The following is a 66,581-nucleotide window of genomic DNA, read 5'->3' as shown; positions in this document are numbered from 1 at the left end:
TGTGAAACTCTGATCTCCAATTGGCCACAAGAAAACCAGAAGTGGCGCCATGGCTCAACTGGTAGAGTGCTCTCCTTGAGCTGAAGAGCTGAGGGATAGCACCCAGGCCCAGAGTTCTAGCCCTAAAACCAATTTTATATATGTGTGTGTGTGTGTGTGTGTGTGTGTGTGTGTGTATGTGTATATATATGTATGTATATATAGAGACATAGATAGACATATATATATATATTTACTTTAACGTAGGGTAAATTATTAAAGATCATGCTAAAATGAAAGAAACACCTTCTGATTATTACTCATTAAAGAGCTCTATTTAAGCATCTACAAGGTCACTCGTCATAAATGGAGGTCCTGCTCCCTCTTAAGCCTAACTCTTTGTCCCAGCATGCCTCCTCTTAGCCAGCAGAGAGCTCTGGGTGGTCCTGGAAAGAGGGCTGAGTTGCCATTCTGGGGGTGACACATCCTCCCCAGACTCTAAAGTTAATTGATCAGTCAGTGAAAGGAAAGCCAATCCCTTGTCAGGGTACAGTGGTCAGAGAATGCCAGCCCCACTGGAGTCCTCAGGAGACCTCCAGGTATGGGATAATCTCAGTGAATTAGAGCAGCTATCTTCTTCTCCTTCTTTGCTTCCTTCCTTCTCTTGTGTCCAGGCACAGCATGACCTAAACAAGACAGGTAACATCATCAGCATTCTGGATGCTTCTCCCTTAGAATGTTGGAATTTTGAAAGAAAAAAAGATGATTTTCTACTATAATACTACACATAGCCCAAATACAAATTAGAAAATGGAGAGGTGTGGTCTATAGATGGGAATCTGAAATGTCCTACTCTTCTATCAAACCCATATTGCAAAAGGCAAAGAAAATGATCTACAATTCCACAGTTATAATTTCAAAATCAATTCAAATATAAAATTTATTATGCTCATACACTCACACTGAAGGAGCCATTATGATGATTTTCGTGGCCCCAAAGAGACCCCATATTAAACTGCTAATAAACAGATCTTCTCCTAGTGTTGACCACATGGGTTGTAATGTACACTGGGGCAGAATGTGCTCCAACTCATGCCCAAATGTAGGGCAGTGGACGGCTACAGATCGATATGGAGACAAAATTTGAGTTAAAAATAAAAAGGCGAGGCTAATTCTGGGCAAGCAACCATCCTCGTAGGGAATATACTGTTTCTGTCTCTGTCCAGCAAGAAAATTTGCTTGGGTGCTTGCTGGTACGCGTGCTTCTAGGGTCCACCCTGTGTGCCACAACTAGAAAACTCTGCCAAAAGGAACAAACGAAAGGTAAAGACAATGACCTTTGCCTGGGCAAAATAAAAACCAGTAATAATACCTTCCCCGTGCAGGGTTATTAATACTAAGCAGTATACACTGCTAGCATAACAGGTACTTAGAAACTGCTTTTGCTAAAAAGCATGGACTCTTTACCCAGGCCTATGAGTTCATCAGAAGGAGGAAAACAAAACAAACCACTAAAACTTGGCATTTCTACCTCCATTTTGCATTTGTCTCCTTACATTGTCTTTCTCCCTTGCAATCACCTTGGGTTCCAGGAAGGACAAGAGTGATCAATATCATCTTTACCACGAGAACTGAAACAAGCTATGCCAAAGGAAAGGAACAGCAGAGTCTTAGGTAGAGTCTCATAAATGAGGACAATTACTTATTATAAAGTTGCTCTGGGCCAGGACTCATCCCACAGGATCCAGATTGCTCAACTCAGGTGATGACAGATACCCTGAACCCAAACTCAGATAATCACTAGGTTACACCCTGCCTGGACTTGTTTAACTGTTCATGATTCTCCTTCCTTGCTCCAATTCTTTTTCTGTTAAACCTCCAGCTCATGTCTACACCTGGATGATGGGAAGGCTTACTTGGGCTGAAATGGCTATAGCATGTCCATGCTGCATTAATAAATCTCCTTTCTCTGCCCTGCACCGTTCCCAGTGTATCTGATGTATTGGGATGAGACAGACATAGGTGGAACCTTCGGTGTTTGGCCTGCAGCTTCAGTGACACCAGGAAGAGACTTAAAAAAATAAAAGAAATTGGGAGGATTGGGGGGGGGGGTGTAGGGGGGAGGCTGGGAAGGGATGTGAAGGGTAAACAAAGGAGGAAGCTGCAATGCTTGATAAGAAATGTACGCATTATCCTGCCCATGTAATTGTAACCCCTCTGTACAGTATGTTCACAAAAAAAATTAAATTAAAAAAAATAAATTAATTTCATTGGGTGAACAACAGTAGGGCCCACAACCTTAAAATAACAATGGAAGAGTTTAAACAAAGACAGCCTGCATGGATTGAAAGAGTGCTTCTAGACGCCACAGGTAAGTGATGACAAATGCACATACCAGGGTGGTGAGGAGCAGGGTGGTCGCCTCCCGCCTCTGAACAGTTGTCCAAGCAGTGTCCAGGGGGCCCCACAGAAACTGGCTGCATGCCAGAACTGGATGTTCTTGCCCTGTGGCTGAAGACACCACATGCTCTGGCTGTACAAGGCATGGAGAAATCAGTTGGGAGCCAATGGAAGCTTCATCCCTAGTGGCTATTCATAGTGCCAGAAACCCTCTGCAGGTTGCCAGGGAAGAAGAGCTGCCAAAGGTCCTACTTGGTGAAGGCCCTCCATGTGTTACACTGTCAGCATGCCCTACAGGATTGACCCACGGGTACAACGCTGGCACAATGAGTATGGCTGCAAACAACCACGTTCCAGTTGTACCTCAGGCCACTCTGTGGGAGGGAACCCACGCTTGGTGCTGTTAGCCCAGACAGAAACCTACAGTTGGGAAAGAAAGAGGCCCCAGGAGACAAGCACTGACCTTGCTTTGTTAACTAGGATCTTCATGCTGCTTTGGATCTTGCCAGTGCTTAATCTGGTATTCCTTTAGCTGCTGAGTGCCAAGACCAGCTCATGTTCACCTGGAATGGACAGCAGTGGATCTTCAGAACCCTTCCAAGCTTCTTGACACAGTCCCACCATTTTCCGTGGGATGATATCTTGGAACCTTAATTTGAAAAAAAAATCTGGAAGATATACAAGTATACTTAAATGAGGGGGGATGGGAAGTTTCCATGAAATTTCTCAGGCTGCCAGCCGTAGTGAAGGGAAGCCTTTGGCTGATGGACCAAGAAAACATCAGCAGCTGGCACCTATAAGTCAGGCTGTCATGCCATTCTACTCCACCACCTCAGTCTCAGCTGGCACCCCTACTACTTTCTTTTCTTTTCTTTTCTTTTTTGTGTCCGGTCATGGGGCCTTAACTCTGGGCCTGGGCGCTGACCCTCAGCTCTTCAGCTCAAGGCGAGCGCTCTACCATTTGAGCCACAGTGCCATGTCCCGCTTTTTTCTTTTTGCTTATGTGGTACTGAGGAATCGAACCCAGGGCCTCAGGCATGCAAGGCAAGCACTCTACCACTGAGCCACCTTCCCAGCTCACCCCTACTAGTTTCTTAAAAAAAAAAAAAAAAAAAAAAAAAAAAGTTTCTAAAAAAAGGGATCCATGACATTGATCCCTTAGAAGAAGGTAAGGTCTTTTAAGTGGAGGAATGATAGGAGTCAGGCAGAGTTAGAAAACCTGATGGCTGGGCATGATGGTTTGAGTGTGGACAGGGAATCATACCTTGGACTGCTAACATTAACAGGACGTTCAGTACAGCAAATAGGGTCTTGTTGACCTGTAGATCCCAGTCTGAGGAAAAAAAAATAACAGTCCATCTGACCATCCAAGATCATGAGGAGGTGTGATGCCCAATTCCTAATACATTAACTCACTTGTCTAGGACTGACCTGATGTCTGCAGACCCAAGAAAGCTGACCTCTAGGGCAGTCCTCTTTCCTGAGCCCGCCTACCTTTCCATCTGGGGTCTACTTTTACTTTGCTAATTTTAGCTTTACATGAATAAACCTAGTCCTGCTTCAATCTTCGTATCTGTCCTCGAATTCCTTCTCTGCCAGACCAAGAACTCTGTGGCCCCCAGACCCAGTGATGTGAATACAGTAACAATGTCACTACTCCAAAGCTGGGTTCAAATACCTATGCTCCCTCCCGACACTCCCACTGTTGCTAACAGCCTCTGCATTAATAAGTGAATGCTTCTCTGTCCTTCACTACTGCCCTGAATGTGACCAGATCAGCCACAGTGGGAACTCCAGAGTTGGGCTTCTAGTTACAAAACTCTAGTTCAGAAACACTGACAGCGAAACGGATGATTTATTTTAATTAAGATCCATTGAGAAATGCATGTTTTAATAAACCTTGTTTGGTTAACAATCAGATTTTTGTGACACAGTGATTAAATGATGTATTGTTAACAAGTGTGCTATGATAGCTCGATCTAGAAGAATTATCAGGTCTCAGGACTCTGATACAGTCTGATCAATAAGACTGATGTAAATTCCATTAAGAATTCTGTGGTCTAATGGAATAAGAAGGGTTTCCAAGGAGAAAGACGTGCGATGTACAACTTCCCACTTGTAAAAGCTGAAGGTTTTTTCATGTATAACGGTGGGTATGAAATCGCCATGTTACTTTTGGCCCACGGAGTCCATTTCCACATGGCAATGCAACTCAGTGGAACCTTAAAACAAAAAACACAACTGAGTTTATGACAAAACTTCCGATCTCAGCGGGCGCTGGCGGCTCCGGAGGCTGAGCGCTGAGGATCAGGGTTTGAGGGTCCGCGGGACTCTCGCCTCCAACAAACCACTCAGAAAAAGCCAGAGCGGAGCTGTGGCTCCAGAGGCTGGGGCGGTGCCCGGGCCCCGCGCTCAGGCCCGGGGCACGGGGAGGGGGACCCCCGAGAGCCCAGGCTTCTTCGCGGGAGGACGCGGTGCGCCCCGCCCCTCGGGTCTGAGGGCCTCTGTGGGCCGGGCCTCCGCGTGGCCTCTGGCTGGAGGGCTCGGCCCAAGTCATCCCTGGCGCCAGAAAGGCCCCCGGGGGCCAGCGCGTCCCCGGGGTCACGGCCAGCGCCCGCGGGGCCGCAGGGGTCGCGGGGGTCCCGCCCGCCGCTCCCGGCAGAGCCCGGCGGGGGCGGACCGCTCGGAGAGCACGCCGGGCCGGCTCACGGGCACGCGCGCACGCGCTCGGCCCTTCGGGGCCATCGGGTCGCGCGCGCCCTAGCGAGACGCCGACCACGCCACCCCGCGGGCTGGTCGGGACGGCGGACGGCGGGGCTCCAGCCGGTCAGGGCCAAGGGCAGGCCAAGGCTGCGGCCAGGTCTTCACGCCAGCGGAACGGCTCCCCGGGCCGCGCCGGCAGGGCCGGTCACCCCCCGCCAGTCTCCCCCCACCCCCCGGCCCCCACGCCCCCACCGGGCCCGCACCCCGGCCCAGCCCGGCCCAGCCCGGCCCGGCCCGGCCCGAGGCGTGCGCAGCGGGAGCTGGAGCCCCTCGCGCGCCCTGAGAGGCGGTTGCGCCTCAACCGTCTGCAGGAATCGACCAATCAGAAGGCGAGTGGTCGCGCGGATTCCCCGCCCTCCGGCGCGGAAGGCGGGAAACCATGGTGACGAACTGCCAATCAGGAGACGCGTTGTTGCCCGGAGCCCCGCCCCCGGCGGGGGGACCCGGTGACCGGCGAGGGTCATGGGGCGCGAGGGCTCCTGAGGCGGGCCCCCCCGTCCCGCGCTGGGCCGCGGCGTCCCCCCCGGCCTCGCGGTGGCGAGCGGTTCCCGGCCCGCACTCTCCGCCCGCCTCCGGCGGCGGCGCGGCCCATGAGGAGGGGGCGGAGGCCCGGAGCGGGCGGCGGGCTCGGCGTCTGGGCGGCCCGGGCCGGGCAGGCGAGGGGGCGGCGGCGCGCCGGGCCCCGCGCGGTGATTGGCCGCCCGCGGGCGGCGGCCGGGGCCCGGGCCGGGCGGGGCGGGCGGGGCGTGCGGGCGGAGCCGCGGCGGCGGCGGCGGCGGCGGCGGCAGCGGCGGCGCGGCAGCCGGGACGATGCTCCTGTCCCTGGTGCTCCACTCGTACTCCATGCGCTACCTGCTGCCGGGGATCGTGCTGCTGGGCTCGGCGCCCACCTACGTGCTGGCCTGGGGCGCCTGGCGCCTGCTGTCGGCCCTGCTCCCGGCCCGCGTCTACCAGCTGGTGGACGACCGGCTCTACTGCGTCTACCAGAGCATGGTGCTCTTCTTCTTCGAGAACTACACCGGGGTGCAGGTGAGGCGCCCGGCCGCGGGCGCCGGGACACGTGCGGGCGGCGGGCGGCCGCGGGAGGAAGTTTGGCCCGCCCGCCCTGCGGGCTCGGGCGGCTCCGCCGGGAGCGTCGGTTCCGAGGCCGCGGCCCCGGCGCCCCCCCCCCCCCCCAGCCCGCGCAGGGCCCCGGCCGGGCGCCGCGGCCGGGCCGTCTAAGTAGGGCAGGCCTCTGGCCGAGCCCGGGGTGGGTCGGGAGGCGGCGCCCGGCCGGCCCGGAGCCCCGCCGCCGGGGGGTCCCCGCGACTCGGGGTGGGCTCGCAGGGCGGCCGGGTGCTGCCCGCGCGGGCGCCCCGTTGTGCGGCTTGGGTTGGCACCTGAGCCGGCGGAGCCGTGCCGGTGGGCGCCCCCCCCCCGTGGCCCCGGGAACCCCGTGGCCTCTGAACTCGGCCCCAGGCAGGTAGAGCCGGGGCGGCGATCAGCCGCCGGGTGCACACGTGCAGGTCCGCAGACAGGTCCGGATCGGAGACCGCCTCGCCCCGGGCCAGGCCGGCGCCCCGCCGCGGGTATCTGTGCGGGAGGAACCTTGGACGGGCCTGGAACCCCTTTTGGATTAGGGGGGCTTGGGGAGAGAAGAAAACACCCCACTGTTGGGAGTCCGTCTCAGGAGAGCAGAATGGGACCTCATCAATTCAGGCCGAGTATTCCCGCCCAGCCCCTCACTGGACCGCTGGGTGCATAACTCCCCATCACAGGACACCCTAGACCACGTCAGTCACCTCCCGGGGAGACTGCATTCCGTGTGGTAGGTTATTTTATTTCCAGGGAAAACAATGGAATACATCCCAGGTAGTAAAACATACACTTTGATGGTAAAAAATTACCCATATTACTGCAGACTACAGATGTCCAATTTTTTATTTCCTAGCAAGTGCTTTCTGAGACAATCCTGAGATTTTTTTTCTCTTATTAGTACCGTAAAATAGCCCTGTAGGAAGTGGCGCTGTGGCTTAAGCGGTAGAGCGTACGCCTTGTGCTGAAGAGCGCAGGGACAGCGCCAGAGTTCAAGCCCCAGGACCGACAAAAACAAAAAATGGCCCTGTATCCATTGATAATCTTCGTTTATAACCTTTAAGTATAATCCACAGGGCTGGGAAGGTGGCTCAGTGGAAAAGCGCTTGTCCTGCATGTCTGAGGCCCTGGGTTCGATTCCTCAGCACCACATAAGAAAAAAGCTGGAAGTGGCGCTGTGGCTCAAGTGGTAGAGCGCTAGCCTTGAGCTGAAGAGCTGAGGGACAGTGCCCAGGCCCAGAGTTCAGGCCCCACGACCGGGCCCCCCCCCAAAAAAAAAAAAAGTTTAACCCACATTCTTATCTTGATAAAAGTTTATTGGGGATCCTAGAACTGCATACTAAGCATTAAAGGTAGACTAGGAACATTGAATAAGAATATTAGGTGCAAGACTGATTTTTTTTTTTTAATTTTGTATTCCTTGTGTTTTTTATGCCAGTACTGAGGCTTGAACTCCTGGCCTAACTCATTTGGCTTTTTCATTCAAGGCTGGCACTCAACCAACTGAGCCACAGCTCTACTTCTGGCCTTTTGCTGATTGATTGGAGATAAGCATCTCATAGACTTTTCTTCCCCAATTAGTTTCAAACAGCTAGGATCACAGGCCCATGAGAACCCAGGAATTTCTTGTTCTAAATGTTTTGGGGGCTGGAGCAGAGAAAAATTATGTGCTGTTTAGTAACTATACCTTATTTAGTATATTAGTCCTTTTGTCCCCTAGAATTTAGGTATCCCATGTAGACAACGCCATCATCATTTTTTTTTTTTTTGGTCGGGCATGGGGCTTGAACTCTGGGCCTGGGTGCTGTCCCTCAGCTCTTCAGCTTAAGGTGAACTCTCTACCACTTGAGCCACAGTGCCACTTCTAGTTTTCTGGTGGTTAATTGGAGATAAGAGTCTCACAGACTTTCCTGCCGGGGCTGCCTTTGAACCATGATCCTCAGATCTCAGCCTCCTCAGTAGCTAGGATGACAGACATAAGCCACTAGCGTCCAGCTTCCATCCAACTTTTTTATAGTTTCATTTCATATGAAATCAATGTGAGAAAAAAATGAATATGTTTAAATATAAGACCAAATGAAAGATTTATAGAGACATTGTACTTTTACTATATGCCTATTGATTTTCATTAATAACATTATCAATGAGATGGGTTTTGTTTTTTTTTTTTTTTTTTGAGACAAGGTTCCAGCCTAACCTGGAACTTGTGATCCTACTGGCTCTATTCCTTGAGGGCCAGGATTACAGTCTTGTATCACTGTACCCAGTTTGATTTAAATTTTAGTTTTCTTGTTTTGCTAAGAAACTTTAAAAGATTTATTTCATAGGTTTTATTTACAAGGCTAGAGATGATTCTTTTATGCAGTGTATAAGTATAGTTTTTATTTCCAAAGTTTTAGTAACTGAAGAGGATATATGTTTTTAAATAAAAGATCATCAAATTACAGACATTAAAGAATTATTTGTATTTTTTATTTTTGTCACCTATTTATTAGCACAAGGAGCAGTTTCCTTGTGACATTTCCACTTGTTACTTGTTAAAGTGTACTTCAGTCTCATCCCCTCTCTCACTTTCTCTCCCTCTTCCTAAAACAGTTTCAGCAGGTTTCATTGAAGTGATGTTTTTAATTAGAATTTTTTAATAATGATACTTTTGTGTCCTTTCATTCTTGGTTTTTAAAAAGTGTTTCACAGTACTTGTCTCAGAGTATTTTGTTTTGCATAGGATTTTCAAACTGCAGAGAAGTAGGTCCGTGAGGTGGGTCATCAGAACTTGGCAGGGAAAGGTACTCGAAGATTCCATTGCAGTCTAGGTAAACGTCTGTTCTTTCCTCATTTCATATGGACTGCTGTTGCTGACATGGCTCTTGGTGATTTATCCTTTGGGTCTTTCAGAGTCTTTTACCAGAATTGAAACTCCACGGAGCACCATGTACTCCTTCAGAATAAGTAATGGGAATTTTGTCTTCTGCCTTTCTCTTAATTTGAGTCTGATGAAAACCCACCTGCCCCCTTGCCGTTGTGCGAGTCCTTGATTGCAGTCGCCTTGCCCTCTGTTTTGGCCGCCATAACTTCAGACTTAAATTTGTTCTCACAGTTCTGGAGGCCAGAAGTCTGAAGACAAATGCAGGCTGGGTTACATTCCCTCTAGGGTAAGAATCTGTTCTTTGTCTCTTTCAGCTGCTGGTGGCTGTCCTCATTCCTGGACGTGGGGCCACATCAAGCCAATCTCTGCCTCCCAGTCAGTAGTGTTTCCGTCTCAGAAAGGCTCTCCAATCTCCCTCTCCCTTTGTTTGCTAAGGACACTTGTCAGAGGGCTAAGGCCCCACCTGTACAATCCAGGATGAACCCTCACCTCAAGACCCTTAATCACACCCATTCTTCACATCAGGGATAACTAAGGCCACACCGTACAGGGTGCCTAGAAATGAACACTGTAGGTCTGTCTGGTCGGTGTCATGTTATTTCTTAGTATTTGCATATTAGCATATTGGGTCTTTGGTCTTTGCTTTTATTTTTTTCATACTAAAATAAAAGGCACCTGATTTCCTATGGCTAAACTTACTTGAAAAATAATTTCTCATAATATTTTAATTTTTTATTTATCAATTTATTTTCACTTCTTAAGTAGAACATTTGATTTGTTATTTTATAGTGTATTCCACATAATAACCAGCTTTTTCATGGTTTGGTGCTCTCTAATTTATTATTCAAATGTGAAATTACCATCTTCTGTAGTATGCCAAAACATAAAACAACCCAGAAATCTGGAATCATGTTGAGACATCTCCTATATAATATGTTAATAGATGATACACATTCATGTTGAGACTTCTCTTATATTTAATTGGTGAAGGCATTGGCATTTGATTTGTTCACCATGTTAAATGTGTGTAGAACTTAAGTGTGGTCTGATTGGAGATTCAGATGTGGGGGCCATTTGTGTCCTTGAGCCGGAGCTGATGGCCAGCTGGGAGGCCACACAGGAAATGGGAGCGCTGGCAGCAGTGGCTAGGCTTGAAAAAGGAGTGATTTTATCACCATTTTAGTTCAGCTTCAATCAGTTGAATTTGTTTGGATTTACTTTATGCTTTCCATCAGTGGTTTTGACTACTAATGTTCTCTCTCCCAAATGCTAACATAAAAGAATAGGATGTGAAAATATCCACTCATTTATTTTACTTTTGAAATAGGGTCCCACCTGTAGCCCACTCAAATAGCTCTCACCTCAGCCTTCTGAGTTGCTGGGATTACAGCCATGCGCCACCATATTGTTTATATAAAATACACTTAACACTTTCCTGTTGACCAGTATTAAGTACCAACTAGTTTGAAAAATACTGGAGGTGAAATAAGTAATGTAAATCTAAGACTTTTGTGTTTGTATAATGTATTGAGCCAATTGCTAACTACTGAAGTGATTCTTGCTTTTATGGAACAGTTTCAGGTTCCTCAGAAACAGTGAAGACTTCCTATCTAGAAACCACTTAAAACTGGTTCTTTCCTGTAGTGCTGTCTCATCAAAGTAGTTATAGATGAGTAAGTTAAGTTTGCATTCTGTACCTTGCTGAAAAGCAGCTAAACTCCTGGAATTAAGTATGTTTATTTAGAATGGAAGGTACCTCATAAGTCATCCTGTCCAACTCCTCTTATCATACATTCTTCCTAGATATCCAGTCTCTTCCTGGGTCTGTGGTCTTAACTAGAATGTGAACTTTTGTCTGTGGCTGTATTTTTATTTTTCTCTGCTTATTCTTTGTCCACATGACCCTTTACAAAGACCCTAAGTTAACTTGTGGCCTAGGTGGGGCTGAAGGACTGGGCAGGCCCCGGAGTGCCTGCATGTTTGCCTTTGCTTGCTTAAGCGTAAGGGAGAAGCCTCTGATATAGGAAATTAGACATTGCCCAATCAAGTACAGTTCTAGTCTAACAAATCTGGCTAGGAAACTTGTTTCCTTATGAGACATAAGAAAAAAGGAGAGGAAAAAAATAACTAGAACTTTGTTTTTACAGTTTATAAATAAACACCTCTGAACAAATCAGTTATTAAGGTTACATTTGTGTAAAGCTCTTTAATGCTTTATTTTCTATTTTATATCACAGATGTAATAAACACTGCCAAAATATTTTAAGAAAGTTATATCCCACCCCATCCCCCCCTGCAACCACCACCTTAGATAGTTTTCTTGAGTATGCACAACTTGAATTTTCTCCCCTTGGTTCTGTGGCTTGAACCCAGAGCCTTGTACAGGCTAAGCAAGCACTTGGCCATGGATCCACTGCATATCCTCATTCCATTTTGTTGTTGCTGTTTCAGTGCTGGGGACTGAACTCAGGGCCTGTGCGTGCTAGCAAGTGCTCTACCTGAACTACATCCCCAGCCCTGATGTTCTTGCAGTAGTATTAAATAAATACAGGAATTATGGAAAGACTCCTTCATTAAGCTTACTTCTCAAAGGGTTTTCTGATATGCATACACATAGCTTACCTTCCATTTCTTACCAGTATGTCGAATTTTAAGGAACTAAACTGAGTTGATACTTGCATTAGAGTTTTGCTTTAATATTTTCTCATTTTGGTCCTTAAAACAGGCTGACAGGGCTGGGATGTAGCTCAGTGGCAAAGCGCTTGCCTAGCAAGTGCAACATCCTGGGTTCGATCCCCAGTTCCAAAAAAGAAAAGACCAAAAAAAAAGCTCAGGGCCAGCACCCTGGGTTCAAGCCTCAGGACCGGCACACACACACACACACAAAAGATAATGTTCAGGTGTTCAGGGTAGTGGAAAGAGTGGACATTTGAGATTGAACAGAATTTCAGGACCATTTTAGAAGTAGCTGATAGAGCTTTGTGATTAGATATTAAAGAGCAACATTTACTGAGTACTGCTGTGTCCAAGTGTTGAGGAACTCGGGCATGAGCAGTTGACGTTAAGCCAGGATTTAATCCAAGGCTGGCTAGCCTGAGGGCCCATGTTCTGAAGATACTTTATCACATGCTGTGATTATATCGGTTGAAATGAGTTTCTTGCTCTCAAGAGTATTTATGCTGTGACCAACAAGGACAAGGAGTTAAAATACATGCTCATCTGAAAGTGATGGAGCGTTGCTTATTCACTTTGTGATACAGAGCTCAAGGAACTCTTTAAGGTAATGACTTGCTTGAGTTATTCAAGAATGCTGTACTGTTATAGAGTACTTGGTTTGAGTCCAGCACAGGTAACATAGTAACATGGTGTGGTTGGGGTAAAAGACCCTTGATAGCTAATGCAATGAATGTGAGGGCTTCCGGGGCTTAGCACTCAAGCTGTCTATGTTCTGTCCTGGCAGTCTACTCTATTCTTTGGTTTCACTGCAGCCCAGCTGCTCCTCCCTCCTCCTTCTCTTTTCCTTCTAGTATCAAGGTAATTTTAGCAGTGATCTAGCTCAAGCCCCAGCTGCCCTTTGCTTGTCATGACTCCACCCCTTCTCAATGTCACCATTACTTTTTTTTTAAGAAGAGAAGGTTTAATAATTGATAAAAATGTTCAAAAATATTCAAATCAGAAATGCTTTAGAATGTGTACCATGAAGTCAATACTTCTCAGCAAGTAGGGAAGGTCAGACCTCTTTAATGGAAGAAAAAAAAAGAAAGAAAACAGGAAAAAGACTGGATTTAAAAAAAAAATCAAGACGGTCGTTAAAAGTGTTTTAGGTCAATATTGATTTTTTTGTTTCTTTGGGTTTTTTTTTTTGGGGGGGGGTGGGGGGTCCAGTCGTGGGGCCTGAACTCTGGGCCCTGGGCATTGTCCCTCAGCTCTTCAGCTCAAGGCTAGCGCTCTACCACTTGAGCCACAGCGCCACTTCCGGCTTTTTTCTTTTTTTCTTTTTGCTTATGTGGTGCTGGAGAATCGAACCCAGGGCCTCAGGCATGCAAGGCAAGCGCTCTACCACTGAGCCACCTTCCCAGCCCTTTTTTGTTTTCTTTTAGACAAGAATATTTCAACTATCACTCAAAGTTTGGTGGCACATTCTTTAGTAGGTCCTTAAGGCAATGTATTCCAACTAATGTACAATTTGATTGGATGTTAACTTTTTAAAACATCACCTCAAAATATATGCTCAAAATAATGCCCTCATAATAGCCTTTTTAAAATGTAGTCTGATGTTTCATAAAAAAATGTTTTATTTTGTGGCTTTATTACAGTAGTGCTAATAAGCACTACTGTTAAGGGTCTACCACATTTCCATCACAAACACCTATTCCTTAGGAGCTCATCATCACCATTACTTTTATGTAACTAATTTAATGTATATCTTGTCCCCTCTGTAGGACTGACCTCTTGTTGGTGACAGAAGAGAAAATGAGGACTTTCCCCTTTAACAGTGAGGGCAAGCACTCTACAGAGAGTACAACTCTTGAGTTTCTCTGAATGCTTAGATGAATCTCTGGGGGAATTCTTAAATGGTCCTGGTATTTGCTAAACGTTCTATGTCACAAGGTTTACACGTCTAGTGAGTCTTTTGAAACATGAATTCTACTCTTAGGAGTAAGGCAAGAATGGGTGAGGTCAGAGGCTGTTAGAGAAGGGAGTCTGTACCAGTCAGGAAGCAAGCTTTTGGTTACTTGTCAGTAAAAGCCAGTAATTTCTGCAAAGTTTGAACCCATGCATGTCTCCAAGCTTGGTTTCATTTCTTTTACTTCTCTGTAGGAACTGGCACTTAAACCCAGAATAAAAGTGTTAACGTGGGTATTTTAGAAGACTTGGTGCATATAAATAAGTGAGCACTAGCTGCAAGTCAACTTGGCTTATTGCCTACCTTGGGTGAGAATTCCAGGAGCATGAAGAAATGAGGGCGATGATTCTTAGAAAGGAGAGGTGTATTAAGTTTTAGCTGCTCTTTAAGTGCTAATCAGACAGGGGCTAGTGTTTTAGACTAATAAAATAATCTCTGCCCTTAAGTTCACTAGCAAGGCACAAACAGAAAGGTGTCAGGTAAAGGAAAAAACCATGAATGTGTAATGAGATAAAGGCTAACATGAAAAGAGCCAAGAACTTTAGAAGTAAAGGAAGGGTACCACTGAGTCCCGGGGTGGGGGTGGGGGGTGTTGTTTAAACCCAGTGGGAGTTATGCTTATAATAAAATGATTCTCCTGAACTCTAGCTCTGGTTTTAGTGTGCATTGCTATAGGCAACTTTTTATGTTTCTTGTGGGTACTTACTATTCAAGTTGAAAACTGCATAAGCTTTAAATTCATGGAACCCCTTCTAACTTTAACATTTTCTCTTTGGAGTTTTTGCAGTCTAACTCAGGTTAGAACCTGAGTCTGATTTCCATTTCTTTGGTGCACTGTGTGTCAGGTTAGTCAAGTCAGCTTCTCAACCTCAGTATTCTCATCACTAAATGGATGGAATATTTTTGTCACACTGGTCTCCAAATTGTCTCCCTCAGTGATTTGGACATCGTAGATGCTGAGGGGAAAACAACAACAACAACAAAAACAAAAAAACCAGCTGTTTGTGGGTGGCTCACACCTGTAATTCTAGGTACTCAAGAGACTGAGATCAGAGGATCACGGTTCATAGCCAGTCCAGGCAGAGAAGTTCATGAGACTGTTATCTTCAATTTACTGCTTCCAAAAAGCCGGATATGGAGCTCTGGTTCAAGTAATGCTAGCCTTGAGCAAATAAGCTAAGAGACAGCATCCTGGCGCAAAAAACAAAAATAAAAAAACATCCTCTAAGGATAGTACCAAGAGATACATATGCTGAGAACCTAAAATTTTATGATCTATAAATTTCTATTTGAATTTTCTGATACTTGTTTTACATTCTGTTTGTAAGCTAAATAATTTTGCTAATTTGATCTTATTTGAGAAGAGTATCATAATTTTACTGATCAATGAAATATTTCAAATTAGACCCCAAAAAATCACCTATAGGATTTGTATGCTTACAGAAGAAATCTTTTACCGGTTAATTGATAATGTACACTTCCCTGTTGCTTAATGACAGTGACATGCTTTGAGAAACACTTCTAGGTGATTTTATTGTATGAATATCATAGTGTACTCATGCAGACCAGAGGACTTTGACTCATCAGTCTGTGTGGCCTCACGGTGCCATATATAGATAGAGTACACTAAAATAACCATGCAGGTGTGGTGCACCACATACAGAAGTCAGCCAGTATTCCTGAATGCCATGTGCTGTCTGTAATTGTATGTACCATACTTCTGTGTGACTAGGGGGTAGTAGGCTTGGTGACATTAGCAGTCCGCAGGCACATACATAATACGTGGACAAGACCTAGGGTAGCTATCATTACTATGTGCTAGTTGGTTTTCAGTCTCTGTTATCGGTGAGCTCTGTTATCTGTAGCTTACAGGCTGTGGTTAACTGAATGTCATTCATTATGTGGTGTGTCACTATGTTTCACTGCGTAACAATTACATTTTAAGCTCATTTCAAGTGACTGAACAGTGTAAACTGCTAGTCCTGGGGCTTAAACTCAGAGCCTGGATGCTGCCGCTTTTTAGCTTTTGTGCTCATTGTTAGAGCTTTACTCCACTTCTGGCTTTTTGGTGTTTAATTCGAGATGAGTCTCACAGACTTTTCTACCCAGCCTGGCTTTGGACCATGATCCTCAGATCTCAGCTGCCTAAGAAGCAAAGATTACAGGCGTGAGCCACCAGCTCCCAGCCTTCAGATGAGGCTCTAAAAACTAAGTGAACATCAATTTAAGCCATTACCAGGATGATTCACATATATTACATTAAGATGTACCGTTAATCATTTTACTTTTCTCTCACATCTTTTTAAGTTTCTAAGTCTGAAAGATTGGTTTTTTTTTTGTTTTTTTTTTAAAGTTTTAAGTAGAAAAAGCTGCTCTATATTTTAGCTTGTTCTTTTTGAGTTCCAGTAGGTAGAGTAAGTAGTGGATGAAACAACTTGGAAAGGGTATCACCCTAATATCAGCTTTGAGATCATGGGGGTCTTTGAATAGCAGACTTGGTTTTCAAATACCTCAGCCCACCAAGGCAGGACCAGTGAGTCTTCAGGCACCCTTCTAATATCAGTGCATGAAAACTGTCTGTTAGTGACTTACTTGCAGTGCCCCTTATAGTCTATGGCCTAGTGATCTCTTAAGCAAGCTCTCTGTAGGAAAGAAGAGTCTGGAAGGTTCAGGTGTTGGCTTCAGCTTGGGGGCTAGACAGTCCCCAGAGAGCCATGAATATTTCCAAGAAAGTGAAACCTGAAACACTCTTGGCAATAAATCTGCCATACTCTTACATTCAGCCTGTCCAGGGGACAGTGGCTCATACCTATTTATAACCCTGGCTACTTGGAAGGCTAAGGTCAGTTTGGAGATAGCACGGGCAGACAAATCTGAGAGACGCAAAAAACGAGAACTGTAAGTGTAGTGGGTTCGCTCTCTCACACACACAAACACATGCTCTCTGTCACACAACTCTTACACGCTCACACCCACACACAATTTTCATCTTTTTCCCAGTGGTCTTGAAATACTTCTGCCTCATTGCTTAAAGAAGGGCGACTGCTTACAAGCTGGTATCCCAGTTTTAACACTCCTATCAATCAAACTATTGGTGATCTGTGTACTTTATTGATAAATTTTATTTCAGATAATAAGGCACAGATTTAAACACATTGTATGCTTTTTCTAAGGAAGATGCAGACGTAATCTGAGACCGTGGCCTCTATAACTCACATCATCTAGTATATTTTTACAAAGATGTTGGGTTAATGAGTAGTGTCATGACCAAAAGAAAATCCTGTAGACTAAATCTAGAAAGCCTTAGGTAATTCATAATCCTGCATAATCCACAGTGACAAGATAGAGAGAAATGAATGACCTCCACAAGGAAACAAAACACTGCTGCCTTTCAGAGTGTACACTCCATTTCCCTAAATCCTATATGCAGAAAATTTAGGAAATATAAAACTGCAGAAGACTAACAGTGAAACCATGTCCTCACCACTCAGCTTAAGGAATAAAATGTGGTCCAAAGGTATAACAACTCTGAACAACTAAATGAACTGTTTATCAAAATGAGCATGAGGAAGGGAAAACATGTTTTACAGGGGAACTTAGTGAGGGAGGAGGAGCAAATGCAATGCAATCATGATAGAGTATACTCTGCAAAAACTGAACCAAGTAACTTGAGGGTAGGGATGGGACAGGGAAAATGGAGAGCAACAACCACCAGGGTGGCATTGGTCAAGAACCATTGTGCTCATAACTTGATGCATGGAATCGCAACTTGTGTATACAAGGAGCTAATAATAATTAAAAAAAATATGACTGGTATACCAAATGCTCACTTCGTGTACTCACACCTGCAATCCTAGAGGATCCAAGAGGCTGGGGTCTGAGGATCATGGTTCAAAACCAGCCTGGGCAGAAAGGCCCATGAGACTCTTACCTCCAATTAAGCCAAAAGCTGGGGGCTCAAGTGGTAGAATGCCAGCCTTGAGCAAAAAGCTAAGGGACAGCAGCGTCCATGCTGTCCCTGAGTTCAAGCCCTAGTACCTGCATAAACAAGCATAAACATTATTGGTAGACCAGCAGGCCAGCCTCTTCGTGGATTCTCCTGAGCACCCAGTCCTTGCTGGAGCTTCACAGTACTAATCAGAGAGCCAAGTTCCCTCCTTAAAAATAAAATTTTATCTTTTGCTGGTACTCCAGAGACTTGGGTGTCCTGACCAGAGCCCTCCTGGTCTCCTTGCCGCTATTCCTCAGGGCCTTTCGGCCCTGCCTGGCTGTGGGCTGTGCACTGTTCCTGCATAAGTCTCTGACTGTCCAGCTGGTCTGGTGTTTATGACATTTTTCCTTCCCCTCATCCTCTGAAATCAATGTTTTCACCTTTGTGTCATGTTGCATCGTAGCGAATGGGATTATGTCTCTCTCTTCTACTATATTGTAGGCTATTTGAAGGAAGATTTGTAAAATTTTATATGTTGTTAGCAATCAATAAATGCTTATAGATTTTTTTTTCTCACGAGGATATCCATCATGCTCTCTGGCTTTATGGCCATTAACCTGCCTTATACTTGACTATGAGGCTTCTAAGGGAAATCTAATTATTGTTAATTGTGACTAGAGAGGTTATAAAATCATGTGTCAGTTTTCACATTGTCCTTTTTGTATGATATTTTAATATCAAAGTAATGTTTCTTTTTCTCTTTTAGATATTGCTATATGGAGATTTGCCAAAAAATAAAGAAAATGTAATATATTTATCAAATCATCAAAGCACAGGTTTGTATTTCATTTGCATGAAATTAGGGCATTATTTTTAACAAGTGGTACATAGTCATTCAAAGGAGTTTTCTAATTAAGTGAAGTTTTTTTTTGTTTTTTAAAGTTTTCTATATAGATTTTATACTTGTGTCATCGTTATTTTTGTGTTCTTACATTTTGGCAGGCCAGTAATGTGCAAGTTATTAATTTTCCTAGACTTTTTCCCCTCTCTGATTGATATAAATAAACTATTTTCTTACAGTTTTTCTCCATATCTTTGAATAGCTCTTAATGTATTCTTCTTTTTATAAATAGAATTGGTGTATTGAAGCATGTGTACCCTTGATTGATTGAATGATTGAGGCCTGCCTATGTAGCCCATACTGACCTAGAACTCACAATTCTCCTGCCTCTAGCCGATTTTCTTTTTTTTTGTTCAGTCATGGGGCTTGAACTCTGAGCCTGGGTGCTGTCCCTCAGCTCTTCAACTCAAGGCTAGCGCTCTACCACCTGAGCCACAGTGCCACTTTTCTCTAGCCTACTTTCTTAAAACTTCTTGGAAGGTGTACCCAAGGCTTAAGGTTCATTTTCAGTGTTTAAATTTTAAATCTTTGCAGAAGTCTATCTGAGTACATGTACTGTATAAATACAGGAGAGTAATCATCCTACAATCAATGGCAAACAATCCCTCTTCCCTTCAAAAAACAAACTTTAAGCCCAGTACTGGTGGCTCATGCCTGTAGTCCTAGCTATACAAGAGGCTGAGATCTGAAGATCAAGGTTCAAATCCAGCCCTGGCAAGAAAGTCCATGAGACTCTTACCTCCAATAAACCACCAGAAAAGCTGAAGTGGCGCTGTGGCTCAGAGTGATAGATCATTGGCCTCGAGCAAAAAGAGCTCAAGGACAGTGCCCTGAGTACAAGCCCCAGGTCCAGTAAAACAACCACAAAAAAAACTTCATTGTTTTATTCCTTCTGTTCTGTTCTGAAACATTTGAAAACACAATTAACTTCTAGGAAGAGGAAAGGTTGTATTGTTAACTGTTACCTTGCCTTAATTATTGTATATGCAACCTTTCAGTTTTAGTTATAGTTTCTAGGAACTTGAGACTACGTCCCTTGATTATGTAAGGAACCCAGACCTACCTGGCACAGTTGTAAGGTACGTGGGACCTAATACTGTGTCCAAAATATTAGTAAAGATCAGTACATATACAGAATATTTACTCATACTCAATAACTTGAATGGCTATTTTTGCTTATAATTTCCATTTTCCACGTTAAAAAAAATTGTTTTCTAGCCCTAATTACAGAAGGTCATTTTATTCTTTGTAAGAACTGCTTTTAATTAGTTTGGTATTTTGTGACTTTCATGTTTTGCTCTTGCAATAAAAAGCATTTCAAACACCACATCTGGTGGCTGATGCCTAGAATTGTAGCTATTCAGGAGTTGTGACTCAAAGAATCACAATTCAGGGCCAGCCTGGGGGAAAAAAAAGTTTGCCTGACACGCAGTAAACATTCCAAATGCTATGGCTCACCTCTGCAATCCCAATTACACAGAAGGTATAAGTAGAATCACAGGCCATTTGGGTCAAAAATTGTGTGATTCTATCTGAAAATTGACCTAATGCGAAAAGGGGTGGGAGTATTGCTCAAATGGTGAAGCACCTGCCTCACAAGTACAAGGCTCTGAGTTTAAATCCCACCTACCACTCCCCCCAGAAAATCTTTTGGTGAAGAGAGGTGGAGGGAACAAACAAAAATCACAAGTTGAGTGTAACTGTCTGATGTTAAAGTAAGTAGTACACCAAGCAGACATGTGCCTGTGGAGGGTGAGGGGTGCCGGGCTCACTGGTGCTGTCTTGCAGTGGACTGGATTGTAGCGGATATTTTGGCCGTCAGGCAGAATGCTCTTGGACATGTGCGCTACGTGCTGAAAGACGGGCTAAAATGGCTGCCATTGTACGGGTGCTACTTTTCTAGGGTAACTCTTTTTCCTTACATACGTTTATATGTATATATTCGTTTTTTAATGTATGTTAAATTTTAACTTACATTTAATGTAAATTTTACTGAGGATGGAACCTAGGGTCTTACATGCTAACCGCTTTACCACTGAACTACATCCCCAGCCCGAATGCTTTTAAAAATATGTCATATTCTGAATTGAACTATCTTTATTTGATATTCTTGATGATGTATATTTATATAAGTAATTATCTGTATAGTTAGATGAAATAGCAAAAATGTAGCTCTATAAAGGTCAGATAGGAACATAAAGGGCATAGAATTTGTTAATTAGTGATCTGGAGAGATAAAACCAAATAGTGAGCTATATGTGCAAAATACTTAGTATTATATGTGTGTGTGTATGTGTGTGTGTATGAAAGTGTCAATGAGATCCCTATTCTGTGCAATTAATGTATGCAAGGAAAATGTATTTCATAACAGTGCTAGGTTGATATTTTAAATCCTAAAGATTGTGCTGGCATCTTTAGTGATTCTTTAGTAAGTCAGCAGAAAAATCTAAACTTAAGATACATCTGATTAGCCGGGCGCTGGTGGCTCACGCCTGTAATCCTAGCTACTTAGGAGGCTGAGATCTGAGGATCGCGGTTCAAAGCCAGCCCGGGCAGGAGAGACCGTGAGACTCCTATCTCCAATAAACCACCAGAAAACCGGAAGTGGCGCTGTAGCTCAAGTGGTAGAGCGCTCGCCTTGAGCTGAAGAGCTGAAAGACAGAGCCCAGGCCCAGAGTTCAAGCCCCACGACCAACCAAAAAAAAAAAAAGATACATCTGATTAATGAAGTGTTTAGTTTAAAAGGTTTTTTTTTTAAGAAAGAAAGAATTTTTAACTATTGGCAAAACTCAATAGCTGTTTTCCAATACAGTGTCTACAAGTTCTGTTTGAATTACATTGAAATGGAATTTTCAACTACTAGTTCATAACTACTAGTTAATTAGGATATATTCAAGTAGCTTAAATTTTGAGATATTTCACTCAGTACTTGTTTTGGGAATAAAGTTGATTTTTCATGCCTATGACAGTTGATTAGTTTAAAAGTAAATATTTCTCCCCATTTTTCTTGCTGGCCAGCATGGTGGGATCTACGTAAAGCGAAGTGCCAAGTTTAATGAAAAAGAGATGAGAAACAAGCTACAGAGCTACGTGAAAGCAGGAACCCCAGTAAGAGTGCTCTTTGTATTACTTCCTTAGCTACTCTCGGTTTTCAGTTGAAGAATTAAAATAAGAACATAGTACTCTGTGTGTAGTAAATAGTTCAGAGTTTGTTGAGGGAACAAAGTTCTCGCCATTCTTTGGCCATCAGAAAGATTGATATACGTGCTAGGGCCTTTTCTGGTGGCTGCCAGTGAGGACCTGAAAAGTCTGAACAGACATGTTAGTTGCACTGGTAACCCTATGTTTAATCCTGAGAACACTCACTCCTGGTTCTATATGTGAATAGAGTTCTAGGAGAAGCTACTATCTTCTGTTGGGGCAAACTTAACATACATTGAGTTTGGAAAGCAAGAAAAATGATTCATATCTACAAGTAAAGTATCTTCCAATGTGAATATTGTTTTGCAAAAGTTTGTCCTGAAAAGAAAAAAAAAAAATCTTGTATGTGAAGAATGCTAACTGTTGCCAAATGACTTTTCCCATGACTTCCTTCTGGACAGAACAACTTGATTGTGGTAATCTCTGGTCTCTCTCTCCACACATTGCAAGGGTCCAGACTTAGCTCATGCACACAAGTTCTTTTTCTCCTTGTCCCTTCTTGCCTCCCTCGTCCTTTTCCCTTCCCTGGCCAGGGTTCAGTGAGAGCTCATATTCAGAGTACTCCACACTTGGCTGGCCAAGTACCCAATGTGATCATTATTTGTTCTGAACACTGTCTAGATGTTTTCGCAGGTGGAAATCACATCATCTAGGAAAGATGGGGAAGATGGGAACAGAGTGTTGGGAAATGAATAGTGAATTGTCCTTTGTCCTGTGATGGTGCGCCCTGTATAAAAAGCATGGTACTCGGCAATGGGTTGAGACAGCCCAGAGGATTCACATAGGGTTAGGGCTCATGTCCGTAGATCTTCGGCACTGTATGATACAGCACACTTCTTTGTAAAGTTGAATTTAAAGGCATGGGTTTGCAGATATGATGTCCATGGCTTTCTCTATGCTCGCGCTACCTCCATTAGTGTCTCCTTGTCTGTGACTTGAGCCAAAACATCTTTTAACTTTGTTTCTTGTTGTTGTTGTTTTTAATAGAAATCCTGGTTGATCCCCCCTCCCCCCCATGCTGTCTATCTGGTTTGGTGCAGTTAGCTTTGGGAAGTTCTTGCCTCTTACCGGCTCTCGAGTATCCATGATCCAAAACACTTTAGGAGCAGAAATGTTTTGGGTTTCTGAAGTTTTCAGATTTTTGTAGTATTTGTACAGACTTTACCAGTTAAGCTTCCCTCATCAACTCCAGAAATATTCTGAAATCGAGAACATTGCAAGTGTCATGGTGATGTTGAAAATCAAGTTTTAGATTTTTGGAGCACTTGAGATTTGAGGCTGAAACTCAGGGTCGTGCTCTACCACTTGAGCCACAGCTCTACTTTGAGAGTTTTTGAGTAGTTTATTGGAGATGTGAGCCTCACAATTTTCCCCCGTAGGCTTTTATCCTGTGCACTGTTGCTGACCGTTGACCGTACCAGTGCCCGTGAAGCCTGCTAAGGGCTGGCTATGTTAGACTCACCGTGTGTTGGTCCAACGTCTGCTTTCTTAGGATTTGGCAGGCAGTTTTGGTTTTTAGTATTTAAACCATGATCCTGAGACCTCAGCCTCCCAAGTAGCTAGGATTACAGGAGTGAGCCATTGGTGCCATCTAAAGTGGTTCAAGTCTTTAAGCCTGAGCTTCAGGTGAGTTTTGGCCTCTTGAGCATGCAGTGTAGGGTCATGTGACCCATATACCCTGCCCAGTCCTTCCCTAATTCCATCACGAGGAAGGCAGAGACACAAATGCCTGCAGTGACAGGGACGCCAGGCTTTCCCCTCGCTTGCAGTTTGCGTGCCCTGGGAGGGGTCAGTGATGCCCGACTGACCAGCAGAAGTCCGTAACTGGAGGCATGGCTCAAAGTGGTAGCATGCTAGCAGTGAGCAAATGAAGCTGAGCAAGCGTTGGTGGCTGTGAAAACATCTGTGCCTGTGTTCGCCAGGGCCCTTGAAACTCGTCTAGTCTAAGCCCCAGTGAAATCAGATTCTGAGCGTGAGGTGACGTGGACCACTCAGGCAGTACAGCTGGGCCTGCAGACTTACTGAAGACTCACCTGACTTCTGGCAGCTGCAGGTCGGGCAGGTGGGGTGTGGTGTGGCCCTTACCAGCTCACTCTTCATGTTCCTCACATTTCCAGTAGAAGGCCATGGACATGATGTGCTACTCTTCTCACCTTTTGTCTTCTGAGACAGAACTTTTCTGCTGTGCTCACTTCAGGTTTACTGTTTGCTCAATTTTGGTCTTAGCATCTTAGCTCTTTGATACTTTCAGATGATAGTATAGGTAACTTTTAAAATAGTTTGTATGGAAAAGTGAAAACAAGCAATCTAGTCTTCTGCTGTGGGTTACTATAGTGTGTCTCAAGGTCACAGTCTAGCTTTTATCCTGTGCAGTATTGATGACCATACCAATGCTCGTGAAGCCTGCTGAGAGCTGAGTCACCGTGTGTTGGCAGGCAGTTTTATTTTTTAGTATTTAATCCCATAAAATATGCTCCTTAGATTCTTTCCTTAGATTCTTCACTGTACTCTGGTTTCTCAAAAGTAATTAAATCACTGGGATAGTGGGATGAATATATATATCAATACATATATGTATATCTGTATCTATATATATCACAGCAATTTTGTGTGGCTTAGAAGATCTTAGTAATAATGTGTTTCATTAACTACAGCAGTTCTTGCTTAATACAAGTATTATTTGAGGGATTGTATTAAAATGTGCATCTCTATTACAAATTTTAAAAAGTGCTTCTCCATATTGTAAGAGTATTTTCATAAGTCATTTATCACGGGACTGGGAAGATGGCTCAGTTGTTAAGAGTGTTTGCCTTGCATGCACGAGGCCCTGCGTTCGATTCCCAGCACCACATAAGCAGAAAAAGCTGGAAGTGGTGCTGTGGCTCAAGTTGTAGAGCACTAGTTGAAGAACTGAGAGACAGCACCCAGGCCCAGAGTTCAGGCCCCACTATTGACCAAAAAAAAAAAAGTCATTTATCAGTTGTGGATGTAATAAAAACATTTGTGATAAAGTGATTACTTCATTTATATATATTATCTAGTTAGAATTTTAGCTAGAAAAATTTATGCCACAAGTATGGAAGTGGATGCATTTTCTTGTATTGTTTATTCCTGTTTCTTTTCAGATGGTGGGCAGCCTAGTGGATATGAGTATTGAGATTTGTAACTTCTTACAAAGTCACTTTGGAGGATTGGGCTGGGATGGAAGAAGAGCCCAGTGTTTACATGCAGGAAATATGCTAATGTGCCCACTAATGTGAACAGCTGTGCATGTTCATGAAATGTCACGCCATGGGGTCCTTTAGAAGGGAGCAGTTGCCTCACCAATTAAAACTAAGCATTTCTTTGCAGATTTTTAGTGATTATTTGCATTTTAGAAATTATTTCAGACCTACTTTAAATGTAAGCCTGCATTTTAAATGTTGTGTTATGTTCAGACATAATTAAGTTTTTGCATTTTGGTACCTCTGCTTGAAATAAAGGACATATAAATGAATATGTGTTTCATCTACCATAGGAAATAGCATTAATGAAGTTTTCGTTGTTAAAGTCAACAGCAACAACAAGGGTCTTACACACACACACACACACACACACACACACACCCTGAATTTCCTCTGTGTCCCACAGATGTACCTTGTGATTTTTCCAGAGGGAACAAGATTCAGCCCAGGACAAACAAAACTCCTATCTGCTAGTCAGGCATTTTCTGCTGAACATGGTAAGTAGAAAATTGACTAGAATGAGAAAATAACTTTTCAAGATAATGATCTTGGAGAAGATATTTATGTTTTGGAACAAAAATGAATGAATATATCATCTCTTAGAAAGGAAATGTCTTCTGAATACACTTGTATGTTATTACATATGTCTCAGAGTAAATTCTAGGGCTTGCTGCAATATGTATTTTCAGGCTATAGATTTACTTAAAACTGAGTACATGAATATGAGTGTAATTTCTCTTTGTTCCCACTCTTCTTCCCTCCCTCTCTTCCTCCCTTCCTTTCCTCCTTGTCTTGGTGGTAGTGTGGTTTGAACTCAAGACCATATACTTACTCTACCCACTTAGCCATGTTACCAGCCCTACTATTTTTGCTGGTTATTATGGAGATGGAGTCTTACTGACTTTAATGCCTGGGCTGGCCTGGAACCACAGTCCTCAGATCTCAGTCTTCAGTGTAGCTAGAATTACTGGTATAAGCCACCAGCACAAGGACTTTTGACCTTTCCTGCAGTGTGGATTATGTGTGAGGGAAAAGAGTGTGTATTCTGTAGGCTTACACACCCGGGCTGCACTTGAGGCTCTGGCTTTTATTAGCTGTCTGGTTGCAAATGATGTTATATTGACAAGCTTCAGTATTTTATCTCCTTTCATCTTAGACAGACGGAAATCTAAATAAGAGTAGACTCAGGAGTATGTAAAGCTCCTATTGGAGAATCTCTCAGAGTTGTCTGCAGTCCTTAGAAGCTTGTAATAATGTCCTCAACCCATATTTTGAAGAATTGCGTAGCTGAATGGCTGATAAGCTGAACAGTTTGATACAGTTTGACCAAATTGGAAGCCCACTGGAAGCAGTGCTTTTGCTTTGTTCTCAGGGTGCCTTTTGAGAGAGTGAGTGTGTATCCTCCCTGTGTGGTCCAATGAGCAGCTTAGTAAGCTAGTGCTTTGTCCTAAGCATTGGGAGTGATCCTGGGCATAGTTGTATCCTCTGAGGGTAGAGAGGTGAAGAGTCTGCAGTAGGTCAAAGCCTCCCATGGAACGGGCTTCTGGCTTGTCACCTTGTACCCCTGGGTGGTTTTTGTTTTTTGTTTTTGTGTATGTATGTGTGGTGTTGTTTTTTTTTTAACTCTGCTTGGGCATTGTCCCTGAGCTTTTTTTGCTCAAGGCTAGCATTTAACCCATAGCTTTACTTCCAGATTTTTGGTAGTTAAGAGTCCCGTGGACTTTCCTGCTTGAGCTGACTTTGACCCTTGCTCCTCAAAAGTCAGCCTCCTAAGTAGCTAGGATTATAGGCGTGGGCCACTGGTGCCCACCCTACCCATGGTTTTTACTAAGTTTGTGTGTGAAGTGAATGTTTACTTGATAGACAAAGGCATGTGGGGTTCTGCAAGCCTGAAGCCTTTGAATGTGCAGCGGTAGCCGCAGCACATTTCTGTCTGTCCACTGAGGAGACCACGCTCTGTCTAGATGTCCAGCTTGATAGATTCCTAATTTATGACCATAGCGAATGACTTCTTCCTAGGCCTTCCAGTATTAAAATACGTGCTGACACCAAGAATAAAGGCAACTCACGTCGCTTTTGACTCTCTGAAGAGTTACCTGGATGCCATCTATGACATTACCGTGGTTTACGAAGGGAGGAGTGCGAACTGGCAGCAGCGGCAGCACCAGGAGCCCCTGACCATGACGGGTGAGCGTGTGTCCCTCTGCATGTGAGCCTGCGCCTGTGATGAGTGTATCGGTGACACAAATGAGCGCCACATGACACGTTTAAGTCACATATGGTTAGTGAGTGTATAATTCATGTTTTAAATAGGCAAGTATCATTCCTTTATTCTTTTTTTTTTTCGAGACGGGTTCTTGCTTTGTGGCCCAGGCTGGCCTGAAACTCACAATCCTACTTATGCCTCTCAAGTGCTGAGATTACGAGTGCACACCCTCATTCCATTTGCTTCTTACATTGTTCAAGCTGTCACTAATGTGTAACAGTTGAAATTGCATTAGTCCTGCTAAGTTTGATATATCTTGGATGCTATATTAGTCTTTTAAAATTCTTAAACCTAGTTATTCTATCCAAAGTTTACATATGAAAATGGAAGCTCCACCCATCAAAGGAGGAAGTGAGGAAGCAGCCATGTTGACACACAGCTATAACCCCAGCTGCGTAAGAAGCAGAGGCCAGGGGGGCTATGACTTTAATGTCAGCCTAGGAAAAGTTAGCAAGCGCTTGTCTCAGAAATGAAAAACTCAAGGGGAGGGGAGGGGAAGTAAGGCTTAAGTGGTAGAGTGGTTACATAGCATGTGTGAGGCCCTGGGTTCAATCTGCAGTCCAAGAAAAAATGAAATAAAATGGAGAAAAGAGGACAATAAACAATGGTGACTCACACTTGTAATCCTAGCTGCCCAAAAGACTGAGATGCGAGGGTCACAGTTCAAAGCAAGCCTGCACAGAAAGGCTAATGAGACTCTTATCTCAAATTAACCAGCAAAAGGCCATAAGAAGACGTGTGGATCAAGTGGTAGACCCTTACCCTTGAGTGAAAAAAGTCAAGTAGCAACATGAAGGCTGACACAGAAAAACGGGGGCGGGGGGGGGGGGGCCGGGCGGCGGAGTACATAGCTAGCAATATCGAGATGTCCATTCCCAGTCAGTACTAATCTTTAGATATATATTTTGTAGGATAGTTACAAAAGTTAGTGTCATTGTCGGACAAAAAAGCACCTTTTCAAACATTTAAAGGACAGGGTTATAATTTGTGTCACATTTAACAGAATTATGAGTGAGCTGCACAGTTTAGCTGAATGTAACCGAAGACACAGCTGACTGCAGGAATTTGCACAGGGCACCAGGCAGATGAGGACTTGTGGAGAGCTGCCGTTCCTGTTTTAGAGCGTCCACTTGAGCTGCGTAGAAGGAGAACAGGCTATGTCTTTTACCGTGGCAGCTGTTTGAAGTTGGACAGTGTGCAGTGTGAGTGGGATTCCTCAAAAGTAGATGTCCAAATTATGCACCACTACCCCATTGTTATTTCAGCCTGCTCCTTAGGTGTTCCTCTGAATGTGTGCTGTGTCTTGGAATTTTCCAGAATGATACGGGTAGCTGCAACAAAACGTGTAGAAGGAGCCTTTCTCAAAAGCAGTTAGAAAGTCAACTGGATGTGAGACAGGCACTATTAAATCATATTTTTTGTTCAGTGTGTGTTCTGTACGCCAGGGCTTTTTCCACAGCAGAGTTGTGAAAGTACTTATCTATCTATGGTAGTGATATGATGGAGCTCACACCAGCTTGACATAGAAGTAGCTGCTGATAGTGGAAGCTTAGCAGGAAGGAGGCCGCAGAGGAACAGTGTTGAATTTCAGCTCGTCAGGGGAAACATCTCAAGGAGTGACATGTGAGAATGGTAGTTGCCACAGTTGCCTTTAGCTGGGAGTAATTGTGAAGTAGAAGCTAAGGAGGTAGCTTTAAGGATCATGCTTTAGGACGTATAATAATGTGAGATCCATTTCAAAATGGAAACTCCAGGAAGTACATGTGGTGAAGCACCGTTCTTTCTTTTTCAACAGATTTCCCTCTGTGTGTATACATTTTTTTTTTCCCAGTCCAGGGCCTGGGCACTATCTCTGAGCTCTTTTGCTCAAGGCTAGCACTCTACCACTTTAAGCCTCAGCACCACTTCTGATTTTTCTGTGTATATGGTACTGGGGATCTGAACCTAGGACTCCATGTATGCTAGAGAAGCACTTTACCACTAAGCCACCTTCCCAGCTAGCCACTGGATTTTTGACAGGGGACCTTGATATGTAGTTCAGGCTGGTCTTGGAACTTTTGATCCATTTGACTTGGTCTCCTGAGATTACAGCATAATTCTTTATTATATTACATTAAAAACTAGCCTCATGCTTTATAAATGAATGACAGTTATTTACAATCTCATAGCTATTCCAAAGTAAGAATTTCAGTCTGTCCCCCTCTCCCCTGCCTTCTTAGTTGTTTTGTTTTTTAAGGCAGGCTTACCAAGTTGACCTTGAACTTCCTGCCTTAGACTCCCTCCCAGGCACTACCATGCCCAGCTTTAACAGTGTAACGTGTTAGAATCTGGTAAGGACCAGGAAAGTAAGGGTTACCAGTGATTAGAAATGAGAGGTCAAGTCCTAGAGAAAAGGTAACTGCTCCGAGGTTTGTCGGGGCAGAGGATCAGGCCAATACACAGTTACGGAGTATTCCCAATGCGCAGTTACTTGCTGTCTCCAGAGGCCCAGTGGGACCACACGGACACGGCCCTGAGAGCGCCCGTCTGCTGGGGCATCGTGGCGACCCTGTGTGGCAGGGGCAGCGCTCAGTCAGGGTGGGGTTCTGAGTGGGACGCTACGGCTGATGGAGTTGGCATCTGGGTATCCTTTCTAGAGGGGTGGCTAGGACTTCTGGCTAAGCTCCAACTTCCACATGTGGTGCTATTGATTTTACTTAATAACTTTTATAATTATAGTAGACATGGAAATTATAACATTTACTCACAAATTTATGTTTATTTTTCAAACATCTTTGCCTGATGTCTTACTTTCACTATGTTCACTATATATAACGATGAGTTTTAAAACAGAAAAATACGAACTTTGTCTTTATTAGAATTTCTCTGTAAAGAATGCGTAAAAATTCATATTCACGTTGATCGTATCGACAAGAAAGATGTTCCAGAAGAGCAAGCATATATGAGAAGATGGCTTCATGAACGGTTTGAGATCAAAGACAAGTGAGTAAAGACAGTCCTAGTCTGCAAATTTCGGTTCAATCAAGTTTCACTGCGCCAAAACAGCACCTGTTGTCTTGAGAGTGCTTTTTATAAACTCAGGTGAAAGCTTATTCCATGCATATGTTTCTGTTTTAAACCTTCCTTTTACAAATCACTGTGAAAGAACTTACGGAGCGTCAGTCTAGACTTCCTAGATGTACTACCTGGGAAGATGCACAAATACCCTTTCAGATGAAAGATGCCCCAATCTCTGTTTTCAGAACAGGTAGAAAACCAGCTACCCTGCCAACTGCCCTGTGGACTGCAAGGTTGTGTCTGATGTGCAGATAGGTATGACATCAGTATTGTTGGAAGGTGAAGGTTGACATTTTTACAATGAAAAAGTCTCCTTTCTGTTGTTGGCATTTGGGGCTGAGACAGTCTCTGGCATTGACTGTACTTTGGTCCATGCTCATAGCACTTAGCAGCCAGCAGTCACCTATCTTTAAACCATATGTGTTTGGATATCTGTTAGTACAGCGAGAACCCCGAAGCAGCAGGTGACAGCATCTTTGATTTAATGCCAAAAAAAAAAAAAAAAATGGGGGATGAAAGAGATTGAAAACTGAGTCTTGGGCTGGGATATGGCTCAGTGGTACAGGGCTTCCTTGCATGCATGAAACCCTGGGGTTGATTCCTCAGTACCACATAAGCAGAAAAAGCTGAAAGTGGCACTGTGGCTCAAATGGTAGAATGCTAGCCTTGAGCAAAAGCAGCTCAGGAACAGTGCCCAGGCCCTGAGTTCAAGACCCAGGACTGGCAAAAACAAAAAACTGAGTCTTAGATTTACATATAACATTTAGAAATTATTTTCTTAGCTGAAAACCTCCGTTTTGCTATAAGTGAAAGTCCTGTACTTTCTGAAGCATATCCTTTTTTTTTATGATAGATATGTTCTAAACATTTATGCTTTTTATCTTTTGAAAAGATGGAGCCATTAAGTATGGAATACAGCATTTACACACATTGAACTACTTAGTTCAATGTTTAAAAAAGAACTAAATTTCTTTTTTAAAAAAGAACTAAAAACTACTTCCAAAATCATTTTTAAGAATTTTACTCCCCCACCCCATGCCTTATTTTTCTAGCATGCTTCTCCTCAGGAGACTGCTGTTTCTTCCTTTCTTTGTGTAGCAGTAAAATATTTCCTGATTAGCCTCTGGTTAAGTCAGGTGAAACTTGTTAAAAGTATGGCAAGCTTAAAATGAAATACTTGAATTAAATAGCTGTGTTTCATTGGCACCATTATGTATTAAGCAACTTATTCAGGACCATTTCAGTTATGGGAGATACTTGACTATGTGTATTGATTTAAACCTCATTTCAGAAGAAAGGCTGAAGATGTGCTTGATCGTCCTTTGCTTTGTGTGTAGGACGAAGGCAGAGCCCGCCATTTCACCTGCCCCCTTTGTTTTGTGTGTGGAGGAGTGCGTGTCGAGTGTTGGCAGCCACTAGCAATACAATCTGTAAGGCAACTTTGTAGTCTCATGTCGAGGGCATTGCAGCATGAGCTACCGTTAGAATCTAACGCCTTGGAAGAAAGATGGGGAAAGGAATTAGCCACGCTGCTCTTTTCTTTCTTGGACCTGCTGTTATAATTCCAAGGGTATAGGGCTTTCAGACAAACTCCTTGGAGCTGATAAGAATTTCTGGTCTAGGGGCTGGGAAGGTGGCTCAGTGGTAGAGCACTTGCCTTGCATGCTCGAGGCCCTGGGTTCGATTCCTCAGCACCACATAAGAAAAAAAAAAGCCAGAAGTGGCACTGTGGCTTAAGTGGTAGAATACTAGCCTTGAGCTGAAGAGCTGAGGGACAGCGCCCAGGCACAGAGTTCAGGCCCCACGACCGGACCAAAAAAAAAAAGAATTTCTGGTCTCTTCATTGGCTGCTGGTATGTGGAATGGTATACACAGAAAGAGAAGAAACAGAGGGGTCATGATAGTCAGGTCACTTCAGAATGCTGTCAGTCAGAGGCTTAGAGCCAAAACAGCCTGGTCAAGTGGCTTCTAAGCGTGTGTCTGAAATGCATTTCATGTGTAATAATAGTAAACTAGTTACACCATGTCTTGTTCCTTACTTATCTTGATTTTCCAAGGACCTGTAACTTCTCCAACACATAATAGGTATCCAGTAGATTAATTCTGTTTTCTGTTCTGGCTATAGGTTGCTTATAGAATTCTTTGATTCACCAGATCCAGCAAGAAGAAACAAATTTCCTGGGAAAAGTGTTCACTCCAAACTAAGTCTCAAGAAGACTTTGCCCTCTGTGCTGCTCTTGGGTGGTTTGACTGTTGGCTTGCTCATGACCGAGGCTGGGAGGAAACTGTATGTGAACACGTGGATCTATGGGACGGTGCTCGGCTGCCTGTGGGTGGCGGTTAAATCATAGACCGCGGACAATGGCTGTCCCCCACTGGGATGGCAATCTTGTCTGCTAGTGAAGGCTGCATATTACATCCAATTGTTTCCTGAATTAAATGAGAAGTGTAAATAAAGCCTTGTTGCCTGAACAAGTAAAAGTAAAATAGACTCTGTGACTAAAGCTGATATGAAATTGATCTTGGGAAAAGGTTTTCCAGCTTTAGCACTGGAGCTGCGGTGACAGGAAAGCTTAGTGGAATTTGTGCTATTCTTTCCACTCTCTCCAACTAATGTCAGCTTGTAAAGATGACTAGGATTATGTATTTTCCTATTGTTGTATAATTCACATGGCTGTTTTTGTAACATTCATTGGAGCCTATTTCACCATATTTGTTACTTTACATTTTTTCCAACTTGTCAGCTCTAATCTCTCATCACTAAAGTGTTCAGATGCCAGCCAGTGACAAGTTGTATTTACGTATTGAGCCACGCGTAGGAAAAGGGCAAGGAGTGTCACGGAGCAACTCTGTGCATGGTCCTCCATACCGCGTTATTTAGCTGGTTTTGCTGTATGTGCAAAATAATGAACCTTTCTAATACTGAAACTGCTAATGTGCATACCCACTCTACAAAAGAATAATGTATGAAGAGACAAAATGAAATTTAAAATTGTGACTGATTCATTGTAGCAGAACTTGAAATTGCCTAGCCTTTGAAGATTGAAGCTACACTCCCAGCATCAGTGCCATAATACTTAAAAACATAAAGGTTTCCTGTTATTTTCTATATCAGACTAATCAGTGTGAACCTTCTTGGGCTTGGAGTCTCCAGTTCTAGGTGCTGGGAGCCTGCACCAATTTTAGCATGTGCCTTTGGCTATTTCTCTTTGATTTAGCAGGATGTTTGATTGGGAATCATTGTTGTGCTGCTGTATGGCTTTCCACTGTGTCCAAAGCCTTTCCCTTTGGGTGTCCTTCGGTGGTGCTGCTCAGGGATTTGCCCAGTACTCGAGTGCACAAACGGTGAGCTGGCACTCTTGCCCTGGCTCAAGTGGAGCTCCTCCTGTCGCCTGTGGCTTCTTGCAGAGGCATTTGGATTTGGTTGTGAAATTCAGGCTGAAGGCAGTAAAATACAGACGTGGCTTTGTCTGTTTGCTGCTAATGTTAATGGAGCCACACAGCTAATCTGTATCACCTCCAGAGAGAGTTCCCTTGCAGGAAGGCATCCAGCTCCACCACCCACAGTCGTGGGACAGTTGCCACCGAAGGAGGTCTTTCTAAAGTGGAATCCACGCCTTCCTTAGGTTAAAATGGACACACCACTGCCCGCTGGCCCTTTTTGAAGGTGATATTTCGGTCTGCTGCTTAAGGCCTTTGGTTGCATAATTCTAGTGACCCAGATGAAACATACCTGTTGAATTGTGATTTTTAAGAATTGAGAGAAACTTATGCCTGTATCACATTGCTTTTCCAAAATCAGAAAATAAGCCAGCTGAGCAAGAAGTGTGATACGAATTGGTTTCTGTCCATTAGTAAGTGATGTATTCAGCATTCATATACATGTATTCACACACAGAACACAGCCTTATTGCGCAAGGAGGCCAAGGTCAAGCGGCATGAAGTGTTCTATGGGCTATAATTTATTTGATCTACAAAGTCAAGACTGTGTTTTAGGTATATTTTGCTAGCAGCCCTCAGCTCATTTCTGACTCCATCAGAGTAGATGTAAGCTGTAGAGTTTGAGCATCACAGCAGTGCTCCCAAGTCGCATATTGACCAGGGGGCTGCATGGACTGTAATGGGTGTTCTAGCCAGGCGAAGTGGCCTGCAGGCTGAGCACGCTGGTTCCAAGGACTGTACCTCAGTCCTTTGAGCAGAGGGTCGATAAAATACGGTAGTTGGAAAAATTGTATCAAAATGTTTGAAAAATTAGAAGCTTCTCCTAAACATGTTGATTTTGAGTAGAATTAACTATTCTCTAAAATTAAAAGTCCTGTGCCCACCTGTAAACCCTATTGTTTGTATTGTTGATTTACAGCTTATTACTTTGTTTTTCTTTATAAGAGTGCCATCGATGCGCATGCTTTTTGGTTTTTCAAACAAGGGTGTTCAGATGAAAGCGAAAAAATAAATGTCTTCACTCTCTATATGCCTGTGCTGTTTAACATTTTGCGGTCCAAATATTCACCAACAGTTTTCTGTCACATGAAATAGGCTTCCTGGGTTAGCCCTGCACACTGAACTTACAAAATTATAATTCTTTTTTCTTAAGTATTGGGCAAGATTTTTGGCAAAGCAGTATAAAAGTTCTGTCATGTAAGGTTATATAACTTACAAGCCATAGAGCCAATAGTAAGTGCTGGGTGCCTGTCATTTGATGGTCACAAAGCAGGTTCCTGTCTAATTACAAATGCCTGCTGGGGTTTCGTATGCCCCATGCCAGGTACCCCAGGCCTTTTTGCTGCTGTTCTTTTTCAGATAGAGTCTCGTGGTTTTGTTCAGGCCAGCCTCCTCCTGGGATTACAGGTGTCCACCACACACCTGGTTGGTTTTGTTGAAATGAGGTCTCACTAACCTTTTGCCTGGGCTGTCCTCAAGCGTGGCGTCAGTCTTCCCAGTCTCCAACGCCAAGTGGATGGCATTTTACAGTCGTGAGCCACGTCATGAAACTTTTTTCCTTTATGATATAGCATGGCTTATCCATAAATGTCTTGAGGAGTGCTGTGTTGTTCAAATGACATTAGGTTGACCACTAACAGACAATAGAAACAACACAAAACTTGCCAAGGTGCAGTGACACAAGCAGCTCTGGGCGGGTAGCCCGCATCAGAGAAGACAGAAATGCCTACCAACACAGTATTTCGTGTGTAAATGAAGGAGAGAGTAAAATACGCTGAGTTTTGAAGACTGGGAAGTTCCATGTGTTGTCAAGGAGTGTGCCTTTTTAGAAATTAGGAGTAACACGTTTTATTTAAAGACGGACCGACTTGAAGTACTGTGATATCAATTCGGTATAGTTGACAGTTACTTGCAGATTGTCACACCCAAGCATTAGAACAAACATCAGTCCATTGGTAAACATGTTTGGAGCATTCAGTTGATACTATGTAGGTAAAATATCCCACCATTGGCTGACTTTAAAACATTTTATTCAAACATGGACTCCTCATAAGCTGTCGCTAGCTTATCCCAGTTCCTGTAGAGAGGTGTGTCGCAGACATTGCCATCAGGATTTTGTTTGCCTTCTTTTTTCAATGTGCATGCTGAGGCAAATGCATTATTTTGAACAATTATTGTTATCTAAGAGTTGGCCATGAGTGGTTCCATAAGCACGTTTGTTTTGTACATGTACATGTAATTTAATAACATCTGGTTATTGTCCTAAGCATAAAAGTTGTTTTGACGAAAGCTATTTCAAACAATGTACAAGTACTTGTACTGTGCCAAAGGAAATCTGTTCTGGAAACAAACTCAGCAAACGTGTATCGATGAGACAGGTCTATTTTTTCATCCTAATTACTGGCTCATGACCAATGGTTATGAGTATATAGGAAAGATAACATCCTACAATGTCCTAAGTCTTCATCTCTAAAAACAGAGATGCTAGTGTTAATTCTCTCTTGTCTAACCAAAGCACTGGACAATATTGTTTCTTACTGGTGTTTATAGAATACTGACAATGTTGCAGAGTTTATTGGTCCATCATTAAGAAAGTAGGAACTTCAAAACTTACCTACTTGGTGGTAAAAATCCATTTGGTGATTCCGGTTACTTTGTATGTGTGATCAGAGCACCTTTTCCTACCAAGTAGAGCTGTAAGCGACCATGTGGGGTTTTGGAGACTTGCCAGGCTTTGCTGACAGGCCCCCTTTTCTCCCTGTCAGACAAGCCACTGAGGGTTGGGTGTGCCACAATTGCCATGAGGAGGAGCTTGGTTTTACCACTAGCTAGCTATTGAACCTCAGGGAAATTATTCAAACCTTCTGGCCTTGGACTTAACATCTGAAACAGTAATCAGACTAGCCATAAAGAACTGTTAAGAGGAAATGAGTTCATAGAGGCAGAGCACAGAACCTAGCAGATGTCAAGTCAAGGTTATATTTCTTCTCTGAGTTTTACAGATGAAAAGTTGATTCCAGAGAGCTTGACTAAAATACACAAAGGAGCCCAACTCTCAGCATTCTTTGACAAAGATGGGATCCGCTATTTCAACGTGAGTGCCTGCACAATATAATGGAGGTCATAGATGTTTAACATTATATTAAATGCCGCGGCCACAGCAAAAGGAAGCGTGTCTCTCAGAAGAAAGCCTCGTGGTTTCTCCAGCCGAGTCCTTGGGGTTGAGGTTGAAGTCATCTTTCTCTCAAAGGTCAGCCCTAGGCTGTGGCCGCCATCTTGGGAAATGGTAGAGCTTCCTCCACCTCTGCGTTAGGAGATCGGCTTTTCCTACAAGTCAGTGAAATGACTCCCTCGTCCAAAAGCCTGGCTGTACAAATGCATTTGTATAACGCATTCATCTTCCCGTCACCTCAGTACCACTTCCTCTCAAAAATGAGTGAGCATAATTGCCTATTATTTTCTAATGTATCTTAGATTTGATCACTTGATTGATACTTGCTTTCATACTTCCTTTCTCAGTTCTGGAGGCTGGGAGATCCGACATCACAACCCTGGCTATTGGTGTCTGGCCAGGGATTTCTTGCTACATACATCCTCACGTGACCTAAGCATGGAAGGGCGATGTTAGGGTTTGTATGTGAAGCACCCCTCAAAAAGCTCACGTACTGATGGTTTGGTCCCCAAGGTGGTGAGGATTTGTGAGGTCTCTGCCCTCATCAATGAATTCATCCGATGGTGGGTTCACATTTTTGGTGGTCTGCTAGCTGGAGGTGAAGCTGTAGAAGGTGAGGCCTGGCTGGGCTCCTGTCCCTGGGCTCTTGCTGCCATGCTCTGCTTGCTGTTCACGACGCGGCTGACAGCCTGTTCCTCGGGCTCCCCATGGCGGCCGTGTGCTGGGCCAGCCCCTCACAGGCTGAAACCACCAGCCCAAACCTCCTAACTTCAAGTTGCTCTAGGTATGGGTCATAGTGGTCCCACGCTGGTCCCCTGGCTGAGCCCTGTGACTTCATAATGACTTCATAATTACTCCCCAGCGGCCCTGCCTCTCAGTGGGGATTAAGTTCCAACATGAGTTTCCAAGCTGGGGTGCTTGTTATTAAACATTTTCCTTTCCACTCGAGACCATGCTTGGAGTGGGTTCTTTTCGTACCTGTGTAGGTTACTCTGGGTCGGGAGTCAGCCTCTGATGGACTAAGCGCTGGTTGTGAGCCAGGCCCACTTCCTTGGGAGATGGGAAGTCCTCCCGCCCACCAGCCCCACCACAGTGTCTCTCCTTGCTAGAATGAAAATCCTGGCAGCTAGTGAGATGCATCTTCTCGCCTGTATAATGGGAACAGGTGGACCTGACTTAGAACAAACACCTGATGTAGTCGGATTTTTTTTTAATTGTGAAAATACCGTACAGAGGGGTTACAGTTACATGGGCAAGGTAATGAGTACGTTTCTTATCAAGCATTGCTGCCTCCTCCTTTGTTTCCCCTTCCCACCCCACCCCCTGCCCCTGTCCCCATGACCTCCCCCGACCCCCATTCAGATTTTTTAAGGGGTCCTTGGAGGTTGAACTCGGAGGCCCCTACTTGCCAGCAAGTGCTCTACAACTTGAGTCATGCCCGCCCCCCCCCCCCAGCCCTAGCATGCTGTCTAACGTGTTGAGTTGAAACTCCTTTGTACAACTACTTAAAAATAAAATGTGCCGGGTGCTGGTGGCTCACGCCTGTAATCCTAGCTACTCAGGAGGCTGAGATCTTAGGATCACGGTTCAAAGACAGCCCCAGCAGGAAAGTCGTGAGACTCTTATCTCCAATAAACCACTCGAAAACCAGAAGTGGCACTGTGGCTCAAGCGGTAGAGTGTTTGCCTTGAGCTGAAGAGTGCAGGGACAGAGCCCAGGCCCAGAGTTCAAGCCCCATGACTGACCAAAAAAATAAAAATAAATAAATAAATAAAATGAAAAAAACAGGTGTTGTTTGGAAAATGGAGGAGAAAAAACAGGCCAGACTTGATCTCTTCACAGGTAAGGGCTGTTTATTGGAGCACACCAAGGAGCAAGCAAGCTGCCCACGGGCATGGAGGTTGTGCAAAGAGGTGGGGTTGGAGTTAGGCTTTTGTGGGTCTGAGCAAAGAGTTTATGGAAAAGGCCTTTAGGGCTGGGAGGCGGGACTTCCGGTTAGGCCCACGGGATGTTTGCGGCCAGGCTCAGGTAGGATCGCCCCGCCCGCCTGTGTGTCCATGCATCCTTGGGGTTTTGCTGGCAGCTGCATGCACCTGGGTGATGGGGTGGGGGTCAGCCCTTCACACCTACAAGCTATTTCCTTTAGAAATCACCAAAAGTGATGATACTAGAGATACGATTACTGCTCAGTGAAGAGATGTCTCCTCTGCTCTGCTTCCCTCCTGTGGCCTCTGTTCCCTCCACAGCCAGCCAGCCTTCAGCCCTAGCCTCCGGTTTGGGAAGTGGGTGGAAGGTGGTGATTCTGGGATTTGAACTCAAGGCCTCATGCTTCCTGGGCTAGTGTGACAAATTCCCCAACCCTATTTTTCATTGCTTATTTTAGGTTAGGGCTTTGCTCCCTCCCTACACCCCAGGTTTGTACATGAACTGCGATCTGCCCAATTTCAGGGTCCCAGCTCCACACCACCTCCTACCTGCAGCTTCCCTCCTGTAGAGACGGATCTGCAGCTGCCACTCCTGCAGCCCGCCCGCCTTCTCACCGCCTGTGTGTGCGCATGACACACCCAGAGATGCTGGCCATGCTGGACTGGCGGCTCTGCCCTGACCTTTCCTCCATTTGGCCAGGCTCCCTCATGCTGGGCCTGGGGAAGTAGGTCCTTTGAGGTCATCTCCCAGGTCTCTTTCAGATGTAAAAGCTGCTCAGATGGAGATGCAGCCCTGTGGGGGTCGGGTTGTGTTCCTGGGCACTGGGAAGAGGGGAGGGGGAGCCTGGAGATGCAAATGCTGGGGTTCTGCTCCTCACCACTCCCTCCCCCACCCAGCAAAGTCTGCAGGCAAATGGACAGGAAGGACCCCACAGAGGGCCCATTCTTCCCAGGCTGGCCCTTCGGCACTCAGTTACCTTATCTCTTGACGGGCAAGGTTTCTTCCGCCCAGAGCCAACTTTCATCCACTCACTCCAAAATCCATAGAAGACAGGCTGTGAGAACCACACACACTTCTAGCACTTCTCTGCCAGAGACCGCCAGTCTCTGGCCAGGAAAACTTCCTCAAGCTACGGACAATGAGGGGGTGTTGACTAGCTCCTCATTTGCACAGCTAAGGGGGGGTGAGCTGTGAGCACCCCCATTCTAGGGTAGACTTGTTCATGAACTAACAGCTGGAGAAACCCTGGCTGCCGTCTGTGGGCCTCTTCTGGGGATGCGGAGCTGGACGGAAGTGGCACCCGGGCCTCGCTCTAAAAGCAGCTGCTTGCAAAAGCCATGGAACCTTCAGAACCCCCCCTAGAACTTTGGGAACCTGCCAATTTCTAGGCCAGCCCACAAAGCCTAATAATTCCTAGAACCCTGTCCTCTCACAGTGTCTGACAAGTTTGTCTCTTTTCCTAGGACTGGAGCTGTCCACCAGAAGGGAGGAAAAGACATCCAGTAGTGTGACTACCTGTTTCAAGCACCCCATGAACCACACCTGGCAGGTTCCAGACTCATGGAGGAGATGCTTCGAGGCAATGCACCGCCCCCCCCCACACCCCATATAAGCCGAAAGCCCGCCCCAGAGCTCGGCATGGATGAGGTCGGGAACTGCGGTGGCCTGAGCTCAAGGGCTCAGTGCAGTGCTGGATTCCAGCACCCTGGAGTGACACAGACCAGCCTCCCACCTCTCCACTCTTGCCTCTGAATGCTTCTGGGGTCCTGGCGGGCCTGTGCATCCCGTCTGGTGTCTGCCCACCATGCTACCTCCACGGGAGGGAGCTGGGGTGAGGTTCGGGCTCAGGACATTGTTCAGGTAGGCCAAGTATGCACTGACCCCGCGCCAGACAGGCCTGGAGCGTCTCTTATTGCTGACAGTCTAAAAGCAGTCTGTCTGGAGATCTGATCTATCTCAGCCAGAGTGGCTCTGCAGACGTTTTACTAAGCTGTTCTTGGAGAGACTCAGCTAGGAGCTGAGTTAAATGCTTTTTGAATGAATGATTTATTGGATGCATTTGTTAATTGTCTTACTCCCCGGGCAATTGAGAAAGATGGATGCTACCTGAAAAGGCCAAAACCCTTTTCTCCTGTAATGTGTTTCCCCTGGGAAAACTCCTACTCATGTCTCAAAACTACCGTAGGGGTTGTCACAGCCCCAAAGCCAGATGCCAGGTTTTTCTCCCCCTGAGACTGTAATCAGAATTCTAGACCAGAGTGTAAGTAAACGGAGTCATGGGGCTAACCGAATAAAGGGCAGAAAGTGAACTCAACTGACCAACTTTTATCTCTGGGGGTAAAGGCCTGTAAGAACCAGTCTTCCAGCCAGAGGCTGCTCTCTAACAACTGCGGTCTCTTTTTATTATGCAAAGACAATGACGTTAGACAGCCAAGGGGCCTGGGGTTTGGAAGGGAGGCAGGTTGGGAACCGGGAAAGGGGCTCTTTGTGCAGAGATACAATCTGTAGTCATAGTGAAGCAGTTTCTTTTGCTTACACATTTGCTTTGAGCAGCCAATTCACTGGTTGTCCCTTTCACAGCCACAGGGTATGTTTAGGGATAAGGGAGATAACCAGCCAAGTCTGAAGCCTAGGTAGTTCTAAGATAAGGCTGGGGGGAGGTGGGGAGGTGAGGCTTTTCTGTGTTTGTATTGGTGCTATGCTTGAACTACTCGCCAGGGCCAAGTCCCTTAACTCTTTTGCTCAAGGCTAGCAAGAGCTAGATAAGAGTCTATGGGCTTTCTTACCCAAGATCCTCAGTTCCTAGCCTGAGGAGGTAGGATTACAGGTGAGCCACCAGTGCCTAGCTGGTGGTTGTGTTCAGTCTGTCATTTTCCATCAAAGAGGCACAACTCCAAGATGTCAGGCCTAGTCACTTCCCCCTCATAAGGACTGGAAATGGTGAAGGGCAGAAAAAGGTTTGCTATCCCAAGGCTAGAGACAAAGGAAGCACTTCAGCCTGTTGTGGGTGCAGACATGAGCTTGAGGTGTAAACAGAAGAAGAATGGGGACCCACGGTGGAGGGAGACAAAGTCTCTGCCTAATAAAAAGAGACCTCAGTTGGAGTCTCTTACAGTGCCCAGAACAGCAGTGCCTCAGTAAAGCGTAGCCTGGTCATCCTCTCGGAAAGAGGATCCCACACATCCATCCCAGGGGACCCGCAGAGGCAGGCAGGCACAGGAGAAAGATGATTATAAGGTTTATTGGAGGAGCTGGATTTCCCCTGAGAGGGAGCACATGGCCTCTGCACCATCCAGGTAGCAGGAGGGACAAAAGTGAGGTAGATGGGCGTTCAGGTGGGTCTGGGCGGAGAGAGGGAGGGGCCAGCGGAACTCCAAGAATGGGAGAGGGGCCCAGGTCTGGGTGGAGCTGAGGACCGAAGGTGAGCATAATACTAACACTCTCCCTCCTGTTCCTCCAGGGCTCTGGAGAAGTCGCCATGGTGTGCATCACCAGAGGAGAGCAGTCTGGTCCCAGATGATCCCTTCTGCTCTAGCGTGTAGCCTCATTGTGGTCCTGTGAGGATCCTTTTCTTGGTGGTAGTTTCAACTGTCATAAAGATGGGTATGTGAGTCCTGTCCTTCCTGGACCCCAAGGTGATTGCAAAAGGGAGAAACTCAAGCAAAGGAGATAGATGTAAAATGGAAGCAGGGAGGACAAGGTAAAGAGTCCGTACTTTTCTAGAAAAGCAGCCTATCAGTCCTGCGGTAAGCAGAACACTCCCCTTCCACCTCAGGAGTCTTGGGGACTGAACATTTGTGCTCCCCGAAAGTTCATGCATTGAGCGCCTCACCCCACCTCACCCGTGGCCTTTGATGGTGGCTCATTTTGAAGGAACAGGATGGGCCCCCCGTGGTCTGGGTGGCTGGTAAGGCAGCCATTCCTGGAGCCCACCCCACCTTGGTCCTGGGGCTCTGTGGTGGCGGCTGCCCGTCAGGGACAGTGCTGGGAGGAGGCCCTGGTCAGCTCGGCTCACCCAAGGGTCCCCCAGCACTCCACGCTAAGGAGCTGGCAGGATGCTGTGCACCAAGTCTGAGGGCTGGGGTCGCTGGAGGCCCAGAACACGAAATCCCTCCTTAGGATTCCTTGGGGGTAGTGAGTGCTTTGAACTGAAGGAGACCGGAAGGTTCTGGAAGGGCTCTCGGCTCTGTCTCCTGTTCCCACTGTCCTTTCCTTCCTCAAAGTGACACACAGATGGCAGAATTCCTTTTAGTCATGGTGAGTCACAGCTACCAGTAGAGCCCTCAGGGACCCTCACGGAGACCGGTGTCCTGCCCTGTGGACAGGAGGTTGGGAGGAGGGCGTGTTTTTTTTTTTTTTTTTGGTTGGTCGCAGGGCTTGAACTCTGGTCTTGGGCGTTGGGCGCTGTCCCTCAACTCTTCAGCTCAAGGCGAGTGCTCTACTGCTTGAGCCACAGCGCCACGTCCGGTTTTCTAGTGGTTTATTGGAGATAAGAGTCTCATGGACTTTCCTGTCCAGGCTGGCTTTGAACCGCGATCCTCAGATCTCAGCCTCCTGAGTAGCTGGGATGACAGGTGTGAGCCACCGGCTCCTGGCAAACAGACAGGCTTTGTGTCAGACTCTTGGTGCCATTCTTTTCTTCCCTTATTTGGTGCCAGTTGTGGGGCCTGAATTTGGTATCTGAGCACTGCGCCTTTTTCCTCAAGGCTAGTGCTCTACTACTTGAGCCCTGGCTCTATTGGCTTTTTGGTACTTAACTAGAGGTAAGAGTGTCATGGACTATCCTGCCAAGGCTGGCTTCGAACCAGCTCCTCTGATCTCGGCCTCCTGAGGAGCCACTGGCCGCCCACTGATGACGTTCTCATCCCAAAGGCCCCAGTCTGACTTGCGGTGGGGCTCGCGTCTAAAACACACAGACTGACTGTGATCCAGGACAGTTGCAACCCTGCTCCCCCATGCACTCGGAAATCCCGCCTAGACCTCACTCTCCTGGGGCCTGTCCTCAGCCTGCTCCGGGTGGGCCACGAGCCATGGGGCCCATTCCAGTCCTGAGGGGCTGAGCGGGGAGGGGGGACAGGGCCCCTCCCAGAGTGGGGGGGCAGGGGAGGAGGACAGGGCCCCTCACATGTGGGGGGATGGCGCCGCCTAGTGATAGGGAAACCCCACATTTGGGGTCTCAGGTAATATGTTCACCTCCACTGCTAGGATCTGAAATCAGAGTAACGCGTCCAAAGAAGTCAAGGGAAATCAAGTGTGTGTGTGTGTGTGTGTGTGTGTGTGTGTGTGTGTGTGTGTGTGTGCGCGTGCGTGCGTGTGTGCGTGCGTGTGTGCATGCACATGGGGCCTGGGACTTGTGAACTCAGGATCTGGGTGCTGTCCCTGCCTGAGCTCTTTTGCTCAAGGCTGGATCTCCACCACTGAGTCACAGCTCCACTTGTGGCTTTTTGGTGACTAATTGGAGATGAGTCTCAAGGACTTGCTCCAAACCCCAATCCTCAGATCTCGATGTCTGAGCAGCTAGAATTACAGGTGTGAGTCACCAATGCCTAGCTTTTTAAACACCAATCCCCCCATCCCCCAAATGGCAACTAAAAAAATTTAAACCTGGCTAAACCAAGCTAAAAGCTGGGCTTTTTCCTTTTTTTAAAAGCCAAACAAAACCCCAACCCCAACCCCCTAAATACAAGGAGCAAATGAATGAAAGGAAATTTACAGGCGCCCCCCCCCCCCCATTCTGAGCTGTGGTGTGGAATTGCTATGGAATGCCCTTCCGGGGACCGGACGGAAGCATCAGGTCCCTTTTCCATCTGTGATGGCCGTGACGAAGCCTGTGTCCTGGTGACAGCTTTCTTTCCACATGGAAAAACCCCAGTAGGGGAGAGCACGGTGGTGGGGTGGATTCCTTTCATCTCCTCATTATCACAAGCACTTCCCTCCGATCAAGTGTATCCTAACCAAAACATGAAAGTCAACCTGGAATTACTAGAATTTTCCCCCCGCCCCAGGCATTCAAGCCAAGGCGGGGAGTCTTGAGTGTGGATCAGGAGGGGGACATCCGAACAGCTTCAGCGCACTGGAAATTCATCTCTGAAACTTCTGATGTCTGTCGCTTTTGAAGAATAGGGTCCTCCCGGAGTGTCTTCCATACAGAAATGGTTGCGGGTTGTGCCATGTAAATTAGGAAGACAATGGATACTAGGGACAAAAAAAAACAAAAAACGAAACATAGGTAGAGGAAGACAACTGACTTCCAGGGGAACTCAGTTTAAATTGGCTTCAATTTCTGCCTGAGATGAGCCTCCTTGTTGGCTGGTGGATCCTGAAATCCTGTGGCATGTGTAAAATGTGGGCTGGTCCCTGAGACACAGGGCCCTGGGGGAGGGGCTGTATTTTGAGCCATGTGGAGCCCCTAGCCCAACCCCAGGAGCATTTGGACATACTCTCGAGTCAGCGCGGCAAGCCTCCACACATGAGAACCTTTAAGACTCGGATCAGTACACCTGGTCCCAGCGTAACTGTGAGCACCGAGTAATCAGGTGTTTCCAAAGCCAATTTCAAAATGTCAAATTCAATTATCGTGCCCAGGAAGGAGATTGGTGTTGAGGAACAGGGGAGCTGGCTGGCCAGGAAGTCGGTGTAGGGCTTGTCCAAGGGTATCACAGACTTGGATGGCATCCATGACTGGGATTCCTGTAGTTTCGACAGCTATGGGAATGAGAGGCCACAGAGAGAAGTGTGCAAAGGCTTGTGGTGGCAAGCCCATGGAAGACTCAGTGCTGTCAACTTGAAGAAGCTGCCAGGGAAACGGAGCCATGTCTTAGAGGAGGAAATGGCTGGGTGTAAATGGTGTAAATGCCACGGCTCCTGTCACATTGTAGTGGAAGGTAGTGGAGAAGAGTTCCTCGAATTTCCAGTGTTGGAACTTAAGCATTTCTTAGGGATTGTACCAGAGGGGAAGGGTGACCAATTAGGATTGTACACATAAATTGGCATGTTGAACTGACACTCCTTTGCACAACTGTTTAAAGATATAAATAACTTTATTAAAAATAGCCTAACTTCTGCGAAGCACTGGTGTATTGTGCCTGAAAGCCTAGCTATGTGGGGAGCTGAGAGAGATCAAGGTCAAGGCCAGTATGGGCACAAAAGTTACTGAGTTCCCTCCTCAACCCATGCCAGTCGGCAGCGTGGCAGGCACAAGACTCTGCATTCAACCCCATGACTTCAAAACACAAAATACCAAAAATCCCACCCAGATTCCTAATTTTATCTCATGTTCATGGCGACAGATAGATGGCCAGGCTGAGGGAAGGAGATGCGACAGGCAGACAGAAGACCATAGGACAGAGGTGGGCAGAGCAAGCCCCCCCCACACCAGAACCAAACAGGAGCCAGCGTCCAGCCCCTGCGTGTTTCCGGGAAAGGTGGGCCCTGTGGACACTTTGCCTCTGGTCTTCTAATCTCTAAAACTGTGAGATGATCAACTTCTATTAATTGAGCCACCCAGTTTGTGGTCTTTATTTATGATAACAGCCTCAGGAAATGAATGCAGATTTTGGTAGGAAGACTTAAATGATTTAGCAAAGAATTCAAACTCTGGTGAATAAAATTAAGTGGAGATACAAAGCTCTTCATAGGTCCAAAGAGTTCTTTTTATACGGAGCAAAATTGTTGGACCAAGGAGATACTACCTCTAGGCCAAAAGATCAAGATCTACAAGGTAGAAGAATCCACACGTGGTTTTCTGGATGAACTAAAGCAGATGAGTTAGAAAACTATAGTTTACTTTGTAAATACTTGCCACTCACTTTTAAGATTCATAGGATGACTTTAAATAGCAAGTTGGCTAGTGATGTTCTTTTGTGACAAGCAAGTGTGTCTGTTTTCCCTGCCTTATCGAGAAAATAAGAGAGAATCCGCTCAACATTTTAACTCTTAAGTCCTGTGGGCCTAGTGCTTTATGTCTATTAAGGTCATAGCCTTGTGCCAATCTTAGAGGGAAAAAAATCTTACTGGTCAAGTCTGGGTATTACGAGTACCGATGGATATAAAACTCCCTTGTCAAAAGCATTTGATACAGCCTAAGAGTGCAGTAGGACAGGCAGGGCCTGGAGAACCGACCTGAGGAATTTTCTAACAATGGCACAGCATGGAACGCCTAATTGTTCCATGGTGGCCTTTTCTATGGCACTAGAACCTTTCTTTGGCATCAGAATTTCCTAGCAACACACTGATTTCCTACTGAGCACATTCAGTGGAGGTGCTGAAATCATTCTACTCCAGAAAACAAAAGCCGCCAACTTCTATTCCCAACTTTCCCTGTTCTTCTCCTACGCATGTTCCTGTTGGGAGGCCAGTTGAAGCAAAAAAAACAGAAGGTCCTACACACCATACGTCTGCCCTTCCTGGCTCAGGCGTGACCTGGTGACAGTCCTCTGGGGGCCTGGGCCCTCTCTCATTGGGAAGCTGGTGGGATGTGGGTGCTCGTCATTGGTCGGTGGACTTGTCCACTCAGTGATGCTGAGCCCCCGTCAGCACCTTGGGCAACTATGAATGCCTGCGGGCGTCCCCAGCCTGAGACTCAGGAGGTGTCAAGTCCCTGACCCTGCCAGCGCCTCAGCCATCACTGCCCAGCCGTCCCCACCATCTTCACGCCGTATGGTGTGGCTCTGGATGCTCTTGAGTCCCGTGGCTTAAGTCTCTGTTGGAAGCTGGGTCCTAGTTTGCTCGCACCACTTCAACAGCTCTGCGGGCGATTCTTCTGCATCCCTGGCCTCCCTTACATACCCAATGCATCCGGCCAACCAGCAGGTCGTAAGCAACTTCTTTGCTGTATCCGAGGCTGTATTTCTACAGGAGCCCTCGATCCTCAATCCTCAGCACACGGCCACACCCCGGAGGTCCTGACTGAATTCCCTCAGGAGAAACTGGGTTTTTCCTTTGTCTGCATAATGTCCAGACTGGCCATGGCAGCTCTACTTCTAGAGCTCTCCACTCACTGCTTTGAAAACTCCTGTCTAGGAAAAGAGAAATAGACCATCTTGTAGGGTCGCATCCCATGTATCCGAGGCTCAGCAGCCACCCCAGACCTGTCAGTTCTCTGGTGGGAGAACCAGTGAACCCAGCCTCCTTCCACTGCAGCTCAGGGGAGGACATTAAAGAAGAGGGGGCCTCTGTGGAGATCAGAAAGCTGGCCAGGAGTACAGCACAGGAGGGGAGGAGGTGAGTTAGGGTGTCTTGATGTTCTCCTAAGAGCATGCCTTCTCCCAGCGTGGAAGGCAAAGGTGGTAAAGTGGTGGACAGCCTGGCCCACTTGAGTATCGTAGATGCTGCCATTTGATGCTGGAGCCTTTTGAGATATCTCGTGATCCTATTTTGGCCCAAGAGATATTGTTATTGCTGCATGTGGTATGCAAAGCACACAATTGGTGCATGAATGTCCCCCAAACAAGTGACATGTTATCTCGCTCTGTTATCTTTTTTTTTGGGTGGGGGGGGGGGGTCCGGTCGTGGGGCCTGAACTCTGGGCCTGGGCACTGTCCCTCAGTTCTTCAGCTCAAGGCGAGCGCTCTACTACTTGAGCCAAAGCGCCACTTCCGGCTTTTTTCTTTTTTTTTCTTTTTGCTTATGTGGTGCTGAGGAATCAAACCCAGGGCCTCATGCATGCAAGGGAAGCGCTCTACCACTGAGCCACCTTCCCAGCCCTCGCCACCTTCCCAGCCCTTGTTCTGTTATCTTAGTAACGGCTCCCCTGCTCCATTGCTTTACATACCTGACATCAGAGAAAATGGTTGTCACACAGTGCATCCAAGTTCTAGAGTTGCAGGCAAAGTCCTCGTTTCAGACGGAAGGCAGCAGTAATTTCCCAGGCTTTTCCCCAGTCACTTTTCAGCCACATCTGTAACAACATGAATCAGTCTGTGCAGCAGAAAGGACCTTGAAGCCCAAACTTGACAGACCTAGGGCAGTGGAGCTCTGCGGCAGGCCACGATCAGCCCGGAGAGGTTTTCTCCCTAGTGCTTTTGATTGGTTGCTGGAACTGGCTGTGGCTGGAATATTTACCACAAGAATTGGTAAAAAGCTGTAGATCAGGAACCCTTTTGTCTTATCCATGAGTTTCTTCATAGTTATCAACACCCCACTGGCTCTAGATGTGGATTATGAAACGGTGCCTGCTCAGCCATGTGACTCCGGCCAGGTCTCCATCTCTCCAGGCCTTGGCTCCTCCCCTGTGCCATGGCTGGTGTGTAGTATCGCCGTACAGCCCTCCAGGCTGGGCGGCACACACGCAGCAGACATCTGTCCCATGGTTCAGCAGACTGTGGTCTGCAATCGGGTATTGGCAGGTTTGGTTCCTGCAGAAGCTGAGAGGAAAGGGCCTGCCCGGGCCCTCTCCTGCCCTGTCGACTCCTCCTGCTCCTTTGGCGTCTTCTGTTCCTACATGTGTTTCTATCTTGGGGCCCATTTTTATAGGATACTAGTCATGCTGCGTCCAGATCACAATAATGCTCTCATTTGAACTTGATTTCCTTTGTAAAGGCTACGGCTTGTGAGCACTGAGAATTGGGACTTGAATGAGATTTGGATCAGCACATGGCAGCCTCTAAACGTGGAACTGAGAATACCTTCTTTATAGATGTACCACTGAGCGTGTATAAAGCAACTGAGAAAGAACTGGTTTCCAGTTGGGGACTTTTTTGAGGATATGGACAAATAACCCTGTAGCTTATGTCTGTTTGCAGCACACTCCTCTTTGTGATCCTGGGGTTTGGAGGAAGCTGTTCCTTTGAGGAGAAAGGGGATGTGGAGGAAGAAGCCAGCAGGACCTCAGAGGCTTGGAGGAGTTGTTCCGTGCCCCTCTAGACCCTGTGGGTACCTGGCATTTATGGGCAGGGTGTTGGGCCTGCTGGGAATGCTAGAGAGCCTTCTTCAAAGACTCAGAACAATGCATTTTTTTCTTTTTTACTTAAGAATTATGGAAAAGCAGCCAAGCGCTGGTGGCTCATACCTGTAATCCTAGCTACTCGGGAGGCTGAGATCTGAGGATCACTGTTCAAAGCCATCCCAGGCAGGAAGGCCGTGAGACTCTTATCTCCAATAAACCACCAGAAAACTGGAAGTGGCGCTGTGGCTCAAGCGGTAGAGCACTAGCCTTGAGCTGAAGAGCTGAGAGACAGTACCCAGGCCCAGAGTTCAAGGCCCATGACTGACAAAAAAAAAAAAGAATTATGGCAAAGCGTATATAAAATTTACCTTAAAATAATTCTACTTTTGTGATACTGGAGACTGAACCTGTGTCTTTTTACTTACGTGGCAAGCCCCGTACGATGTGAACCCTACCTTCAGCCCTTCGTTTGTATTTTGTTTTTGAGACAGTCTCACTGTGGCCAGGCCAGCTTGGAAGCTGGGCTCCTATTACCTCCTGCTGCAGAGTAGCTGGGATTGTAGGTGTGCACCGCTGCTTCTGACTTGAGATCAACCTCTGCTTTCCCTAAATGAAATTCTGCACCAATTTAACACGAACTGCTCATCCCTCCGCCCACCTGGAGCCACAGCTGTCCTAATTTCTGTCTCTTGGTTCTGTCCACTCCACACGCATCACAGGAGTGGTAGCTTACAGCTCCTGTCTCTTTGTGATTTGTGTTATTTCCCTCGGCACAGTCTCGGGCCATCCCTGTTGCCATGGGTTTTGTTTTGGTGGGTTGGTGGGAATAGCCTTTAACTTGTGATGCTTCTGACTCTCTTGGGTAGTGGATGACAGGCATGAGCCACCACACCACACCTGCACCACCTTGTGTACAGACAGACGCCATCTTGTATATCCACAATGGGGCTCTGCCTTGCCCTGAGCTTTGGTGGCGGGGTGTGGTGACCTGGCTGGCTCCAGGCACAGTACGTTCTGGGCATCTGTTCTTTCACTACTCGTCCACGCACCGCTAACACCTGTCCTCAAGTGGCCGTTTGGATCCAGTGCTTGTCCCCCTGAAATTGCCTTTTGACCAAAATCCTGGAGTGCTGGTTCGAAGCCTGTGGTTTCCCCAGGGACGGCCCAGGCCGGAGTGGGTGCAGGAGGGCAGGCAGGGAGTAGAGGTTCCTCGGCCTCCACTGGTTCAGTTATGTCCTTTATGCCCACAGTGGGGCACGCTGGGCCGAGCCGGGGCGGCCTCGCAGCTGTACGAGGCCGGTGGAGGAGGCAGGAGGAGGAGGCCCTGAAGCGCACTCTGTCCCCTGGCCTCCGGATGGCTAATCTGTATGGGCCCAGGCCCCTGGCTCCCCTCCGGGGCAGAGCCACTGTGCCAGCGGCAGGTAGGGCAGGACAGGGCGTCTCTGCTCCGCTCCATGCCCCACTGCTCCACTGAATTCCTAGAAGCCGCGGGCTGGGCCTCCAGACACAGGCTCTGCAGGTGCAAAGCAGTGGAGGGTGTCCTGCCATGCTGTCCTGCCACATCCCTCACCCCATGTCAGACAGCCCTGGGGAGGGGCCTCAGTGCCCTCAGTGCCAGCCAGGTCTCTTCCTCTGAGCGATGGGCCCGGGCACGGAGCATGGTCCCCAGGCTGCAACACTCACTGTGGGCCCTGCGTGGGAAGCTGCCCCCGCAGGGTGTCCCATTTCCCCCAACCGCCTCCCAGGCCAGCCCCTGCCCTACCTGCTGTTTAGCCTAGCAGATGGTGGTGCTCCCGGCTCAGGCCCAGCCCCGGCCGGAGCTGCCGTCTCCCAGGAGTAGGCACCCACCTTTGGGCACAGCCAGGCCCCACGGGTCACCAGCTGTCCCTTGTACCGGCCCCAAGGCGCACACCCCTCAAGCCTGAGCTCAGCACACTCACACGCATCTCCTGAAGGCAAGTCCCACCACCACGCCCCTCCCACACCGCTGCATGGTTTACTTGAGATCACTTGCGTGAGCACAGAGGCTGGGCACGGCAGGCAAGGTCCCGAGAGGGACCCCAGCTCGGCCGGAGCACCCCGTCCCTCCACTGCTCTGCTTCTCGGCAGATCTGGTCTCACCGTGCACAGAGATTTTTATGCCACTTACTGAGGCTTGAACTCCTGGCCTAACTCTCATTTAGCTTTTTCATTCAAGGCTGGCACTCAACCAAATGAGCCACAGCTCCACGTCTGACTTTTTGCTGATTGATTGGAGATAAGCATCTCATAGACTTTTCTTCCTCCATTCCACCTCCCTGGACCCCAACCACTCCATCCAGACCCCTGGATGGCTAGGAGTCAAAGGTCCTTTCTCAGTCTGCTGGGATTCGACATCAGCGACAGTCAGCGTGGTCACCGCTTTCCTTTGTGGTTTGGGGACCCATTGGAGCCAGGCCTTCCATGGCCTCGCTGCTGCTTCTGTTTATCGCCATGGCACTTTTCCAACTCTTCCCAATTTTAGCCCACAATGACCCAGCCCCCTTGGGGACCCCCAAGTGACCCTGTCACTTGGTACCAGTGAAATACAGTGCTATATCTTCACACTGAACTCAGAGTGGAAATGGCAGCCTCCAGCCCCACTCCACGCGTTGAGGGATCCACACAAGGAAACGGCGGCATGGCCAGGGATGGGTGGATTAGAGATCGGTGTGAAGTCAGGGTGTGGGGCTCTGCGGCCGCCTCCAAAAGGGCTTCATGTTGGGGACGTGTGCCACCTGCTGGAGGCTCTTCGCACTGCAGTGGCTGGTTTTGGTCATCAGCGATCCCCAGTAGACTTCCAGGCTCCTTGGTTGGCTTTGAGCTGCCCAGCCTGAGATTCACACATCCCGCTCCAGGTATGTGTGCTGAGTGAATACCTGCGGAGTGGAGTGAGAGGCTGGAGTTGGTCTGTGAACCTGGGTCTGGCCCCTTTGCCTCTTGGGAGAAAGCAGCCCCTGTGTCTGGAGGCTACAGCCCAGATCAGCTGGGTAGAGGAGCTGTGGTCTTCAGCTAAGGCTCAGCATTGCACCACTCTGCCTCTGTCAGAAGCATTGCCTGGTGAACCCTGGGGCCCTCCACCTTCCCCTCTGGGGAGCAGCCATTTCAAGGGCCACCGATGAGCTGCAAGTCTGGCCTCTGGGTGCTTCAGCCCCGCTGGGAGATTCTGAAGCAGGTTCCAAAGCTGTGGCAGAGCACGACCGGTCCGAGCAGGGGCAGGGGCAGAGGACTTTGGAGAGGAAAGTGAATGTGGCACTTGAGGCATGTGTGGGCCTTTGGAGAAGTGTCTAGAAGATGAGCAGTGAGCCCCAGGCCCATGTGTGCTTTCCAGGGGGAAGGGAGACTGTGGTGAGAGCCCCCTTCCATATTCCTGGTTCTGTCAGTGGCCAGCATGGGGTGCTGGGTGAATCCTTTCTACAGAGCAACTGGTCATCCTCCAGTAAACATAGCAAGACCAATGTGCAGGTTCCCTTGAGATCATGCATGGACTTTGGGGCGGAGGGAGGTAAGTCCGCTACTCACTAGAGAGCCCTGGCAAGCCTAGAGTCCACAAAGCTCTGGCCTCAGCCCCCCAAATTCTGGGATTCGAGGTGTGTGCTGTCATGTTTGGGGTGAGACTCTGCATGTCATGCCCACGGTAAAGGGTAGTCACAGTGACTCCCTAATGTGATTGACAGCCACAGCTTCCGTCTGGGCAGTTAGAGTCACCTGGATAATTCAGCCCTCCTTCCCCCCAAACACCGGAAGAGAAGCTCCAATTGTTCCACTCCCTTTTCCTTCTCCCCAGGAGGACTAGTGAACTCTCCACCTGGCTCCGGCCAGCGGCCACCTCTCTCTCTGACCTGGCACGGTTTCTTCTTGTATACCATCCGCAGGCACAGAACTCTGGTCCTGTGGTGTGTTTTCACTGCTAGGATTTTCCATCGTCCAGGCCAAGAGGAACTCACAGAACTTCCCAAACACTTTCAAAGATAGCAGGCACACAAGGCTATAACTCCCGCTTTGTGGGCGGGTAGAGACAGGATGCCGAGTGTTCCAGAGGGACTGGAAATGAAGGCTGCAGCTGTATTAGCACTCGCTTGAGATGACTCCTGAGCAGAACCCATCCTGGGTGAGTGCTCCCTGTCCTCCTGGCCCGTGGGCCAGCCCAGGGACAGCAAACGCCCCCAGAGTTTTCCCAGCTTATGCCTCAGATCTGCTGCTGTCCCCCCTGACCCGGCTGCTAACCCTCCATGGGTTTTTAAATGATGACACAGGAGAAAACGCAGCCCCGTGGGTCACTACCTCCCTGCAAAACGTGATGGGCTGGCTGGAGAAATGAATGTTGGAATTCTCGGAGGGGATGGGGACACATTTGCTTCATCTTCCAGTGACATACGCGTGGCCGGGAGGGCTGCAGTGCGCAGTGTGCGCTTTGTGTTTGTCAGCAGGGGCCTGGCACAGGAGGAAGATGGAGCCGCACTCCACCCTTGGTGACTTTTACCCAGGGCCTAAGAGTTAATGGTAGTCCAGACGAGCATGGCTGTCGGCTTGGGTGCTGAAGACAGGGAGAAAAAGAGCGCAGGGGGGCGGAGCGCAGGGGCCGGAGCGCAGGGGGGCGGAGCGCAGGGGGGCGGAGCGCAGGGGGCGGAGCGCAGGGGGGCGGAGCGCAGGGGGGCGGAGCGCAGGGGGGCGGAGCGCAGGGGGGGCGGAGCGCAGGGGGGCGGAGCGCAGGGGGGCGGAGCGCAGGGGGGCGGAGCGCAGGGGGCGGAGCGCAGGGGGCGGAGCGCAGGGGGGTGGAGCGCAGGGGGGCGGAGCGCAGGGGGGCGGAGCGCAGGGGGGGGGGGAGAGCAGGGGGGCGGAGCGCAGGGGGGCGGAGCGCAGGGGGGCGGAGCGCAGGGGGGCGGAGCGCAGGGGGGGAGAGCAGGGGGCGGAGCGCAGGGGGGTGGAGCGCAGGGGGGCGGAGCGCAGAGCGGCGGAGCGCAGGGGGGCGGAGCGCAGGGGGCGGAGCGCAGGGGGGCGGAGCGCAGGGGGGGGCGGAGCGCGGGGGGCGGAGCGCGGGGGGCGGAGCGCAGGGGGGCGGAGCGCAGGGGGCGGAGCGCAGGGGGGCGGAGCGCAGAGCGGCGGAGCGCAGGGGGGGCGGAGCGCAGGGGGGCGGAGCGCAGGGGGCGGGAGCGCAGGGGGGTGGAACGCAGGGGGGCGGAGCGCAGGGGGGGAGTGCAGGGGGGCAGCGCGGGGGGCGGAGCGCAGGGGGCGGAGCGCAGGGGGGCGGAGCGCGGGGGGCGGAGCGCAGGGGGGCGGAGCGCAGAGCGGCGGAGCGCAGGGGGGGCGGAGCGCAGGGGGGCGGAGCGCAGGGGGCGGAGCGCAGGGGGGGCGGAGCGCAGGGGGGCGGAGCGCAGGGGGCGGAGCGCAGGGGGGTGGAACGCAGGGGGGCGGAGCGCAGGGGGGGGAGCGCAGGGGGCGGAGCGCAGGAGGCGGAGCGCAGGGGGGCGGAGCGCAGAGCGGCGGAGCGCAGGGGGCGGAGCGCAGGGGGCGGAGCGCAGGGGGGCGGAGCGCAGGGGGCGGAGCGCAGGGGGGCGGAGCGCGGGGGGCGGAGCGCAGGGGGGCGGAGCGCAGAGCGGCGGAGCGCAGGGGGGGCGGAGCGCAGGGGGGCGGAGCGCAGGGGGCGGAGCGCAGGGGGGTGGAACGCAGGGGGGCGGAGCGCAGGGGGGGGAGCGCAGGGGGAGGAGCGCAGGAGGCGGAGCGCAGGGGGGCAGAGCGCAGGGGGCGGAGCGCAGGGGGCGGAGCGCAGGGGGGCAGCGCAGGGGGGGCGGAGCGCAGGGGGCGGAGCGCAGGGGGGCGGAGCGCAGGGGGCGGAGCGCAGGGGGCGGAGCGCAGGGGGGCAGCGCAGGGGGGGCGGAGCGCAGGGGGCGGAGCGCAGGGGGGGCGGAGCGCAGGGGGGCAGCGCAGGGGGGGCGGAGCGCAGGGGGGCAGCGCAGGGGGGGCGGAGCGCAGGGGGCGGAGCGCAGGGGGGCGGAGCGCAGGGGGGCAGCGCAGGGGGGGCGGAGCGCAGGGGGCGGAGCGCAGGGGGCGGAGCGCAGGGGGGCGGAGCGCAGGGGGTGGAGCGCAGGGGGCAGAGCGCAGGAGGCGGAGCGCAGGGGGGCGGAGCGCAGGGGGCGGAGCGCAGGGGGCGGAGCGCAGGGAGGGTGGAGCGCAGGGTGGCGGAGCGCAGAGCGGTGGAGCGCAGGGGGGCAGCGCAGAGGGCGGAGTGCAGGGGGGCAGCGCGGGGGGCGGAGTGCAGGGGGGCAGCGCGGGGGGCGGAGCGCAGGGGGCGGAGCGCAGGGGGGCGGAGCGCAGGGGGCGGAGCGCAGGGGGCGGGCTGCAGGGGGACAGCGCAGGGGGCGGAGCGCAGGGGGCGGAGCGCAGGGGGACAGCGCAGGGTGCGGAGCGCAGGGGGCGGAGCGCAGGGGGGTGGAGCGCAGGGGGCGGAGCGCTGGGGGGCAGCGCAGGGGGGTGGAGCGCAGGGGGCGGAGCGCAGGGGGCGGAGCGCAGGGGGACAGCGCAGGGGGCGGAGCGCAGGGGGCGGAGCGCGGGGGGTGGAGCGCAGGGGGCGGAGCGCAGGGGGCGGAGCGCAGGGGGCGGAGCGCAGGGGGACAGCGCAGGGGGCGGAGCGCAGGGGGCGGAGCGCAGGGGGGCGGAGCGCAGGGGGCGGAGCGCAGGGGGCGGAGCGCAGGGGGCGGAGCGCAGGGGGACAGCGCAGGGGGCGGAGCGCAGGGGGCGGAGCGCAGGGGGGCGGAGCGCAGGGGGCGGAGCGCAGGGGGCGGAGCGCAGGGGGACAGCGCAGGGGGCGGAGCGCAGGGGGGCAGCGCAGGGGGCGGAGCGCAGGGGGGCAGCGCGGGGGGCGGAGCGCAGGGGGACAGCGCAGGGGGCGGAGCGCAGGGGGCGGAGCGCAGGGGTACAGCGCAGGGGGCGGAGCGCAGGGGGCGGAGCGCAGGGGGCGGGCGCAGGGGGACAGCGCAGGGGGCGGAGCGCAGGGGGCGGAGCGCAGGGGGCGGAGCGCAGAAGGGCGGAGCGCAGGGGGACAGCGCAGGGGACAGAGCGTAGCCTCTCCGCGGGTTCTCTGGGGCAGGTAGGTGGCCATATGTGATGAGCAGAAGGCCAGGCTTTCCCTGACTCGGCTCTGGCCATCTAGGAGGCCACGTGGTACATTCATCATCAGCATCCTGTGACCTTCCCAAGGAAAAGGAGTTTCTTTCTGTGAACTGGTAGAAGCGTGTGGAGAATGTGTGCCAAACATTGCTAAACATGGTGGAGAATCTGTCTACAGACACGACAGATGTCCTTAGGATGCGGGAAACACGTCAATCAGTGGCTTTTCTTCCTTACCCAAGGGCCTGGGCAGGAACAGTGGGAAGGTATAGAAATAAAACAATTGCTCCAAAAGCCCCTGGCAAAGCATTCCCGAATCCACATGGGCACTTCTGCAGGGCTACATCTGACAAAAACTACTCTAGTAAAAGGAGACATTACTTTAAAAAAAAATGTGGCCGGGTGCTGGGGGCTCACACCTGGAATCCTAGCTACTCAGGAGACTGAGATGACAAACAGCTAGTGAGACTTGAATCTCCAGTTAACCATCAAATAAATAAATAAAGCCAGAAGTGGATCGGCTGCTCGAGTGGTAGAGTGTTAGCTTTGAGCAAAAAAGCTCAGACTCTGAATTTAAGTCCCAAGACAAGGAAGGAAGGAAGGAAGGAGGGAGGGAGGGAAGGAGGGAGGGAAGAAAAGGGAAGGAGGGAGGGAGGGATGAGAGAGAGCGTGTGCTCTGTCCCTCTGGCCCAGGCGTCTCCCAGTAACTGCCACCTGATGGGAGCAGAGTCTCTCCCCGGGAGTCTGTCCAGGCAGGGGGTGACTCAGGACCCCAGTGCTCTGAGGCGTTCCTCATCTCTTGCAGGATCCGCTGGGCTTGGAGTTGGGATTTGGGGAGCGGGTGAGCTAAACCGAGGTCTCCTGACTTAGTTTGAACCCCAGGGCACCCCACTCTGACACCCATGCCTCCTGCCTCTGTGTGGAGGGTCCCAGGGGACCGCGGCTGCTCCCAGGCCCGAAGGCCTTTCTCTGTGTGGTGGCCGCACGTGTCCTGCTGTGGGTGGAGCCTTGCCCAGGCCAGAGCCGAGGCCCTGTGGGCTGCGTGAGCTCTGCCTCTGCGGAGACCCAGCCGCTGCGGAGGAAGGCTGCCTGCTGCCCCTCCCGTGCTGCCCCTCCCATGCTGCCCGGCTGGGTGGCGATGGTGGCGGTGGGCAGGCTCCCTGGGGATTTTCCTTGCCTGCCACCAGAGCACAGAAGTGGAAGAAAACCTATTTGTGAACTGTTCTCGGCCACAAGATCCCCGCGGTGGGAACACCAGAAAAAAAAGAATCCCAAGGCGAAGACCTGAGGGTCAGACCCTTTCCACCCCTCCTCCCCGCCAAACTCAGCCTCACGCGCTGCCTGCCCCCCGCTGCCCGTCCTGCTCCCCGCTGCCCGTCCTGCTCCCCGCTGCCCGTCCTGTCCCCCCGCTGCCCGTCCTGCCCCCCCGCTGCCCGTCCTGCCCCCCCGCTGCCCGTCCTGCCCCCCCCCGCTGCCCGTCCTGCCCCCCCCGCTGCCCGTCCTGCCCCCCCGCTGCCCGTCCTGCCCCCTCCCGCTGCCCGTCCTGCCCCCCCACTGCCCGTCCTGCCCCCCCACTGCCCGTCCTGCCCGCCCGCTGCCCGTCCTGCCCCCCCGCTGCCCGTCCTGTTCCCCCCCCCGCTGCCCGTCCTGTCCCCCGCTGCCCGTCCTGTCCCCCCTGCTGCCCGTCCTGCCCCCCGCTGCCCATCCTGCCCCTCCCGCTGCCCGTCCTGCCCTTCCCGCTGCCCGTCCTGTCCCCCCTGCTGCCCGTCCTGCCCCCCGCTGCCCGTCCTGCCCCTCCCGCTGCCCGTCCTGTCCCCCCCCGCTGCCCGTCCTGTCCCCCCCGCTGCCCGTCCTGTCCCCCCCCCGCTGCCCGTCCTGTCCCCCCCCGCTGCCCGTCCTGCCCCCCACTGCCCGTCCTGTCCCCCCCCGCTGCCCGTCCTGTCCCCCCCGCTGCCCGTCCTGGCCCCCCGCTGCCCGTCCTGTCCCCCCCGCTGCCCGTCCTGTCCCCCCCCGCTGCCCGTCCTGTCCCCCCCGCTGCCCGTCCTGCCCCCCCCCCGCTGCCCGTCCTGTCCCCCCCCGCTGCCCGTCCTGCCCCCCACTGCCCGTCCTGTCCCCCCCCGCTGCCCGTCCTGTCCCCCCCGCTGCCCGTCCTGCCCCCCCGCTGCCCGTCCTGTCCCCCCCCCGCTGCCCGTCCTGGCCCCCGCTGCCCGTCCTGCCCCCCGCTGCCCGTCCTGCCCCCCCGCTGCCCGTCCTGCCCCCCCGCTGCCCGTCCTGCCCCTCCCGCTGCCTGTCCTGTCCCCCCCCGCTGCCCGTCCTGTCCCCCCCGCTGCCCGTCCTGTCCCCCCCCGCTGCCCGTCCTGTCCCCCCCCCGCTGCCCGTCCTGCCCCCCACTGCCCGTCCTGTCCCCCCCCGCTGCCCGTCCTGTCCCCCCCGCTGCCCGTCCTGCCCCCCCGCTGCCCGTCCTGTCCCCCCCCTGCTGCCCGTCCTGGCCCCCGCTGCCCGTCCTGCCCCCCACTGCCCGTCCTGCCCCCCCGCTGCCCGTCCTGCCCCCCCGCTGCCCGTCCTGCCCCCCGCTGCCCGTGCCATCCGCAGCCGTCTGGGCTGGTCCCGTCTCCCCAGCTGCGTGCTCTTCCCTACCCCGTGGGGTGGGCCCTCGTTGCAGCCACCAGCGCATGTGTCGTGCTCAGTGCTTCTGGGGGTGCTCAGATGGCACAGCGCTGCGGTGACATCTGAGCGGCAGAGGGGCTGGGTTGAGAGCTTCTCTAAATCCATGTCTACTGGCATGTGTGTGTGTGTGCACATGTGTGCACATGTGTGTGTGCATGTGTGTGTGCGTGTGCATGTGTGCGTGCGTGTGTGTGCGTGCATGCGTGTGCGTGCATGCGTGTACGTGCGTGTGTGCATGTGTGTGCGTGCGTGCGTGCATGTGCATGTGTGCATGCATGTGTGTGCATGTGTGTGCGTGTGTGCATGTGTGCGCATGTGTACGTGCATGTGTGCACACACATGTGTGCGTGCGTGTGTGCGTGCATGTGTGTGCGCATGTGTGTGTGTGTGTGTGTCCAGGTTTCTATATTTTTATGATGTTTTTGGAAAATACAAGTTTTAGGAATTTGGCAGAATCGGGGGAAATGCCAAGCTGGTCTGTGTAGCCCCCACCCCCCAGGCCTCTCTCTCCACGACCGACTTGAGGCCACACGGACAGCCGCCGTGGCCCAGCCCGCGGCCCGGCGGTGCCCCGTCCGAAGTCTGAACAAATGTGTAAGGGCCAAGTGGCCGCTTCCACGCCCTGGCGATTCTGCACCCAGCTGCGGCCAGCCCCGGGCAGGGCCTCTGTGGAGCCCCAGCTCCAGTGAGGCGCGGGCCGTGGGCTGGCGTGGCAAGCGCGCACAGCGTTGTAAGAAGTTTTGGCAACTGTCTTCCCACCCGCCGCAGGACGGCGGCTTCTGCTCCCCACACTCTCACATCGTTCTGGGCTCGCTCTGTTCCCAGGCGGGCAGGATGGGTGGGGGCTGCTCCGCCTCGTGTGACCCTGATGCCTGTTGCATGCTGGGTGACTTCTGGAATCTGACTGCTGCCCTTGCTCTAAGGACCTCTGGGTTCTTTTTTTTTTTTTTTTTTTTATTTTATTTTTTTATTGTAAAGCTACTATACAGAGGGTTACAGTTACATGAGTGAGGTTATGAGTACACTTCCTCTTGAACATTGTTACCCCCCTCCATTGTTTTCCCCCTACCATCCCCTCCCTCCCTCCCTTCCCCGAGGTTCTTTTTTTTTTTTTTTTTTTTGATTGTGATTAAATGATTACATAATTTCAAAGTCACAAGTTCATTCTAACTTCCCTGGAGCAAATTGTCTACCACAGTCTGTAATATATAACAGTGTTCACATGTTATATACCATATTTGTGATCAGCAGCATGAGGATATTTAGTAGTGGTTCAACCAGATGAGCGGGAGTTCTTTGTTTCTTAAGTCCTGTTAGTTTTGTCGTATCACTAACCTTTTGGATTTAGCATCCACTTATGAGGGAGACCATGTACCGTTTGTCTCTTCGTTCTTGGCTTACCTCGCTCAACATGATTCCTTCTAGCTCCATCCATTTCCCTGCAAATGCCATTATTTTGTCATTTCTAATGGCTGCATAATATTCCATTGTGTATAGATACCACAATTTTTGGATCCATTCATCTGTGGTGGGGCACCTAGGTTGTTTCCATATCCTAGCTATTGCGAACAGTGCTGCAATAAACATGGAGGTGCACGTGTCCTTGTATATTGGTTCCTGTTGTTCAGGGTAGATGCCTAGAAGTGGTATGACTGGGTCGTAAGGGAGGTCAATCTTTAGCTTTCTAAGGACCCTCCAGACTGCTTTCCAAAGTGGTTGTATAAGTGTACATTCCCACCAGCAGTGTAATAGGGTTCCTCTTTCTCCACATCCCCTCCAGCATTTGTCGTTGGCTGATTTGTGGATGTGGGACATTCTGACTGGGGTAAGGTGGTATCTCAGGGTTGTCTTTATTTGCATTTCCTTCACCACCAGGGATGATGAACATTTCCTCATGTGTTTCTTTGCCATTTTTATTTCTTCATTTGAGAAGTCCCTCTTTAGTTCCCTTGCCCATTTAGTAATTGGTTTGTTAGGTTTGGGAGGGATTAGTTTCTTGAGTTCCCTGTATATACAGGATGTTAACCCCTTGTCTGATATATTGCTGGTAAATATTTTTTCCCAATTAGTTGGTTGTCTTTCTAGCTTAGTTGCGATAGATTTAGCTGTGCAGAAGCTTTTTATTTTAAGGTAGTCCCATTTGTCGAGTCTCTCTCCAACTTGTTGTGACCCTGGGACTCTGTTCAGGAAGTTCCTTCCTGTGCCTATTAGTTCAAGTGTCTCTCCTACTCTGTCCTGCAGTAGTTTCAGAGATTCAGGTTTAATGTTAAGGTCTTTAATCCATTTTGAGTTGATGTTGGTGCATGGTGATAGGCTGGGGTCCACTTTTAGTTTTCTGCATGTGGCTGCCCAGTTTTCCCAGCACCAGCGGTTGAAGAGGCTGTGTTTCTTCCATTGTATGTCTTTGGCTCCTTTGTCGAATATCAGCTGGCTGTAGGCCTGTGGATTTATATCTGGATCTTCTATTCTGTTCCATTGGTCTTCGGGTCTGTTTTTGTGCCAGTACCATGCTGTCTTTGTGATTATAGCTCTGTAGTAGAGTTTGAAGTTCGGCATGGATAGCCCTCCCATATTGTCTTTATCCCCTAGAATTGTTTTGGCTATTCTAGGTCTTTTGTTGTTCCATATAAATTTTTGGACTGTTTTCTGTATTTCAGTGATGTACGTCATTGGGATTTTAATAGGAATTGCATTGAATTTGTATATTAATTTTGGAAGTATCACCATCTTTACTATATTAAGTCGGCCTATCCAGGAGCATGGGAGGTCTTTCCATTTCCTAGTGTCTTCTGCAATTTCTTTCTTTAACTTTTTATAGTTCTCATTAAATAGTTCTTTTACATCTTTGGTTAGGTTAATTCCTAAATATTTTATTTTTTGGGAGGTTATTGTGAATGGGGTTGCTCCCTTTATTTCCCTCTCTTCCTGTGCGTTATCAGTGTATAGGAAGGCAACTGATTTTTGTGGGTTTATTTTGTATCCTGCTATTTTGCCGAAGTGACTTATGATTTCTAAAAGTTTGGGGATGGAGTTTTTGGGATCGTGGAGGTATAGTATCATGTCGTCTGCAAAAAGGGATAGTTTCACTTCTTCTTTCCCTATGCAGATCCCTTTAATGTCTTTTTCTTGCCTTATTGCCCTGGCTAAGGGTTCTAGGACTATGTTGAAGAGGAGTGGAGACAGTGGACATCCTTGCCTTGTTCCTGTTTTTAGGAGGATTGGTTGTAGCTTTTCCCCATTAAGTATAATATTGGCTATTGGTCTGTCATAAATGGCTTTTATTGTTTTTAGAAATGTTCCTTCTATTCCTATTTTCTCCAGAGCTTTTAGCATGAATGAATGTTGAATTTTATCAAAGGCCTTTTCTGCATCTGTGGCGATAATCATGTGATTCTTGACCTTGGCTCTGTTGATATGCTGGATTACATTTATTGACTTACGTATGTTAAACCATCCCTGTGTCTCTGGGATGAAGCCTACCTGATCATAGTGTATTATTTTTTTTATGTGTTTCTGGATTCTGTTAGCTAGAATCTTGTTAAGGATCTTTGCATCTGTGTTCATCAAGGAGATTGGCCTGTAATTCTCCTTTTTGGTTGGGTCTTTGCCTGGTTTGGGGATGAGTGTGATATTGGCTTCGTAGAATGAGTTTGGGATAGCTCCCTCCTTCTCTGTTTCTCTGAAGAGCTTGAGGAGTATGGGTATTAGTTCTTCTTTAAAGGTCTTATAGAATTCTGCTGTGAATCCATCTGGTCCTGGGCTTTTTTTTGTTGGAAGACTTTTGATAGCTTCCTGTATCTCATTATAGGATATTGGCTTATTTAATTGGTTAACTTCTTCTTTGCTCAGTTTGGGTAACTTGTATTTCTCTAAAAATGCATCCATTTCCGCCAGATTTTCTTCCTTTAGAGAGTATAGCTTTTGAAAGTAGTCTGTTAGAATTGTTTGGATATCTTGGGTACGTGTTGTGATGTTTCCCGTGGCATCCCTAATCCTATTAATATGGGTTTCCTCTCTTCTTTTTTTAATTAATCTTGCCAACGGGCCATCAATTTTGTTTATTTTTTCAAAGAACCAGCTTTTTGTTTGGTTTATTTTGGTTATGGTTTTCTGATTTTCTAATTGGTTAATCTCTGCTCTCAATTTGGTTATCTGGCTTCGTCTAGTATCTTTAGGTCCCATTTTTTCTTGTTTTTCTAGCTGTTTTAGTTGCAACATGAGATTATTTACTTGGTCTGTCTCCATTCTCTTGATGTGGGCACTGAGGGCAATAAATTTGCCCCTCAGGACTGCTTTTGCTGTGTCCCACAAGTTTCTTTGTGAGGTGTTTTCATTTTCATTGAGTTGTAGGAAATGCTTTATTTCTTCTCTGATCTCTTCTGTTACCCAGGCCTTGTTAAGGAGTGTGCTGTTCAATTTCCATGTATTAGAGAAATTTCTGCGGTATGCTTTGTTATTGAGAGCTAGCTTGATTCCACTGTGGTCAGATAGGATACAGGGGATTATGTCGATCCCTTTGTATTTGCTTAAGTTCCTTGAATGAACTATGATATGGTCTATTTTGGAGAAAGTTCCATGAGCTGCTGAGAAGAATGTGTACTGTGTTGTTTTAGGGTGAAATACTCGGTAGATGTCAGTTAATTCCGCTTGAAGTATGGCCTCACTTAATTCGGTAGCTTCTTTGCCAATCCTCTGGTTGGTAGACCTGTCCTTTGGTGAGAGTGGCGTGTTAAAGTCTCCTAGTATTATCGTATTGGGATCTATTTTATTCTGTAAGTTTGAGAGCATTTGTTTAACATATCTGGGTGCACCGATATTTGGGGCATATAAGTTGATGATGGTTATATCCTCCTCTTGGATTGTTCCCTTTATTAATATGTAGTGTCCGTCCTTGTCTTTCTGTACTGATTTTAATGAAAAGTTTATTTTGTCAGATATCAGGATAGCTACACCTGCTTTCTTATTGGGGGAATTTGATTGGTAGATCCTTTTCCACCCCTTCACTCTGAGTTTGTTTGTATGTTTGGCTGAGAGGTGGGTCTCCTGAAGGCAACAGATGGATGGGTCTTGTTTTCTGATCCAGTCCTCAGTTCGTTTTCTTTTAATTGGCGAATTCAGACCATTTATATTAAGAGAAAGTATAGAGAGATGCATTGTTGTCCCTGCCATTCCGTTTTCCTAAGTTTTTCTTCTTTCCTTTCCTCCTGTGCTTGCTCAGTTAGACTTTGAGTAATGCCTGTTTGGGGCAGGTCCCAGTTCCTGGTTGCTTTCTTCAGGTTGTGTCCCCCCTCTTAGAATTCTTTGTAATGCTGGCTTAATGTTTATGTATTCATTTAGTTTTTCTTTGCTATTAAAAGTTTTCAGTTCTCCATCGAATGTGAATGCTAGCTTTGCCGGGTATATCAGTCTGGGTTGGCAGTTATTGGCTCTCAGGGCTCGTATGGTGCTTTCCCAGGCTTTTCTTGCATTCATTGTTTGTGTGGAGAGATCTGCAGTGATTCTAATTTTTTTCCCGTTGTAGTATAGCTCCTTCTTCATTTTTGCTGCATGCAGGATTGTTTCCTTATTATTCAGATCCATCATTGTTACTATTATGTGCCTAGAAGTGTTTCTCCTGGGATCTTGCTTGTTGGGTGTTCGATAAGCTTTTGTGATGTAGTTAAGATGGTCGTTTTTGAGGTGGGGAAAATTTTCATTGACTATCTTGTTCAATAGGTGTTGCATTCCCTTGCTCTGGAATTCCTCACCTTCGTCCACTCCGATTATGCGAAGGTTAAATTTTTTAGCATTATCTGCTTGCTCTTGAATTTCCCTTTGGTTTAATTTGAGTGATTTTTCCATATCTGTCACTTTTTGGTCCAGTTGGTGTATTCTGTCTTCTGTATCTGACACTCTACCTTCCATTTCATTCACTCTGTTGACCGTGGCTTCTATTGTGGTTTGCATGGTGGAAATGGATCCCTTTATGGATTCAATGTTGGTTCTCAGAGTACTGATCTCACCTCTCAATGAGGTGATATCAGTATGCATTACCTCTAATTTGGCGTTTATCTCACTTCTTACTGAGGTTTGTGCAGCTTCTATTTTTGCATCCAATTTTTGTTTGATATCCTGTATATCTTTTGATAGTTCATCCTTGTGCTCTTTCAATTTCTGATCCATTTCTCGCTTTATTTCTTGAGTCATTGCCTCCAGCAACCCTTGGATGTAGTTTTTGTCTTCCATTCCTGCTTTGCTCCCACTGGGGCTCTCCCCTGCGTGGCTGCTGGCTTTTGAGGTGAGCTTGCTGTCCTGGGTAGTGGTAAACCTTGTGATTTTTCTCTGTGATTTTCGCATGGGGGTTCAGGAGACTGCTCTTCAATCTTGTTTTGGTGTGTCTGTCTTTGCTTGGTTGCTGATTCTGTATTGGTAGAGAGAGTCTGTGCCTGATCTGGATTCTGTTGGGAGCCTATTTCCAGCTGCTATTCACTTAGGATTCTCAGCTCTCTGCTGTAGCAATTCCCGCCTTTGGAAGGGTTGAGCAGCCTAGACTGCTTGTGTTTGCTCTTGCGGGTGCTCTTGGGAAGATCAGATGCTCTGGATGCACTCTCCCAAATACTGGAGTCTGCTATGGGCTCCTGATGTGTTTTTGTTTGTTTGTTTTGGGCTGGTTGTGGGCTTGAACTCTAGGTTTGGGTGCTGTCCCTCAGCTCTTCAGCTCAGGGCTGGCACCCTACCATTTGAGCCACAGCCCCACTTCTGACCCTTTTTGCTTTGTTCAGGCGCCGGTCCCCTGGCCTGGTTCCGGCCCCAGCCTGGAGCGCGCTCGTTAGGCCTGTGCTAATGTGTATACCACCTTGGTTATGCAGCCTGGAGGACACAGTTCAAATTTCTTCTACTGTTGGTAGTCTTGACCCAGGGGCACTGTTCCTGGCTTGAGCATTTAAGCTCCCTTCCCGGGGCGCTCTTGCTCTGGCCTGGCCAGCAGAGTGTGCTCCACCGGCTGGTGGGGCTCTCGAACAGTTCCCAGTTTTAGTGGGTCCTGTGGTCCGGGTGTTGGGGTAGGGAGTCTAGGTCAGGGTCTGGGGATTCCCTCC

At 48.7% G+C, this 66,581-nt stretch overlaps 2 protein-coding genes across 3 annotated transcripts; one reads left to right on the top strand and one right to left on the bottom strand.

Moving 5' to 3' along the window:
- The first annotated feature begins 5,895 nt into the window (after positions 1-5,895).
- Agpat5 (1-acylglycerol-3-phosphate O-acyltransferase 5) lies at positions 5,896-34,758 on the top strand. Of its 2 annotated transcripts, XM_042699864.1 has the most exons (9): positions 5,896-5,914; positions 5,945-6,171; positions 18,407-18,476; positions 20,330-20,445; positions 21,560-21,649; positions 25,373-25,463; positions 26,986-27,153; positions 30,091-30,214; positions 32,415-34,758. In XM_042699864.1, exons 2-9 carry the CDS (start codon positions 5,953-5,955, stop codon positions 32,638-32,640), a joined length of 1,104 nt encoding a protein of 367 aa, XP_042555798.1. In that variant the 5' UTR covers positions 5,896-5,914; positions 5,945-5,952; the 3' UTR covers positions 32,641-34,758. The 2 variants fall into 2 exon arrangements, with proteins under 2 accessions (XP_042555798.1, XP_042555797.1); XM_042699863.1 differs by lacking the exon at positions 5,896-5,914 and having other exon boundaries at positions 5,921-6,171.
- Positions 34,759-45,275: 10,517 nt separating this feature from the next.
- Positions 45,276-56,996, bottom strand: LOC122125284 (basic proline-rich protein-like). The gene is made up of 2 exons (XM_042699882.1): positions 54,717-56,996; positions 45,276-45,533 (listed from the first exon to the last, which is right to left on the bottom strand). The coding sequence occupies exons 1-2, from the start codon at positions 56,994-56,996 to the stop codon at positions 45,276-45,278; spliced, it is 2,538 nt and encodes an 845-aa protein (XP_042555816.1).
- Between the last annotated feature and the right edge of the window lie 9,585 nt (positions 56,997-66,581).

The sequence above is a fragment of the Dipodomys spectabilis genome, unplaced genomic scaffold, assembly GCF_019054845.1.
Source record: "Dipodomys spectabilis isolate Male_0828 unplaced genomic scaffold, ASM1905484v1 ptg000263l, whole genome shotgun sequence".
In the NCBI taxonomy this organism is placed as follows: Eukaryota; Metazoa; Chordata; class Mammalia; order Rodentia; family Heteromyidae; genus Dipodomys; species Dipodomys spectabilis.
Note: the sequence above shows the minus strand (reverse complement) of the source record. Positions and strands in the feature narration are given on the sequence as shown.

What these genes read in the sequence shown, in the direction of transcription:
- LOC122125284 (XM_042699882.1), bottom strand. Translation starts at nt 56,996, where the DNA reads ATGTTTAGCAATGTTTGGCACACATTCTCCACACGCTTCTACCAGTTC. An exon ending in GCTCCGCCCCCCTGCGCTCC is followed by an intron (nt 45,534 to 54,716) that starts GCCCCCTGCGCT and finishes TCATTCCCATAG; the next exon opens with CTGTCGAAACTACAGGAATC.
- Agpat5 (XM_042699864.1), top strand. Translation starts at nt 5,953, where the DNA reads ATGCTCCTGTCCCTGGTGCTCCACTCGTACTCCATGCGCTACCTGCTG. An exon ending in ATCAAATCATCAAAGCACAG is followed by an intron (nt 18,477 to 20,329) that starts GTTTGTATTTCA and finishes GCTGTCTTGCAG; the next exon opens with TGGACTGGATTGTAGCGGAT. An exon ending in GGAGCCCCTGACCATGACGG is followed by an intron (nt 27,154 to 30,090) that starts GTGAGCGTGTGT and finishes TGTCTTTATTAG; the next exon opens with AATTTCTCTGTAAAGAATGC.